Source organism: Myzus persicae, unplaced genomic scaffold (genome assembly GCF_001856785.1).
Source record: "Myzus persicae strain clone G006 unplaced genomic scaffold, MPER_G0061.0, whole genome shotgun sequence".
Lineage (NCBI taxonomy): Eukaryota > Metazoa > Arthropoda > Insecta > Hemiptera > Aphididae > Myzus > Myzus persicae.
The window spans coordinates 1,660,231-1,724,325 of NW_019100468.1; the positions used below are offsets into that span (position 1 = coordinate 1,660,231).

A 64,095-nucleotide genomic window follows, 5' to 3' on the forward strand; every position below is an offset into this window, starting at 1 on the left:
CATCGCAATTTGCATTCTGAATTAAGTCCTAGTTTATGCATTGTAATAGTTATCCCAAAGGTAGTGTATGGCAAATTACGCTTGTGACTATAGTAGATGGTCAAATATACAATTACTAATTTATTGTCTGGTAAAATTTTGCATAATTGTAAGTCCTTTGACAAAGTTTCAATAATATCCTTGACTAAAGTGCAAATTATAATTATTGGTTTAACTAGGCCGATATCCGTGACATGATGGATCGATAGTCCTTTGAGATTTTTCGAGAAGTATGAAGTATTTATATCAGTGTGCATTACGTAATACGTACCTACATCAATGATTAAAATACAACGAAACTACGATATCCCGTTTTAAAATTGTCGGAAAATTTTGTAGCTGCGATATAATAATATTTTATTTATAAATAATGGCTCAAATATATATACGGCTTTTGATTAGGTCTTAAAAACTTGTAAAATAAAATAAAAGACATTAACTAACATGAAAAGAGATGGAATAAACATAATTGTTATAAATGTTTTTAATATACAAAACTACATAAATTATTGAACCATTGAAGTTTTGAAAAAAATTCTACATTCATATTTTAGTAATACAATACTTATAAAATATATGGATTCATTAAACATAAATATTCGTATTTACGCATTTTCATGGACATTTTTTTTCATTTGTTGATTTTTGTGAATATTCGCTTATAGATCGATTATCAACGATAAGTTTGAGAATCAGACACGAGCCATATTTTGTACTATAATGTTTAGGAATGTTGGATAATATTATACCATTTACATATTTTATGAGCAACGTATAGTATACTATTCTTTTTAGTCATAATTTTTCGTATATACGGAACTATATGGCCATATAACCGAGTATTAACCTTAATTTTATCAATAATATTATGAATTTGAAATGTGAGTATCCTCTGTACACCTCCTTTTGCCCTCCATTACTACACCATAGTATGGTTGTTAATAAGCAATACAAAATATATTATAATTAATAATACATATTATATTCAATGACAAGTTTCATAATAATTGTCTAATAGTCTATATTAAAAGATGACTGACTTTTTTTTACTACTATAATGCATCGCGTAATATATTTTTGTTGGTTTCAGAAAGTTCACACCATATATAAATGCTTTAATTTTAAAATAATTGATAGCAATTTGTACATCCTTCATCACTTCTGTCAGTGCGCTGATTACTTACTCAACATATTATTTACAATATAAGTAACTAATAACAATTTTAATTAATACATACAATATTTCCAAAATATTAATTAAATTTATTCCCAAAAATAAGCCTAATATTCCTCCAGTGTTACCTGAAACAATAAAACGTAATCCACGTTTTTATAAAAATATTTACAATTCGTAACAAACAAAAAAAAGAGTATTATGTATCTTTTTACAACTCTACTCACACTAACGCACTAGTATTATTACGGTAAAATGTAAAATGTAAATAGCAATATTTAATTTATAATTCTCAACTAAGATACTTAAATAATACAATACAATTATGTAATTATAAACAATATATAGTGTTATAAAAAAAACTTTGAAGTATTGATTACAGCTTTCACAAGGGTATAAAATACAGATACCGAAACTATATAGGAAGTATCATCGTTTTCATTACACTTGGCTGCATAAAAAGTTTACTTTATTTTAATTTTATTTTCTTAGTTAATTTGTTGCAAACCGTTTTACAACTAACAAAATAAAATAAATCTTTAGAACAACAAACCGTAAAGAAAGTTTACACAATATGCTTAACTGCTAATTGTATAGGTACCATCAGTATAATTAATATTCAAAAAAATATTAATGTAGATACAATTTTAAAATGTAATAGTTATTAATTTGACATCATTTAAAGGTTTTCTTTGTATTCGAAAAAAAAAAATACGTAATTGTGTTTCGAAAAAGGTAAACCGAACGAGATCTGGCCCACTTTGACTAGAAATGAATATGTTGAAGTTACCTTTTCTACAGCATTCGTAATATTCGATTTATCAAGTCGTTACACAGTATACCAAATTACATTATTTTAAATTATAGAGTTTAAAAATATTTCGATGTATGTAATAGATCTGAACATTTCCGACTGAAATATTGAATATTAAATATTACACAAAATAACTTACTAATTAATGAATCTATGTCTACAACTGATGCCGATTCATATGCAGTGAAATAAGGATGTCTAAAAACCAATTCGATCGTAGCTCCTTTAGAACTAAAACAAACGTAGGTTAGATATCGTTAAGCGTAAAAATATTTTATATAATAATATCAATTTATTATAAACTATAACGATATTATTCATAAAATATCAAAATTATTTGTCAACAAATAATAACAGTAACATACTTACTTATTTTTTACTAAATTTGTAGCTTTCATATAATCCCAACTGTCATAATGCGATGAATCTGTTATATCGTATTCAACTACAGAACATGTTGGTAAACAATTACACTTTGTTTGTACCTTCGAGAGATACACAGCTACTGTTCAAAGAAATAAGCACTTCAGTTTTTAATTGAAACAATTTATTAAAGTAAATATTTTGTAGAGGCAATTTACCATATATTTTGATCCAATTACAAAATACGATATTTAAAACTTTGAAAGTATTTTAATTTTCACGGAATTAAAAAATAATTTATTATAAATTATTGTAATATAATGCAAGTTATGTAAATAGAGCACAGATCGGGTATTATGATTTATGACGTTCGAAGAACCAGGAAAATTCAGATCACAATAACCAATGTCCGATAGTCATAACCATAAGCATAACAAGCAACGTTAAAAAAAGCGAGTTAGTGGATGTCGCTCAGCTGTACATTAGGTGTCTAGAAAGTCGTAATGGACGGTATTCAATTCGAATTCAATGATATAATATCATTGAATACGAAAAACGATTCTGAGTGGAGACGGTATGGCAGTGTATAGGATATTTTATATATTTTGTATTACTTATTGTTAATAAGGTAGCCGGGAAACGAAACCGAATTACAACTAAAATCGTTATTTTTTGTGTAATTTCGTCTAAATTTTAACTTACAATAACTATAATAAAACCTGTATTGATTTTAATTTTTAGATTTTTCGGTTACACAATTGGCTACTTACGTAGAACCTTGTTTTACATTTTAATGATTAGCTGTAAAAGTTGAATGTTTATTTTAATACATTTTTAACTACAAAATAATTTTTCTATTTTCAATTTGATTAAAGTTGTCAAAATTCAAACTTTAAATGCTTATACAAAAAAATCCTGCCTATGTATTTTTGATATTTTCCATCTGCTATTGTAACAATATATCAAGAGTTTTGTGTTAAATTTTAATGTTTTTGTCCCGACCAATAAAATTAACATTCATAGAAAAAATAACTAAAAAAAATGAAAATTTTAAATGTCCTTAAACAGCTCAAAACAAGTCAAAATATTTTGGAAATTTTATCAAGTATATGAATTGATAAAATAAATATATGGTGTCTATTTCAAGTATCTGTAGCTATTTATTTTTGAATTAAAACAAAATAAGAAAATCTCTACATGAGAAATTTAGTGAATATTCAATGTTGTGAAAATTTCAATTTTAAACGCTCATAAAAATTTAATTTGACTTTCAAGCTAGAATTTAGTTTTTTGATAAAGGTGTGGAATGAAATAATTAAATACACATTTATTTTATCACTGAATAAATTGCTGTTGGAGAAAATCGAAGCAAACCGTGATAGATTTAAAAATAAAAAACACACATCATTGTAAAATCAGTACATTCATCGCCTCATTCAGAATTTAAAATTTATAAGAAAACTGTATACATAGGTATTATATTATTTTTAATCACAAAATGTTTATTGTAATTATGCATATTATGAAAAAGTAATATATATTTTTATGACATATTATTAATATTTTTTAGTAGGCACATATTAACAAAAAAAAATTTTATTTTAGTTTGAAACACGTTTTTTTAAATAAAAATTATTCATTTTTGTGTCTACTTTTCAAAGTTTGTTTATATTGAAAATTAGCATCGTCATAAACCGTCAATAATATGAACTGAGCTCGTTATAAATAAAATATTTTTCTAAATTAATCATGAATAAACGTTATTACCTACATCTGTATGGTCATTATAAGAACGTCAGAACAACCGGTAAACATTTAACACATAAAACACAAAGAGGAGATTGGCTGAGACCTATGATTTTACCTCATTTAACCTAGTAGGTAAGAAAAAAAAATCTTTTAATACATTTACTTACGTTAGTATACACGGTATATGACATAAACATTGTTGTATATTGTAATTTATTATCGAATTAAATTATATGAAAATAATTAAATTGGGCAGTAAAGAAACTAAAATAAGACTTGATATATGACCAAATATGCCTAGTAACCTAACCTAACCGTATGTTTAACTATGCGTTTTTATCAAATGTATACAAAAAAAAAAATTGTATGTATAATGTTCTTTTTCGAAATCAGTACACGGCTATACATTTTTATTTTTAAACGGACAACACATATATGGGCCAATTAAATATTGCTTAAAAATATTATTTAAATATTTGTAAGAATAAAATTATAGGTAATTTTTAAGTGTAATTTAAATAATAATTGTGTCATATCATCCTGGGTTTATTTTCAAAATAGGTATACATACGATACTATGATAGTTAATATTTCAAATATTTTTTATTACGTGTAGCTTTTTGCGCACAAATTTTTTTCGCCGGACCACATATTTTTACGCTGGAATTCACTGCAACTGGTGTAATACAAAATCAATTTCAACTTAAATCCGTTAGCCTACTTGAACATTTTAAGCTACATAAAAATACTCACAGGCTGAGTTGTAAGCAACACAGCCACACATTGAAATAGTTATGTTTATTTTACATTCTTCATTACAATTGAACTCCGTGTAGAGTTGAAATCTGGATAGTTTTCTCTCGTTGTGTAAATAACATTTTCTAATTTTCAGAGAACGCCACATCAAGCCCGAATTCATTTTTTTTACGAACGGTGTGATTTGTATTTTTTTGTATGTGTCTGATGCTACAAATGTTCTAGTTTTGTACGTGTATAATTCGCCAGGACTAGATATTAAAACCTAAGAAAAACAATAATGCGTTTTAACTTATTTCCTCACAGGTATTTTTATATGCAATAACTAATATGTAAGTAATTAAATTGATAACAGTAACAGAGTATACTTGGACATGAAATACAGAACATACCAGAAAAAAATCTTCGTTGTAATGATTATTGGGACAGGTCGAAAATGCATTCTCTGTCGTGTGTAATTTCAATCTTAGGCGATGATAGTAACTAACGCCACTTGATCGAGCTGGAATTACATCGAAAAGAACATTTTGGTCTGAAAATAATGAGTAACCGTCGTCGGAAGTCCATTTTGACCTTTTAGTATTAGAGTACGTGTTATTTGTTGAAAAAAATTTTAAGTATCTGAAATAATGTACCTAGTTTTATAATAATTGATTTTGTATCGTTAAAAAATGTATTGTAAAAAGACCGTAGTATTACTATTTCATAATATAAACTTGTACTCAGTAGTCAATTAAATTAAAATTAATTTCTAAATAAATAGCTCCTTATAAAGGATATATCTTAATAACTAGCCAAATATAGTGTCTCTTTTGTTAACTGGTATAAAAATAAGAAAGAATCGACTTCTTACAATGGTTGGGTACCTACCTAAACTATCTCATTAAATTGATCATACCGAGGTCAAATAATTTTGCCACGATAAAGGTTATAGAAAAAATATATTATTTCGTTGGTAATAAACTATCAATGAGATATCCAAACTTGTTCAGTATAATATTACAAAATATTCATAAGGAATAAACACAATTATATAATATTTCAAAAATGTGAAACTAGCACAATAATTACGACACACCAACGAAATAAAAATAAGTTTCAAGTTGACCGATCAAATCCTATTTTATTATTGATCAATATGTGCAAACTACTCTAAAAAATAGTCAATACGGCTATAATATAATGGCGCATTGAATAATTACTTTCAAAAAAGTGTTAAAAACAACGAATCTGTTATACAAACAGTTTTGTTTACCTACAAATTGATATTAACACGGCATTCTCTGAAAACCAATCAACGGACACAATATTTAATACCTATCTAAGCATCGGTACAGAAAAAGTATACAACTGATGAACTGCACTTGAATTCAATATTTATTTATAATATAAGCATTTTATACAACTCCCAGAATTCGTTTATAACTTATTCCGTGAAACGAAAATTGGCGTTCTTGGAAGAGACTGTTCACAGATTCTCAAAATGTGTATGGCATTGGCAATGCAATTATAATATTAATAACGTTAATACCTATTTTACGAGAGTTATCAATTTGAAATTCGATCAAATGGATTAAGTCGTGATACAACGTTGGAGCCATAACCATCATATGAAAAATTGCTCGGTCGAAAAATACTCTTAATTGGATTAAAGATAATTTTCATCTCATAAAAACCTCTAAATAGAGTAAAAAAACTATAGTATTTAAACGAAAATGTTTATTTTGCTTACATAGTGAGACTCTGTAATAAACATTGAAATGAAGAAGCCGAATAGTTTACAAAAAATGCAGCGATATCATCAGACGAATTTCAAATATTAATCAAACAACATTTTTACTAAATACATTAAAAAAAACTATGTTGATTCTATACTTGGTAAAACCTCTGGTCAGAAAATGATAACTAACAGATCAAGAATTAGCCATATTCGTCAAACCCACACCATTTAATGAGAAATACAGACCCGAATTATTTATTGTATTTCATGCAGAGTAAATTAGTATTAACTGTCACATCTTCACATACGTCAAACTACCTTCAGCCATAACAAGTATTTTTGACGTTATTAAATAATAAATTGATCTATTAAAATTTCAAGAAGGGGCTAACATTTTTAATATCAATGTGAGCGGGGGGAGGGCTCTGATCTTACACAACTACAAAGCTGTCTGTTTTTGGGAGATAACCTTTCCCCCCTAGTTTACACCTATAGACGCAATGATGTAATGCAACATAATATCTGCAGTCTGTACTCACAAAGTATAAACCTATAATATGAACTATAAAGACATTAAATCTGATGCAACAACTAGACGACCTCATCATATACTTCAAGGCAAAAAAGATGGACAGGATAAACTAATTTAATAAAAAACTAAATGTTAGGTTTATAATTTATAACCTATCAATATTATGTACCTGCTGCAAATTGTAACCTGATCAGCATGACGTAAAAAGAATTATAATCACACATTACAGTTTAGACTTAAGAATAGTCCTTTAAATCTTAAAATCAGTGGAATCCATCTGGTAATTAGCATTGCAAGTGTTTATGGTGGAAAAAATAATTTTAATTTCTTAATGCAAATTATTAAATACATTTAAAATTTAATCGTACTAATTTTAAAAAAAAATGAAATACCAATACCTAGGTGAAATAATACATCATTTTAGTATATTTACCTCTGATAATTTTCATCGTTTAATATTTGATGCATAGGCATCATGTTAATTGCATAACATAATCCAAATACTCCTAAAATTGGCTGGACAAATTGACAAAAATTGCTTAACGTTGTATTTTGCCATTTAAACTCCGATTGAAACAATTCTGAACAGCTAATCGCGCAATCCTATTATTGAAATTAAAAAAAAATCTTGGAGCTAATTTATACACTGAAACTTAATGTTGAGATTGCACATTAATTTAATTTTGATCGAACGTGTACACAGTGATCCATTTGAGTGCCTATATCTACTCATTATTTCAAAAAGTTCCAATTTATTTAAAAATATTTTCATTGCCTAATTTGATGTCATTTTAAAACATGATTTCTGAAAATAATATATTTCTCAAAAGTCGAAACTTTTTAAAGTAATGATTGCAGACACTTAAATGGATCAACTAGTATATAAGAGTATAAGATGCATTTTAATTAGTTCTATGCGAAACAATTTGAAACTAAACTCACATTCATAATTTGTATAAACCAATCGTTGTCCAAATAATCCTCGGCACGGCCTTTCAATCCAGGAGCATAAACATACGAAGAACATGTTAAAGACCGATATTGTTGAAGGTTTTCCCTAAATAAAATATGCATTTGTATTAGATACCTAAAATAGCATATTATAGTCTGTATTATGTTTTATATATATTTACACAATCTAAAATCGAATGGATCCTACTAATTATTGAATAATACATAAATATTTAACTTGTTTTATTGAATTATTCTTGTCTTATGTAATTTGGTAACAATTAATAAAAACAAATATTGCTTATAACTTGTTTATGATTTAATTGCTTGATGCTATACAGTACATATTTTATGGTGATTTATATAAATGAAAATGATATTTATTTATAAAATATTTATAAAGATATAAGATCTACATTGAATTAAAATGTTAATGCTCAAGCGTATAAGATATATTACAAAATAGCTACTTTTTGCCAGCAGCTTTTTTGGTTTGTATATTTATGACAAAACTAAAAAGTCAATACAATAATAATGTTATAACAATATAATGTTGATGTCGGACAACACAATGTATCTAGTGTTGAATGTATATCAGTCATTTGTGTGACTATTGTTTATTTTTCCTCTGTATTCATTAAACTTTGCAGGGAGAATAAGAATTTAATTAATTCAGATCAAACTTACCAATAGGAAGTGTTCGTGTCCAAGTATTTTTCCCAAACCCATTTCCGCATTTGGCTCGATGGACAAATTGTGATCGTTGGAAAAGGTATTTCTTGAATTGCAGATTTCGTGTTTTCGATGAACATTATTGTTGGATAATTTATCCAAACGTCTATCAAAGCACTTAACCCAGAAATTGTTGCCAGTATCATACAAACAAAAATCAGCACCCAAAAGATTCTGCAAAATATAATTCATTTTGAACTGTCTAGGCATTCGAATAGTAGTAAATGAAATGTTCTATTAACAAAATATAAAAGTAAATCAAATGATATCTTATTATGGTTATTGCAACATAATGCACTACGAGCAGAACATTTATGAACAAACAGTGGTTTAATGTACCAAACTTGAGGATGTGGTGATTATCTGTCTCTGTCTATATCACACGTAAATAATATCAGAATTCAGTATTATCCTATTGGCTATTCTCAATATACCGATTTATTCTAATTGGTAGAATCCATCAAGTGAAAACAGATGACCATAATTTATTGAATCATATAGTCTACTAGAATATTCCATGTTTTGTTTAATGATTTCTCTGACTGTCTGTTTGTACATTTCGAAAACATCTATTAATTGTTGTGGAAATATAATTAGTAGTGCGAGAAAAACGTTTTTTAATAGACTCGACTGCTAACTATAACCAAGTATATAAAAAAAATTTGATACAAATTTACATTTCGGGTCAAAGAAAATTTAAAAAAAATATGTTGAATACGGATAAGTATAAGACATGAACTCAAAAGTTTACATTTTGAAACGAAAGAAACTAATTGTGATTGTTCATATTTCGATTTCCATTAATTTAACTCTCCCGCTAGCCTTTTAAAATTGTTTACGCTCAAATAAGTAGTTGTAGATTCACTATTAACTATAAAATCAAAAATGTATTTAATAAAAAATTAAATTAACTCAATTAACCTTTCCATTGGTGATCTATGATTCATCACAAAATATTTCATACCCGGTAAAGTGGTTTTTTCACAATACTCACGAAACGAGACATGTTCAGTCATTTTAAGATTTCTAAATTATTAGGTCACATTTGATATAACAGGTGTTAAACAATATGTATGTGAAATATATGTAAAACTGTAGGAGGACCTTATAGGACACTATATTATATTCACTCCACTGCCTATCGATTACCTGATTCTGTTATTTCCCCGGAGTGTCAATTATTGTTGTACATATTTGATATTTTAAAATGATCATTACATTTTTTAGATTATCGTGGTAATTGCGGTGCGCCACTGTATGATTATAAATAATTTAAATAAAAAACAATGTGTTCCCATGATCTCTCTAGAGAATTAATATGCTCTAATAGATAATAGTTGTACAATGTTAGCTACAAATGTAGATTGTGAATCAAATTGAAAAATGTAGAATTGTTGAACATCGATGACATTATTGCATTGCGATAAAATATGTTTGTTTAATCGTAATCTAATTTTCTAAATATTTTATCTTTTTTAAGCTATTTAATAGGCTTTAAAAAATATTTTTTTATTGATATATATATATTATGTTAATATAATAAAATTTACGTTCAGCAGAACCATTCCTGTGTTATTAAGTTTTAATATCATAGTGAATTGTCAGACTTAAATGTAATAATATTATCAAAGGCACCTCATACAGAATTGTATCAATATTTAAAAGCCAATTATGAGAATTTTTAATTGTAGCACCGTTGGTGAAGTATAGGAATTATGACAGGGGGAGGGGCTAAGATAAAAGTAAGTGGGAATTAGCCCTCCAACCTAGTTATGCCTATGATACAAACGGTGTAATCTTACCACAAAATTATAATGCCCATAGTTACCAAGGCTTAAAATCAGTTTAAAAGAAAAAGAAAGAAAACAATCATTGCACTGACATCTGCTTATAATAACTTAATACTTTTTTATTATTACTTTTTTTATTATATTATTATAGTATTTAGTTACCATTAATTGTAAGATAAAAATCAATTTATTATTTAAATGAAAATATTAAGCTACTTTATTTTTGTTTAATTTAGATTATATTTAATATATTAAAACAATTCATGTTGATAAAATTAAGTCGTTATGACTAATGGCATTAAATATAAACTTATGGCGGAAGTAATTTAAGAAATATTCCAAAAATAATATTCAATTTTCGCTTATATATAGATACCTGGTATCGATAACCAATAAACGTACCGTTACCATGCTGTTGCTTGAATTATAATTTATGAACTAAACTTTTTTCTTTTTTGAGTCCAATAAACATTGCTTAAGGTATTAAAATATTTTATAAAAAGTTTATATTTCTGTAAAATACTTACTTGTTCAACCTTCATATTATAAAATATTCACTAAACTTTTATTTTTATTTTTACCTTTGTTTCTAGATAATATTTTTTGATTCAAATGTACCTACCTATACTTGTTATTTTTACTCGTTAATTGTACTCAAATGGCGTGTACTCATAATACAATGAAATTAAATTAAAATAATAAATGCATTAGTAGAATGAATATTTGCTATTACAAATATTGTGGACATAATAATATATTGATTATAAATTATAACCAAGTATATTAACGGTTTACAGATTACCAACTCCTTGCTTTTCTTAGGTTAATAGAACACTATAACATTGACAATAGATACAAACGTATTGAGATTATTTACATAGACCATAGGAGGGTATGTATTGAGAATTATACATAATACCTACCTCATAGACAATGCATAATACAATTCTCGGCACTATATTAATAAATTGAATTGTTCGACCCTGCTACTCCAGTGATCTTCAGACTTCAATACCACTGGCAACCCTCAAGAAGTGGGATACTCAGTTTAGTTGCGAAGCCAAGGTGGTACTTTGGGTGTTGAAACACTTGAAACACCCCCATTGGCCACGCATATTTATGCAAAAACTAAAAAGTATACTTACTACTACCTATATATACTTGAGATTTCTACAAAATATGACAATATATTCTGTATGGTTCTTTAAGTTTTATTTCATATTTAATATTATTAATAATATGAAGATTGATGACTACAGTGGAAAGTATATTGTAAGACCACAAGATATATTTGAATAACAATTTAAAACAGCCCACTTAAAAAAATTTTTGGCCTCGCGCCTAGTTGATAATGTATAACGTACTATTTTAATGAAATTTCAGATAGATCTAATAAATCTGGGCATAGTTGCATTGCTATATAGTAGTAGATTGTGTTAGTTTGAACATTGTGTTAGTCATAATAAGTTTATAGGATATGCAATTATTATAGTATGGACAATTTTAATTATATAAGCCAACAACTCGGACCAATCGAAAATAATGAGGGAGGCGTGTTGCAGTAAATACAAATTTTTAGGTACATTTAATATCGAAAAAAACATAATAACAAACACAATATATTTATGTTTTAATAGTATATTATATTAAGTACAACGATAATATTTTATAGTTACATGATAACTTTCAATTTAATTACAGATCAAAGACAAAAAAATAATAATTTCATTAAATGCCAATTACGCAAACATAATATCATATTATTATTATTATTATTACAATAATTTTACTTTAGGTAGGTAGGAAAACATTTTAATCAAATCATTGGTTAGATATAGGATTGAGTGAATATTCGACGCTTACAAATTCTCAAGTACGGTAAACTCATTTCACACTGCACATTAAAACATTTATTAATAATTATACTTATTAATTAACTATCTTACGCCGGTAGCTTAAAAAACATGTTCTACTTGTAGTTATAATCGTGCCTACAATATGTAGGTCTTGTACATACAAAAATATTTATGCATTTATATAAATAGGTCAGATATTTCATAATATATAAAAATAGATGAGTAAATTATTGATGTAGCACAGGCCAGTGAAGCGATTGTGCTGAAACCACAATAACACCATTGTATTACACCATAATAAAACGCGGCCGTAATGGTGAACACGTGACTGTTCTGCCGTGTTTTAGTGTTGCAGGTATGTGTGTTTGATTAAATAAAGGTTTTTATGTACATTTATTGTTTACATTTGTTTCAGAGCAGAAGTATACCAATGGAAAATAATGTACAGAATAGTATATTGTACAAAATAAAACTATTTATGAATAAAAACGTACTTATTGTGTACCAAATTTTTTGTTTTCATTTAATTCAAACTCTCAAAATGTGCTGTACCTACCTATTATTTCATATTTGATCACGGAAAACGTTGGCAAACAAACAATTGCTTCACTTTAGATTTTTCGCGATCTTTATTAAATTTATAATATATTAATATCATATTTATGAGCATAATTTTTTTCTTCAAATAAATATCATTACAAAATTTATTTAAAAAAATTATAAAACCCATAATGACTGAATGCATTAAAACTCATTGCATTGAAGTTAACAGGAGCTAGAAACCATTGTAAACCGTGATTGCGTTACCTCATAGTAATTTAATTAAGTTATTTCGCGTTCATCATTCCAAACAACTGAAAAGGAAATATTGGAGCAGCCTGATATTGTCCCTCTAAACTAAGCATAATATAACTAAGCACCACCAGGATGGTCGTCAGTGTGTAACTTTTCTCTTGAAGCTACTCTAGTGGATCAAATATTATGTGCGACACCGGTACATACTAAAAAGTTTCCTAACTGAAGTTAATACCTGATGACGTAATAATATAAATGTTGAAATATTAAATTATAATTTAGTTATCATCCTGTAGATTAGCTATATAGTTATATATTTAGTAGGAAAGCGAAAATGCAGAGGTGACATATATATTATTGTGTGCATGTGGCAGTTACAAATGTTAGTTATCGTATTATTATAATATAGTTTCCTATGCGAGTCGAGATATGCGAACCGTTGCCGATACACGTGTTTGAGTGCATTTTATATTATTATTATAGGGTATATTATTTAATGTATTAAAAATCTTTTTATTAATTTAACTTAACATTGTTTGGATTACTTTATTAATCTCTTCCTCTCAACAATAAGACTATAGGACAAGGTAGCCATCAAAGTTTGATAATTGACTGAATCGACTCTGGTCATGAAGAGCTGAACAACTTAAAACATTGGTAGTTGTGATACCAGAAAATAAGAAAAGTCTACTAATATTATATAAATTTATTTATAAATTACTTTTGCATTCAATATGATCTCAATTGTGTATGATCTTTTTTAATTCATCATTTTTTAAATTGAATTAATACTTGGAAGTAAGTACTACGTAAAGCACCAAAAAACTAATATCGCCAATTCCAAAGTTCAGCACAACTCAAAAAATCGTTTTCCAAAAAATTTTAACATTAATTTTATCCAATAGTCATAACTGTAATACCACTTGTTAGAGCGGGTACCACATCTATGAGATGTGGTCGGTTCGGATAAAATTGTAAATGAGTATCCATCTTATAAATAACAATACAACTTTCAGTAGGCATAAACATAGGTAATTTTTTGTCGATAAAAAATAGAAACATCTGAAATGACAAATTGTTCAGATATTAAATTATGTTATTGTGCCTTTGTAAGGATACGTTTTAAACAATAATAATATGTGGGTATAACATGATAATATATTACAGAAAAACTTATCATTCAGTGGCTGTTGGTAGGTAAATTTGTATGCATAATTTACGAAGTTATGTTACATTGAAAACTATATAAGTTATATCTATATGTACATACTAATTTTGTTAACTTTACCTTTGAAAATGTTCATCGTTAAACATTAGATTTAATGGCATCATGTTAATTGTAACACATAAACCAAGTGTGTTAGGTACTGCTGGTTGAATATATTGCCTATCATTCTTCAACGTTGTATTCTGCCACTTAACTAACCTAACCTAACACTTAATTAAACAATCTTTAACTCAAAATTGAAAATGAATATAACTAAGTGTTAGTGTTGCTTGTTAAATTTTAGAATTCAAGGTAAATCTATGCTGGGTAAAAAATACCACATCAAATCATAAACAAAATATATCAGCCAACGATAATCTGGTCATCATGACCATATTTGAATATTAATATTTTGATAGTATATACCTAAAAATATATGTATGTAAATAATATGGTTTTAGATTCTGAGCTGAGCGATGAATGTATTTCAGTATTAAGTTTTGATTTTTTGTTAAGTTGGGACGATTTCTCAATCACTGGTTTTGTATTGGTGAAGTCAGACGAAACAAGGTCGACATGGGTTTGAAAAAGTTTAGTGGTTGTGTAATGGTTTGCGAGGAAGAATAATTTGACATTTATAAAATAAATAAAAACTTAACTTACATACAAAAGATTTTTTTATCAGATCTTAGTCAATAAATTCTTTTAAACTTTGTTCGAAACTATGAAAATACGTATTTGTAGAGTAAGTCATTGCATCTCTACATAATATTCTAAGATTATCCCTGAAACACAAAATGGGTTATTACCTATTATTTATTAATGCATTTTTATATTTTATTTTTTGTTGTAATTTATTTAATATCTATAGTATTTTGCCAGTCCACGGTAGAGAATAAAGACAAAATAATGGTGAAATAATTTTTGCACGAAGTAGTCTTTTAATAGTAGCGCAGTATGTACCTACCATAAATCGCAGTTTTCTTCAATATTATTTTGTGTATTACGAATTACACACGTAATAAGCCTGTCAGACCACTTGTGTTTATGGTTCGTATATTTTTTCTTTATCGGTGAATTTAAGCGATACTACAGTAGACAAAGAAAATATGTAAAACGTGTTGAAGTTTATAAAAAATTCAATTTAAATTACTATTATCATTTTAATTTCTATTGTGACGTTGAGCCATGACAAAAAATTGAATACAAATTAAATCTGACACATAAATTATAGTGATGACTGGATAGGGAATGGAATAATCTATTCTTGAACAAAGCACTGGGCTTTAATAAAATAATTAATGAATCTCATGAATCCACGAGACTGTGTAAAATATTTCTTAATGCCTAAATAAATAATAATACAAAATACTTATAAATATAATTGGATTAATATGTACAATTTCAAGTGTATTAAGAAATACGAAAGTAAAAATATTATTTTAAATTTCAGTTTAAATAAGCAAACAAGAATAAAATATATTAATTATAATTATCATTCTTTTATTATACGGAAATAGTTTAAATAATGATAGGAAAATATTATGTTATTTAAAAAAACTTAAAATATATCTAATATTACATTATAAAATTTTTATTGAATAGTTGTATAGTGTTTAAAGCATAAAAGTCAATGTCCTTCAAATAATTTGCAATTTTCTATGAAATGTGCAGAGTTTTATTAAAGTTTAGTTAGTGTTTATAAGTAAATATTTATTTAAATAGAACTTATTAATGTGAGCTGTTTATGTCAATATATTTCTTACAAATAGAATTTCGAATTAAACTCGGTGGAAAATTTATTTTTCGAATTGGTGATTTTGTATTTTCAATGAACATTACAGTTGGCTTGTTGATCCAAATATTTAACATAACTCTTAGGCCTCCAAATGTTATTGAAATCATAACAAGAAATATAAGAATTCAAAACGATCTAGAAAATATCTAGGTTTAATAAGATTTGTATAAATAAACTATAGTTAATTGTTGTATACTTACCTAATATTATACAAAATAATTATTAATTGACTACAGTATACTATACTGTAAATATTTTAAATGTACGTATAAACGCTTGTCAGTTGCTGTTGTGTGGCAATGTGATAATTTAAGCGTATGGATGCTGTCATACCATTAAAATAATATGTTATAAAATGTAAAACGGCGTATTATATAGGCAAAACAGGTACACAGGTACCATACTAGCCACTAGCCAGTAGGTAATATTATGTACCAATGCTCATGTTATAATTATATTATTATAACGAATAATGATAGGTTTTTATGTTATGGTAACATAGTTATCTAATAAACAATTTTTAGTTTTAATGTGTGCATATTGGCACTCAATTTTTTTTAAAATTGTCTAACCTGAATCAATACAGTTATATATTTTAAAAATATGTCCTCTGACTTTCTAAAATCGTTTATACATCAAAAATATTCGAGCAAAGTTTTGTGAACGACAATAGTTGAATTATGAGTTTGCATCCTTGTAAAACATTTATACAATCTTATGGTAATTTATTTTTGATTGGTATTTATAACATTTATGAATTATTTTGGTTTTACAAACGAATTTATTGTGATGTTGATACAATCATGTATCTATACTGCCTTGATATTTATTTACTATATATATGCTGCATTGTTACCTTATGTATATTGTATATGTTGCACCCATTTAGTGACAATATATTATAATACTAACAATAAAATAATTTAATTTTTCTCCGGACAAGTCGCGGTGACCGGAGAACAAGTGCTGCCATCCCCCACCCCCGGGGCATGGCAGAAACCTACGGGTGCCCCATTCGAAATTCTGCCAAAAACAAACACACACGTGTTCCCCCCTACCGTCCCAAAATATACAATATACAAACCTACAATACAAATCCTACTACAGCTAATGGCCTCAGTTGCCGAAGCTTAAGATCAATAAAAAAAAAATAATAATAATAATTTAAAGAAAAACATTTTTCAGCAATAATCAATGTATAATCATTTAATTTAATTTAGTGTTATAATTAATCATAATCATACTAGTATTTATAATGAATGGCATATTATTCACTAAATATAAATAAACAATAAATTACAAATATTAATTTAAACATCCTGTCAGGCATATATAAGTCATACAAATATTTTTACTTTTCTAAATACTTGATATAAATCAATATGATTGATACATTATGTTGATAAAATTGTGTTAATGGTTTAAGCTTGAACATTTAATAGACGATATCTCATAGTATAAAACTATTCTCACACTATTGTTATTAATAATTGTGTACGAATAATGAACACCTTATTAAGTATATTTCATTTTGTGAGAAACAAAGTAATAATATAATAATTGATCATTTTAATCAAGATAAATAATATTTCAAAAATATTAATTAAATTCATGCCCAAAATCAAACCTAATAATCCTCCAACGTTACCTGAAACAAAACAAAAATATTAGATTATTTATTTTGATATCATAAAACGTACAATTCTGAAATGTTTAATAAGTAGTTATATAGAAACATATATTATTAAAATATGGATACATAGAACATACACAATATTACAGTGCGTTATAAAATAAAATTGGATTCTTCAATATGCTTACAATATGATAAATAATAATTATTATTCATTAAAAATCGATTCAACTTTGTTCAACTTAACATAATTTTAGTTGATTTATTAATATCACTTTGTTTGAATGATTTTGGTAGTTTATAATCACCTAAACACATTATACCACAATAAACCAAAATGTCTACTACTAACACAATCCAAACTTTTTACACTTAGACATAATATTCAGTAAAATCTAGATTTAATAAAATATTAAAAAAAAATCTAATCCAAATGAACTGAATGTAAAAAAATATATTATAAGTTATAACAATCAGAAATTATATTGTACAGACCTTTTTACCAATTTCTAACTAATGGCTATAGTGTGACACTGTAGTCAAAGTTAAACCTTGTAAAATAAAAATAAATACTTAAGTAGGTACTACTTAAAAATGAGACGGTCGTGTATAACGATTGTATGAAATTCACCTAGACTAAGCAACTAAAAATAGCCGTAGTTGTCAAAACTCAATGTTGAACTTTGAAAAATTATAAAATAGCTATCCAAGTACTATTCTATAATGGCAATTTTTCAACAAATGACAAATGTATTATGTTACATATAGATACTTAATAATACATCCTTTTCATCCTTTTCATCTTTGATTCAATACCTATACATGGCTTTAATTTGGTATATTATTATCACGTAGGTAGAAAGTTTACTGCACTTATTATGTATAGGAAGCTATATAGTAGATTGTAATCACGCATGTAAGTGATCATCGTAAATGTACGAATTTTTACAGTATAATAAATGATTATGAGTTTGGTTGTCATTTATCTGAAAAAAAATCGAACATCATAGCTTATAAGTTAGAACTAACCACTTACTAATTAGAGATTCCAGGTTTAAGATTGATGCGGATGTGTTTGCTGTATAGTAAGGTTTTTTGAAAACCAACTCAATCGTAGCACCTCTAGAACTGTAAACAATTTTTTCTTACTAATTAATTATCCGTTCATATAAGAACTTGTTATATTCGTATTTATATGTGCGTGATTTACAAAATTTACAAAAAAATATTGGTATACTGTTCTATGAGCGTAGACAAGTATTTCATAATATAGCTAAGTAATGGTGCATATTAAAGTTTATGTTATGTTTCATAATGCATAAGAATAGCTGTGTAAGTTCCTAATGCAACAGAGGCCAGTGAAGCAACTGTGCTGATACCACAACATCACCCAAGATGATGCACGGCAATAGAACTATTTTAATTCTAGCTTGCGTATTTAATTATAAATGTTTATAGTGGAGTGGAAGTATACTAATGGAAAATAGGTATAGGACAGTATATAAAAAAAACTAAACTATTCATGAATAAAAACGTACTTATTTTGTACCAAATTTATTGATTTCATGTATTTCCAATCGTCTACATTTGATGTATCTGTAATTTCATATTCGATCATGGAACACGTTGGCAAACAATTACACACCTTTAAATTTTTTGGAAGCTTTGTTGAATCTATAATATCATATTTACGTACATAATTTACTTCAAATAAAATTTATAACTAAGACGTACAAAGTTTATTTTTAATAACGAATAACTTGTCTAATCATAACTGAAAGCACGACTACTCATTGCATTTAAATTATAACATAATTTAAATACAACGTATAACGATCCTGCAATATTGTATTTCTTACAGCAGTATTACTTTAAATTATAAATTAACTAACAAGTATTAACCATTGCCAATTGTGTATGCATTAGCGCGATACCTCGTATTGATCAAATTAAGTTATTGCTCGTCAATCTTTCAAAAAACAGAAAAGGAAATGGTGTAGCAACTAGCAACCTAAACTTCCTGCCTAAACTATATTGGCAAATGCACCAAGATCAACGTAATCGTATCAGAACTAAAGTTATTTATTGAGCTACAAGTTCATAATATTTTTTTCAAGGGGGGGGGGGACAAGTGCCCCGTCTTGCCTCCCCCCAATGGGCGCCCATGTCTATGAGTATACTACATAACATATTATATTTTATATATTTATAAACTATAAGTAGATCGAGAGACAACAAAAAAATGATATAAATTAATCATAAAATAATAGTTTAGATTATATTATAAATATATTATTTGTATATTATGTTATACCACAGATGTTAAATTAACCAATTCATGAAATTGTTAATTTTAACAGCATGTTTAAAGAACTAAATATGGAGAGGAACTTAAATATAGTAGTTATACTTTGACTTTAAGTGGGGCGGTGTAATGTATATTTTGGTAATATTTTTATACATTTCAAGTTTGTTTTTATTCTTTTCAAACAATAACTACACGTTTTGAAAAAAATTATAAGAATAAAAGTGTTGCAAACTTTTGAGTATCAATTCAAAGTAATTTCATAGTTAGTATTACGTTAAACGATGACGATCAGAAAAGTTAGAAATTAAATTTTTTTTAAATAAAAATTAAACAAATTATGGATTTCCCAGTCATATTGTACCAATGTGTAACATAATATACTTATTACTTGCACATCTGAGGCCTAAAAAAAATGAAATTCAAATGTATAGTTACGTATAGCTTCCAATGCGCAACTGTATTTGGCAGGACCACATATTTTTGAGCCATTTTTCCCTAAAACTGATAATCACAATTATTATAGAAAACAGTCAAGATAAATGCAATAAGTATGATATAATTTAGTAATACGATGAATCGATAAACATTAGCATATAAATTATGAATTTACGATTCTGAGCAAACTTCGAATTATTGGTTAACAATCATGCTGACGGGATTGTTAAAAAAATAGTATGTTACCATCATAAATTCATAACAATAATTAGGTATTGAAGTTATATTTTTTTCTTTGTAAAACACTGAACATTACGTGCATTAGGCAGAAAACATTAATAAATAATTCATGTAACGTATAATATCTGCACCATAATATATTATTTATAAATTTTGACTATATGAACAAAATGATATTCAAATATAAAATCATCATTATCAAATTAAAAACGTAACTTAAATAATTATTTCGAAATATAAATGTAAAAATAGTTGTTATTCAAACTTTAAATGCATATAAAAACAATTAAGTTTTTGAGATTTTTTTTACCAAGATAGTAAAATTCAGTGGTGTAAAAATAAACAAATAATGTGTTTTAGTGGTCAACATTGTATTTTACCTTATTAAGAACCTATAATTAACGAGCTTTTGATTATATTTTGTAATATTATTTCAATAAAATATATATGTAATCGATTTCGTTAAAAATGAAATCTAACACTTATGAAATACTTTATCATATTGTTTTCAATTATTTAATATTATATACCTATAGTAATGTAACAAATAATAATTTGATATCAGTAGACAATATCAAAACTCATCACTTTAGAATTACTGTTTGCTATCACCCCGCCACCCGTCACACTCGGAATTTTGTAATAAATCGTAAAGAAACATTCAAATAAAAAAATGAATAATAATTTGTTGTTTGAAATTGATTACAGCATAGTTCATAATTAATATTTTGTAATTAGACTTTAAAAACAATGAGTAAAGTATAATTGATTTCCCAAATATCGTTTAATTGTAACTTCTCGGACATTGTCTCAACACACATGATCAATAGTGTATGTCACGACACGTTGCTCAAAGTAGATACATCTGAAAGGGTTTTTTTTTGTAAAAATTGAACGCCAGTATCAAATACAATTGTGAAAAACTCATAAAAAGGACTCGGTGTTCGCATTTTATTGTGTTATCTCCGGTCTTACAGCATAGCAAATTAGAGTTCAGCCAAATGATAAGTCGAAATATTATTAAATGTTAAGCTAAGAATATTATCACTGTTCTTTTGTCAGTGTTTTTTTTTTCATTTCAAAAAGGGTTATCTGCATGTAAAATATTGAAGCGTGCAATGCTCATAAATTTAAATAACGAAAATTATTCGTCGTGATAACACATAATATAACAGATAATATTATTACATTTAAATTGTATTGGTCCGGTTAATTTACTGTTATATTAAAACAAACAAGTGAATGTTTATTGACAGTTTTAATACAATTTTCATAAACAAAAATGTTGTACATTGTACGTTTGTATGACAGAGACAACAAATCCGGTCAGGTGATTCTAAATTTAATTTTAAACGTTATTTTGAGAATGTAATCTCGTAAGATTTTAGATTGGTATACACGCTGGGCACTAAAACTTGATAGTGGCAAGTCAAAAATATACAAACGTTATAAAATGTATACCTATTTAATAGAATTCAATATTTTGAATAAGAATTATTGTTTTATTTTTCTATAAATGATTTGTGTACAATGAATTAGAGTTACCAATGTGAATATATCGATGAAAAATATCAATCATTGTAAATTTCATTTTTTTGGTTAAAAATTCTGACGTTGCCGAAGCAGTATGATTAAGTTTGACTTAATAGAGCATAAACATAACTTGTAATTTAATAACATGTATAGCATGAAGTTGCCACATACAAAATTTTCAACAGACATTATACGTGACAAAAAAATGTTAAGTGATGCAGACAACATAACCGAGTTTAAAGACGCGGCGGCGGCGGCTGAGAAGTTCGTTTTTTTACGATAATAGAACATTGGATTCCTACAGGCAATAGATTTTTTGTAATCACTCGAAATAATTTAATTTTAATAGTATTTATGTGATTTAAAATGGAAATTATTTTATTAAATTCTGTTTGATTACTATAGATTATACTATTATAGAACCAATAATAATACTTAAGCTCATCCATCGAATTTAGTGAGCAACCATTTTCCACTTGAAAAATTGAAGATATCGAATTCTAACAAAGCTGACTTAAAAACCACATTGTTTCTAAACCAATATTCGTTCAAAATTTGAGTTACGTGTTAATACCGGCAGTTACGTATACGCATGTAGTATGATTATCAATTAAAATGAAACAATTATTACAAGCTCCCTCGATCATTATGCAGCCACACATGGATATAGTCTTGTTAATTTCACATTCGTGGTTACAATTTAACTCGGTGTACAGTTGAAAAATTGATAGCTTTCTTTCGTTGTGCAAATAACATTGTCTGATTTCCAATGAACGCCACATTAAATCCGAATTAATTTTTTTCACGAACGGAGTGATTTGTATTTTCGTGTATGTGTCTGGTATAATATATTTTCTAGGGCTGACTGAACAATATTCAGCTGGATTAGAGAACGTAATCTAAATAAAATCAACGTAATTAAAAATAGTGTTTAAGTCGTAATAACATGTTATAAGTAGATTAGTAAATATTTTACTTAATAGTACTTTTTTGATATTGCCGTAACCTATAATAATATTACTAACTATAATGACTTTTATGTATCATATTTGATGTACTGTTTAAGATTGTACCCAGAGAAAGCTACCAAGGTTTATGAAGCGCTTAACGCTTTAAAATCACACGTAGTATTGTGATACTAGAAAATTAGAAATGTGTACTAATAGGTATACTATTAGTATATAGGTATTATTACTTGTCAGTGTACAAATGACGATACCACATACAGTATGGTAAAATATTCTTAATTTAGTATAATATTTTTGGATTAATTATTTTATTAATTTAATTAATATTTGTAAGTACCATGCAACGCACCAAAAAACTACCACCGGTAACTCCCAGGTCAGCACAACTCAAAAAATCGTCCTCCAAAGCGTTTAGCATTAATTTTATTCGATGGTTATAACTAACACCACTTGTCCGAGCAGGAATCACATCCACGATATTTGGATGGTTCGAATAAAATGAATATCCGTCCTCTAAATTCCAATACGACCTTTCAGTGTCAACATACGTAATTTTTGTAGAAAAAAAATCCAAATATCTGAAATTATTAAATAATAGTATATTAATGCACCTTTGTAAGGATAAGTTTTGAAAAATAATAATTTTTAGTTATATCATACCTCATAATATAGTACAGTTAAAATTATCGATCAGGTAGGGATACTTGTAATTTGTATAATGTATGCATAATTTATAAAGCTATATTACATTGAAAACTTTTTAAGTTTCATTTATAAGAATTTACTAATTTTGCACACTTTACCTCTGATAATATTCATCGTTAAACATTTGACTTAATGGCATCATGTTAATTGTAAAACATAACCCAAATATGCCAAGTACTGTTGGTTGAATATATTGGCAAACATTCTTCAACGTAGTATTCTGCCATTTACCATCAGACTGAAATATTTCAGAACAGCTAATTCCACAATCCTATAGTCGAAATCAAAAATGAGTACAACCAAATGTCGCACTTAATATTCGAGGAGCCAAGTAGATGTACAAATATCACACCGAAACTTAAATAAAATATGTATAACACCCAGTGATGACCATGTTTGTTAGGTACATACTGAAAATTAAATAGGTGCATAACTAAATATGAGTTTTTAGCATTAAGTGTTGATTTTTTGTTTAGTTTTGTATTATAGCTTGTAAGCTTGTTCTCAATCGCTGGTATTGTATTTGTGAACTCTGAAGAAACAAGGTCGAGTTGAGTTTGAAAATGTTTATTGGTTGTGTAATCGTTTGCGGGGAATGATAATTTGGCATTTATAAAATAAATAAAAACTTAACTTACATGCAAAAGATTCTTTATCAGATCGTAGTCAATATATTCTTTTAAACTTTGTTCTAAACTATGAAAATACGTATTTGTAGAGCATGCCATTACATCCCTATATAGTTTGAGATTATCCCTGAAACACAAAATGGATTACATATTAATACATTTTTATGTTTTATTTTTGATGTGAAGCATCTTGTACGGCTGATGTGATCGGGTGTAGGCGTAATCACAAACGCAAAACATCTATTACGCTTTTAAAATAATAAATTATTTTTCATAAAAAATCATATTTTCTTTGTTTTTAATTATGCCGTTAATTATTTCTGTAATAAACTTTAATCTTTAAACTTAATCATCTCATAACTATAATCTTTTCAATTTGTATGCATATTCTCCATATAAAATAATTTCGATGTTTTGCATCTGCCAGGCGTCCCGCGACAGCTCATATTATTTTTGCCACCCACATTTTGTTCAATGTCTTTGGTGGTTTAGCAGCCCATGATGGTAGAGATTACAGACCAAATAGTAGAAGATGAAATAATTTGCATGGAATAATGCTTCAATGGTACATACTTCAACCGTGGTTTTCTACCATATTATTTTGCGCATTAAAAACTACACACGTAATAAAACCAACTTGTGATTATTGTATAATGTATAATATTGTTTTCTTTTTTTCAGTATTACGATAGACAGACGTGGTAAAATTTTCAAAAATTTAATTCAAATTACGATTATCTTATTGATTTTTGAACTCGACTAAATTATAGAGAAAAGAGAAAGAAATAATTTATTCTTGAACAAAGCTTTGGTCTTGATAAAATAATAATCTCATGATATTGGGTAAAATAAACTTCTTATGCAAGGTTAGGTTAGCAAAAATCTTTAAGCAATTGGATTATTATATACAATTTTAAGTTAAAATGAGCAAAAAAAAAAAAATAACATTTATTAATTATAATTATAACTCTATCACAGGAGAAAAGTATAAATATTGATAAGAAAATATGTTATTGACAGGAATATAAAATATCTCTAACCTCACATTATAAAATTGCTATTTAATAGTTGCATAATGTTTAAACTTTAAAGCATAAAAATCAATGTCTATTTTGAATAATTTAAAATATTTTATGTAATTTATAGACATTTATTAAGGCTGTTGAAAGCAGGTCGTTATTTCGTCGTTTTGTTTGTGCATTTAAACCAATAAGCAGAAGAAAAATATTCTTCCAGAATTTCAATATTAATTTTGGAAACATATTTGAATTCCTTATTCTTTTTTCTAGCCTATGTAGGAAATGGATTTTTCGATTTTTTTAGTTACACTAAAGTATAGGTGAATTTTGAAAAAAAGAATAAAGAAAATCCATTTGTTACTATACTAGGTAAACAAAACAAAAACATCGAAGATCTATTTCCTACATCAACTACAAAAGAGAAGTAAGAATTCTATTATGTTTTAAAAATTAAAATCGAGCTCTTGCTACTATAGTTGGATTTTTCTTCCACATTTCGTCTTGAAATTTTTTTGAGCTCAAAACAAAATTACGTGACACGTGTGACTGCGCGTATGTACGGTACATATTTCCAAGAATCTTAGCCATAGTATATCTTTAATTGCATAAAGCGTTCGGGGAACTTACACACTAATGATTAGTTACTACACACACAGTCACTCATCATTCACAACCAATATAGGATATTGCCTAAATTCTACCCCTTCAAATTGATTTCCTTTCAAGTTTGCTGTGTTTACATATGAGAAATAATATTTATTTACATAGGACTTACCAATATGAGCTGTTTGTGTCCATATATTTCTCCCAAATAGATTTTCGAACTTGGCCCGATGGACAAATCGTGACCGATGGAAAAGGTATTTCTCAAATTGGTGATTCTGTATTTTCAATGAATATTACAGTTGGATTGTTAATCCAGATATTTACCATAACGCTCAGGCATCCAAACGTTATTGATATCATAACGAGAAATATGAGAATCCAAAACGATCTAGAAAATATTTAAGCATTAGTAAGATTTGTATAAATAAACCATGGATAATTGTTTGTATACTTACCTAATATTATATAACATAACTATTTGAGTGCAGTATAGGTACTATACTGTACATTATAAATAAACTTTTAAACGCGTATTATCAAAGGTAATCAAAGGTACATGAGGCATTCATCAAGGGCATTGACAATTTTTAATATTGAATATAAATTAATATGTATTGAGATATACTATAATGTGTAACTCTTTCAAATATGCAAAATATGCAGTAAATGATAATTTGCTTTCGTGTGGAGAGTGACATTTTAAGCTTATAGATCCTGCCGTACCATTAAAATATTTTAAAAAATGTAAGACGGCGTATTTTTTTTTAGGAAAAACGCAGGTACACGACCCCAAATTTATGATATAATCACGTCATCTTTGTAGTGCTTAAATATCTATTTTTTTTACTCGGTTTTTTTTTTAACTTAGTGTTCGATGTATTTTTTTTGTTGTTTATTATTATACTGAATTATGTTTTTATATTTAATGTTAATCCGTACATTATAGTAACTGAGTTATATACCGAACATTTTTAGTTTTAATGTGTGCATGTTAGTGCTAGCTTTATTTAACTCCCAAATTTAAATTAATAAATCAATTAAGCTTTTGAAAAAAACGTCCTATAATCTTGTCAAATCTATTATATAGGTATATCAAAAACATCTGAGAAAAGTTTTGTGAACTACGATCATTGAATTATGAGATTACATCGTAGTAAAACATTTATAAAATTATACTATAATTCATTTTTGGTAAGTATTTAACACTATTGAAAAAATTAGTTTTTACAAACAAATTTGCTGTGCTATGGATAAAATCATATGTCTATACTACCTTGATATTTATTTACCTATCATAGTTTAAAATTTACATGCCCTAAAAAATAAAGTATTCATTTAATAACTAACTTTTCTAGAAGCGATCTTTGCTTCATCGTAAAGTAATGCATACATGGTGAAGTAGTTTTGTCACAATATTCAAAAAACCAATTTTGTTTAGTCATATTTATGATCGTTTACATTAAAACAGTTTTGTTTAGTCTAAAACTAATACTGCACAACGATTGTATAACACTGTTATATAAACTAAAATGTTAATTTAAATTGTATTTTTTTTTTATTGTAGGACAAAAATAACAGGAAGGTAATGCAATTATTAACATCTGCGCTTTATTAATATGAATGTAATGATTATTTTATTGTAGCTATTTATTATCATTTGATAATCTAGACAAATAATATATTTATGTTAAATACCCTCTAGGGGATTTGAATACCGCTGGTTCTTTGTAAAACTAGTTATAAAAATGTACGTTAATATTGCATTAAGTTAATCGTGACTGAAATTAATGGGTATTGGTCTGTATTGTTTTTATTATATATTAGTATTTTGGCTTGGGTTGGGAAACCCTATTGTAATTATTAACTATAAAATAATTTAAAGTTAAGAAATTTAAAATATTTTCCATCAATAACCATTGATTATAAGTTGGCATTATAATTGATTAACATGGTATTATTAAATAAATAAAGTTAAGCAATAAATAACAAATATTAAAGTAAAAATCCTGACAGGATATGATAGTTTTATAATGATTGTACTGGTCTAAATAATTAATATAAATCAATAAGAATGATATTTTTATTAGTAATAATGTGTTGATAAAATTGTTTTAACTCCAAAAAGCTTTAAAATATAAGACAATATTACTAGTATATTATTCATGCATTATCAACAATTCATAATCTATCCTATAATTGAACTTGGAATGTTTATAAAATTAGGCGTAAAAACGTAATTTAAGGATTTTTTTAATGATCTTAATCGAATTTATTTACTTAATGACAATAAGATCACTCGAATGTGATTAAACATAGATTGAATTATCCTATTAAAAAAAAAAAAAAATGGGGATTGTTGTACAGTTTCAGTCGCGTGTACCTCGTTTTAAGTAGGCAATGGATGAGTTTAAACATAAATTTGAATTCAATAATAAATCGTTGCATACTAAAAACTATTTTGAGTAAAACCTTAATTACATAAATATACTAGCTGAACAATCTGGCTCCGCCCATGTGCAGTTTTTCTTATGTTGTAACTTTTGGAGTTCTTTTGTGTCGTAATTTTTTTACGTGAAATCTGACCAAGAAATAACCATTTTTACAATCATTAGGGAACATCCATTCCTAGTGGGTCTTTACGACATAAAACGAAACAACTCTCCAAATTTCATACTCGTCAATCGTCATAGCTTCAGCGGTTTCGGCTGGTGACAAGTTTTTAATTTTACTCCTTTTTGACCCCCTTAGGAATGGAATTTTGAGAGTTGTCCGTGAATTTACCCCGTCTTCAACCATGTCAAATATATGCTGCACCGATTTTTAAAACAGTATTGAAGCGGTTTTGATCAAATATATCATACACTTGTTAAGTTATATTCAACTTCAATAACTATTTTATTTTGTTCATTGCATTCAACCAATGACAAAAATAATATTATTCAAATAAAACAATAGTAGTTTTACGTGTGTCAACTATATTCAAAATGTATTCGTTGAATAGTAAAAATTAAATAATACAAAATACGCATTGACACGTTATATCTAGTTTTCGGCAAAATGTTTAGCCATTTTTTTTTATAAAAATTGGTCAAAAACCGTGGATTTGCATAAAGTTTATCTGTTTTAGACCTTTGATGTTATATAGTAAATAGCTGTAAAATGTGACTTTGCCCGAGAGAGAATATAAAATACAACGCTATATAGGTGTATATCGGTTCGAGTGTATCTCAGTTTTAGCATATCTCAGTTCACGAGCATATCGGCGTCGGCTTACCTGGCTTTGTGAAATAATTTGACTTAAATTGGCAACCACTTGTTACGGATTAGATTTTTTTAGGCATATTTTTTTAAACTTCACTCGAGACATTTATGAAATTCCTAAAAACAATACCTGATATTTTCATCATAATCAATTGAGTAGTTTTTGATTAATGGGCTACAAGCATTCATTTGATTTTAAGATATCATAATTCCTTTAATCGTGGCCTTGTTTGCGTGATGATTTTATGCATGCTTTTAAATACTCCTCCCGAGTAATCATCAATGGAAACCATTTCTATACCAATAAAAATACTAATTTGCACCATTACTATAATGATCCACAACTAATGCCAACCATTTGTAAACAAAAAAAAATTCAATTTTCACCTCGAATCTCAAAATCCTTAATTTAGCACCTCCTTAAAATACGACTTTTGGAAAATCCTTTCTTAGTACTACTATACTACTTCTTAGTACTACTACTTAAAAGTTTCAAAAAATATCTTTGAATTAAAACAAAATAACTAAATTTGTTATTCTTTATTTTAATATTTTTTCATACGGTGACAAAAAATATAAACTTGATATTTAGAATTGTAGTTCCTCTAATGCTCTAGATATGCAATAAGAAAGCATTATTTTAAAAATACACATTTAATGATGTGCTTGTATGAGGACTTCGATTCGGAAAACGGATATATAATATTTTGTTGTATTATAAGTGTTTGAATTTGGCTACAGATTATAATACAATAATATAATATTCTATATTAGAATGGAAATTGCATAAAAGTATTGACTGCCATACGTCGTCATAATAGGGAAAACAACTATTTTTTTTTTCCTTTGGTTAAATGTCCATGTGATTTTGTGATTTTGTTTTTAATTGGTAATAGTATAAATTGGAATGTTAATTAATTCCCATAGTAGATGATGGCAATTGTATATTTTGTTTTACGTGGCATACGCATTATTTAGCGAGCAAGAAAATCATCGAAATATTCAAAGACGGTTAAGTACCTAGTTAACTCGATGATTATAGATTAAGTAATGGATTTAAATTTTCATCATTGGTGATATTTCTTATATAGTACCAATTGTTGGTTCATAATTATAAAGATTCCAAGTATTTAATGGGAGGAGCTAAGGCGTAGACTGCTTACTTGGATGGCTAAATATTGCATTTGCAGTAGATTATCGCCATGTCAACAATTCACCACTAGATCCACCAGCGTAAATCATAATATTAATGCTGCTTGTATATTTCCTACGTAAGTACATGGATTGTATATCTAAGTGACTAAATTGCTCTTAAATCGATTTTCGCTTGAAGTGTCTGACTTTCTAGACTCAAACATGGTTTTAGACTTAACATTTTTTACGTATAAAAAAGCACGGGATATACGACGACACAAAGCACTCAATCCGCCGTGTGTTGTAAATACATTTTCAGCGAATATATATATTTTTTGACTTATCTTTGGCATGGACAGTGCTGGACGGGATAGCTGGTAATACATAAAATATTATATTTTAATAATTTATAACTAAGTACACGTTCACTGATTAAAAACAAAATATTTATATTTTATTAAAATCTTAATTAATTGACAAGCATACAATAATTTTACTTTAGGTATCTAGAAAATGATTCTAACGAATAAGACATAATATCTACAGCAAGTACACTGTACACTCATTACACAAATATTTGAATAGAATTTTATATATTTTATTTCATAAGAAACAAACGAGTAATGAAATTAATGATCATTTTAATTAAAACAAATATTATTTCAAAAATATTAATTAAATTTATTCCCAATAAAAAACTTAATAATCCTCCGACGTTACCTAAAACAAAAATAGAATATTACATTTATATTAATATCAAAACAGTTAGAAAAATAAAAATATTGAATAAATATTACAATAATATTAGCGATACACGTGGGCCACCGATGTCTATCATTTAAATAAACAGAAACATATTCGATTTTTGTGAACTAAAACTCAATTCAGGCCTGAGTCACCATACAGCAATTTATATAGAGGTTAAACAATAAACTCCCTCCGAGCATCAAGGAATCTATTGAATATTGATAAGCTCTTATTGAAAACGGTCCAATATTTTTCGAGTCTACAGAGGACAAAGAAATATTCAGTTATATATTGATAACATATACCATCATAACGGGTCATAGTATTGTCGTATATTGTAGACAGTCGTCGGTATAATTATTTTACTTAGGTAGGAATATTTTTAGCAATTAAGATATTAGGATAGGTCAAGCCTGGGAAGCTAAATGTGCTGAGGCGACAATAATATTTTGTATATAACGTCGCCGTAAGCGCAGGCATGAGAGGTCGGGTCGTCGCTGAGTGTCGACGTACGTGTGGCGGTCGTAATACGGACTAGGCGATCCGAATTAGTTTAAGTGTTATATTTATTTATGTTCATTTTTAATAAAAAGTGTTTACAACCCCCAAACTATTTGTTCTGTTTGAGTAGTCACGCAATTTACCGTACTCCTTGAATCCAATCTGTAACCGGTTAATTTACGGTCGTTGAGGATTTCAGGTTTAAACGGTAAAAGTAATCTTACTTCACTGTATTCTTTTCAATCCAATCTGTAACCGGTTAATTCATGGTCGTTGAGGATTGAAAGGTCTGAGCAGTAAAGTAACGATATCGACTTTTGAGAGCCAAACTGTAACCTGTTAATTTATGATATTTTGGTGCCTCAAACGTTGGAAGAGGTATATCACTTGAAAAGTGCACATACGACAGTATATTATCATTGTAATATTATAATCATAACTCACAAGGTATATGATTATTAGTTATTGTCTGTACGGGTGTTTAATATATTGTAATTCTCCAAAATTTTAATATAACGTACATTTAGACAGTTGGTATTAATATGTACGACTAATTACAACATTATAATCAATGCTTGAGATTTCTGCAATTGTCGTTCATCTGAAAGAAATGTATAATGGACTACTTACTAACTAGGGATTCCAGGTTTAATATCGATGCGGATATATATGCCGTAAAATAAGGTCTTTTGAAAACAAACTCAATCGTGGCACCTCTAGAACTGAAAACACACATTTTTGTTAAATTTATTCACCAGGTAATATTGTCGTATACCACCCTACCGGTAATATAATAGCTTAACGCCGATGTACTAGTTTGTAATTTTGAATAGTAATAATAATTTTATGTTATTATATTAAACATATTATGCAGTATATTAATAGTTTAATTATATCATATAAAAAACCTACACTATTTGTTAACAATGACGTACTTATTTTTTACTAAATTTGTTAATTTGAAGTAATTCCAATCGTCGAAATGTGATGTATCTGTTACTTCATATTCGATCATGGAACATGTTGGCAAACAATTGCACACCATTTGATTTTCTGGAAACTTTGTTGAATCTATAATATTAGAATAAAGCGAATAGTTGAAATAAAATAAAATCTACTTAGTCATGTATTTATTTTTAAAATAATGAATACCTAATTATACTCTACTGTACTTATACAATATGCACTATAATTCATTACACATTTATACCAATATAATATTAAAATGTATGAAATAATTGATAAAAATGAACGCTAAATGATCCACCAGCAGTTATAGGAAACATTGCAATGGGTGATTTTAATATAATTTTATAATACAATAAAAGTAATAATATAATTAAGTTATTTTAAAAATATATATTAAGTAATAAAAACACCATAGGTTCTACAAATATACATCAAAACATTTTTATTTTTATACAATACTGTAACTTATAATAAGTTTAAGTATACAAAAACTGTTTTTATATACTCAAGAATTTCTAAAAATATAATATTTTTTTAAGTATCTAATTATTTTGATTCACGTTAAAAGCAATACTTGGTTATTTCTTACACAACTAAACAATCATTTACATGTATGTATAGTTACGTTAAATTGCATAAGCTGGCTGAGTTCTATTTCATGTATATAGTGTTTTAGTTTGTTAACTGATTTTGTCGACGGTCCGAGGATTATTTGTAGAACCTCTGGACTCTGGTACCTATTTTATGTTTGACGTTTGTACCTTAATATGGTTATATTGTCGGCATTCAAGTTAGAAGAATATGTTTGACCTAGTTTTATAATTAAATTATTAGAGAATACTGCAATAGATGACTTTTTGGTTTTTACAGTTTAATACATAGTTCTTGGACAATTGAATTTAAAAATCTTAAGAGTGAATTAATTATTATGGAATGTTGTCATGATGCATTTAGTAGTCGTCAACCTATAAAAAGCTAATCGTGGCTTTAAGTAAATGCAATTATAGAATATAATATAAATGCAAATTTACTATAAGATTTGATGGTAGAAATAAAATACTAAAACAGAGTTGTAGTAGTATGAATTTGAAATAATATGTAAATAAAATAATAACTAAAGCAGTTAAATAATTACATTGTTTTCAAAGTAATGACAAATGTTATGAACATATTGCATTAATATATGGGGTGATCCGTTTCAACTGAGACCCACATTATTTAAAAAATTATTAACGTTTTTAGATATTTTTTTTCAGTATTTTAATCTTGAACTATTTTTGTTATCGTTATGCTTCTAAAATGTTTTTAAAATTTTTCATTAAAGACAACACGCATTTTTATTTCCTTATTCTATAGCTGAATATTTTTGGACGTATGTACCTAATTCGATAAGTAAAAATCGAATTTTTAAAGTGAAGCTTATAAATAATTTTAAGAATTAATAGTTTAGATGAACTGAGTAACGTTGTGGCAGGTACGGAATTTTTAGCGAAATTTCAGTCCACCCATGTGTTTAAACTGTAAATACTTATAATTAATAAACTAGGTAATTTTCCGACATTTTTATAGATCAAAATACTCCAAATAATATTCTGCTTCAGAATATGAAATTAAAAATTTATGTTATTCCTCAAAATGAGAATGGTATATAAGGTCATAAATTACGTTAACTCGAAAATTGAGTAAAGGGAAAAAATGTTAGTAGGTACGTTAATTCTATTTTTTTAAAATATATTATAATCTTTATTGTAAGTCAAATTTTATATTGACAGTTTGAATTAAAATATGTGTTTTTATAATATTATGTTCTAAATAAATATATAGTTTAAGTAAATATTATAATATTCTCTGTATAAATTGTATAAATGGTATAAATTAAAAAAATTCCATGAAAATATAAGGATTCAAAACAGCAGTTTACTGAAATATACTTATAATATGACAAGGCGTTTTTTATGTAACGTTTTCTTAAGTTTTTTATATTTTTTATTGTAAATGCATTTTTGTGATGGAGAGGAGTTGAACGTACAACAAAATAAAAAATAATATTATCATGTGCATAATTACGTATAGCATCCAGTACGCAATTGAATTTGGCCGGACCACATATTTTTAAGCCATCTGTCCCTAAAACTGATAATAAAAATTAAAAATCCAGACAAGATGCAAGTGAGAATCATTGTAAAGTGCTTATCTCGATCCTCACATAAAGAAATTTAACAATACGATAAATCGAAAATATATTAAATAACAATTTTGAGCAAAATGTGAAAAAATTGTTGAGATTACTTCAAAACAGTATTTTAGGTAGTATCATAATAATATAAAAATTTTGAAGTTATAGATTTTTTCTGTATAAAATCCTTAAAACCACAGGCAGAGACAAAAATATTAAATAAAAATAAATAATAAATTTGCATGACAGCGAATTCACATTATACTCTATATACTTAATATATAAGTATATAATATGTATATTGTATAAGCAACATTGTATTACATATCGAATAATTACATTTTAATTTTAAATTAAAACGTAAAGAATTTAGGTATTCCAACAAATGTATTGTAATGTATATCTATATTCAAAAAAACAGTTATTATTCAAACCCCATGATAGGTTAGGTCAGGATAATAGGTACATTTTAGAACATTGTAATATTTGAGATTTTTTACTAAGATGGTTAAAACAACATAATGCGGTTAACCTTGCATTATATTTAAATTCAAATTTAAAAAAAAAACGATAATGTTATATCAATAAGAAAACGGATTTAATTACTATACATCTATAGGACTTCTGTAATATTTCTACAGGAAAAAAAGGAAGAAATGTGGTTTTTAGAATTTTTTTTTAAATGTATGTTTTATGTGATTTATGAATGATACTTTAAATAATAAAAGCTTATAATTTTAGTGTGAAATTATGGTCAAAAAACTTCAAAAACATGTTTTTAAGATTAAATTACTTAAAAATAACATTTTTGAATTTTATTAAACCAATATTTATTTCCCAATGAGCTCAAACTTATCAATAAGTAGATACGAGTATGACGTATTCGTTTAAATTAAAATAAAATAATTATTACAAGCTCCCTCGATCATTATACAGCCACACATGGATATAGTCTTGTTAATTTCACATTCGTGGTTACAATTCAACTCGGTGTACTGTTGAAAAATTGATAGCTGTCTTTCGTTCTGTAAATAACATTGTCTGATTTCCAGTGAACGCCACATTAAATCCGAATTAATTTTTTTCACAAATGGAGTGATTTGTATTTTTGTGTACGTATCTGGTGTGATGAATATTCTCGGAGTGACCGAATAATATTCAGCTGGATTAGAAAACGTAATCTAAATAAAATAAACGGAATTAACAATAAAGCTTAAGTCATAATAACATGATATTATGGGTAGAATGGTAAATATTTTTACATTCTAGAACATTGTTTATATTAATACCAACTACGATAATGATATTTTCCAACAAACAGAGTCTTGTTGTTGTAACAATTATAATTTACCGTAATTTAAGTATGAGTAATTGTGACATATAAGACCATAAGAAGAACAGTGTGTATACTTAATAGTTAATATAATGGTGTTGTTTGTGTCTTGCGTTGTATGCACCTCTTGTTTAAGAGTGTATCTATAGAGCAATTGAAAATATTTTTAGATTAAAAGTAAAACTATAACACTGAACGCTTGAGAAATAATAGGTTATAATAGATGTATTGAAAAAAACTTGAGAAATTGCAAAAAAATTGGACTACATTGCCGAAAACCAGTAAATTGGGAAAAATGTATAATTATCGGAAATAATGTTTTTAAGAATTCTTTCCGCATTGAATTGTTGGTGATAAAGTTGCAACTAGAGTTGTGCTTTTTCATGAACATTTTTTTGTTTGAAAATGTTCATGAAAGTTTTCAAAAGTCTTGAACAGTTTAAATTTTTTTTATATAGATTTTGTAGTTATTTATTTTTTTATGGTTTAGACCATTTGTTAACTTAGCACAAAACACTTACCGACAATAAAGTATTACGACAATAATATAGTTTATACGATATGATAATTATCGTTATTGTAATAATTATCATTGTTTTTGTTATTATTGCTAAATACGTAATATTTCGAATTTTGAATGCTTTGTAACATACGACGAAACTGGAAATATGACTACGGCCTACCTCTAACGGTTTTCATGTAGATAATTCTTGCACAAAAAAATAAAATAAAAAAATTGATAAACCGAGAAAAATGTCAGTGTTGAAAATGTTCAATGTTGCTGAAAATTTAATGAAAAAAAAATTTGCATATGAAAATGTTCAATCTTACAGTCTTAGATACAATTAAATAAGGAACAATTGCATATCTAAAAATCCTATCCGCAAAGATTTGGTCTTTCCAATGAAGCGCTAAGAGTTTTATAGCAACTTTCAAGTAATTGTTTGCCCAATAAATAAAGTGCACATCATAATTTAAACATATTGTCTGTATTTAAATTACGTTCCTATAGGTAAAATGGTACAATATAATATTTTAATGAACCTTTTTTTTGTTTTGCGCTGTACACAAGCTACCATACTTTAACCCTAATATTTTTTATAAACCGTGTTAAGTACCATAAATCTACCACCATCAATACCCAGTCCCAGGTTTGCACAGCTCAAAAAATCGTCGTCCAATGTGTGTAACATCAATCTCAAACGATGGTAATAACTAACGCCACTTGTTCGAGAAGGGGTCGTGTCAACGATAGTTTGTTGATTCAAATAAAATGAGTATCCATCCTCTAAATTCCAATTTGATTTTTCGGTATCAAGGTACGTAATATTTGTTGAAAAAAAATTCAAATATCTGAAATTTCAAAATGTGTAAGATGTTTAAATATTTAATTAGGTACATCGATGTAACAAAAAAAATCCAATAAGGACGCATTTCAAAGGTCAGTGAGGTTAGCAGGAGTATGAAAAGCAATAATTCTAGCTGTACTCCAAGTTTTAGAGCTCAATTAGTACTTTCAGGATATTTAATATTTGGTAATAATATTAAATAATTTAATATGGAAAAAAACTAGCATGCAGTAAATGTAGCTTAATATATTTAATAGTTACGTAACTCATTAACCATATAACATGCAGTGTTGAGACTTATCTAGATAATTATTTAATTATCTTTAACTTATCTAGATAAATAGTTGAATTCCATCTAAATAATTATCTAAGATAAAAAATTCAACCATCTAGATAAATTCGTCTCTATACGAAAAATGAAATACCCATTGTTATTGTCAATTTATTTTTTTGATAATTAATACTTTAAATTTGAATTGCCAAGCGATCTAAGTAAAAAAATTGTATGTTCATAATAATATTATACATTATTTATTAGGTATTATGTATTATTGATATTTTCGTTAGGGGACAGGACTCTGTATTCAATTATACCTACAGTTCATTGTTTTGTTCGTTGGTGACTCGTTAACAGTAAATTAATAGAAAAATGATTAAAGGTTAATTTTAGGAAAAATACACTTCTCAGTCAGAGCTATATACCGCCTACTTAATTGTGTTTTCCTAGTTCCGACGCGTATTGAAACAATACAAATGCACCGAAATAAATAATTCATATCACCTACGTATAAATTATATTAACATTATGACATAATATCAAATAAAATGTTCTTATATTTATTGTATAGTATGTACTTATGAAATGTAAATAGTTTAAATCATATAAGATGTATTTTAGCTAATAACAATAATTGTGCGTCTACTAAAAACAATTTAAGTACATACTACAACTACTGTGAAGGTTCATAATAATTAAAATTTGCTGTGAGGCTTCGTGTAAAATAGTTTTTTTGATATTGATACTTAATTTTTTAAATGTTTTTCAGTTATACTTTTGTTATTGATTAATAATAATGTCTACTGCTAATATTAATTTAAACATGTAGCCGGAGCTTATACAATATTGAAGTACTAAGGTGTACTCTCGAAAGGAAGACTTTAAAGTAGGTTATCTTTTTTTTTATCTTGATAAAAAAGTACTTATCTAATCCCAACAGTGATAATATGTAATAAATCGGCGATTATTGATTTTTCTTAATATCCACTGACCACTGTACAATATCTATGTTATTCAATTATTATTTATTTTTCGTAATATATTCTACATTTTCAAAAGAATACATTAATTATACATCACTATTATATAGATTATGGATATTAAATTAAAAACAAATAATACTTAGTTATAAGACATATATAGGTACTAGCTTTGATATTTTAGATTATGTAGGGCAAAAAAATACATAACGTACCTATTGGTTTTACAATGATGTTTATTTTTTTCATAATTAGAAGCGTTATAATATACAGGAAGAAACAGACCTGACAAATGGAATAACTTTTTTTCTCATAGATATTTTGTTTTATATTTATTATTTATAGACATTTATACTAACAGTAATCTGCTCAATTACGTTTAGTACTTAAAAATTAATAAAAAAAAAGAATATTTTTTTTTTTAATTTAAAACTTTTTAAAAATAAATATTAATTAATATTACCTCTGATAATATTCGTCGTTAAACATTTCATATAACGGTATCATGTTAATTGTATAACATAATCCAAATAGGCCTATTATTGGTTGAATATATTGGCAAATATTATCCAACGTTCTATTCTGCCATTTACCATCAGACTGAAATACTTCTGAACAGCTAATTCCACAATCCTATTATTGAAGTTAACAACTATAACTAAATTTCGCACTTAGTTATTGTAGTTAAAAGGACCATTAACAAAGTATTTATACATTGGAATATTGGATACATAAAAATCACTACGAACGATAGATAAAATAAATTACCCTGTGATGAACGCATTTGACAGTTTTGTCTTTCAAAATAACTCAATTCTAAACTCACATGCAAAAGTTTCTTTATCAGATTGTCGTCAATATATTCCTTCAAACTTTGTTCCAATCCATGAGAATGCGTATTAGTAGAACATGTCAAATCCCTATATATTTTAAGATTGTCCCTGAAAAAGTTTAGGTCATAAATAGATTTTTTATTTTATTTTTTCATTTATTTCGTTCGATATTTTTCTTATCGGTACACTCTACTATAAGGAAGTGAAGTCTTAATATGTGCAGACAATTTACAGAAATAAGGTCTATCATTGTGCATTAAAAACTAGTATTTAGTTTTTGATTCCCCACTAAATTCATTTGTGCATTACAAATAAAATTACAAGCGTGATGAACTCTTTATTTGTATAACTGCAAATATTTTTAACTTATTGATGAATAATATAATCTGATTAACATTTTATTTTTTTTTAATACAAATTAATTTACTACAACCATATTAGTTCAGTGTTTTTTACTTTTTGAAAGTAAAAAAATTGATAAATAATTATTAACATAATATGACGACATAATGTGCGTTCTATATTACATTTATGATTTGTACTCAACGGTTGTAGAAAGAAATCATTTGTTATCAAACATCACAACTACTAATGGTAAAAGTTTTATGTATAATCATTGCACCCTGTAGAGTATTGGAATTATTGTATTAATAATGTGAGCTAAGCAAAAAAAGAAACAAAGAGGTTTTATGTCTCACTGATGAATTATTTATTTTTATAACAAATGACACTGGGTTTCACTATGATAGGGGTACGATGGTAAAAGTGTGCACGACGGGGAGATGGAACCTACCGAACATTATATTACAGTCGGTACAATGCCAGAATATTCCGACTATTGCCCCATGAACTGCGACCGATATGTTGATCAATGCAATGCCAGAATAATCTGCACAGTTGACCGATAGAAATACCGTCCGATAGGTTTTGGGTGTGGATGTTTCTACCTGAAATGCGCAAGTCTGCCCGGGTGGGTCTTGCTACAGATCAGGTAAAAGACTGGTTGCTGGTCGACGGTCGTGCGGCCTTTTATATGCTGTTTATCGACGATTATTTCAACCGGTCTCGTGTTCTGTGACAGAAACCCGAAACCGCAAAAGTGCAATCGCCGATAAACGCATAAATAATAATTATATAATTGAGAAAAAGACTAGATAATAATAATTATAATAACAATATGATAAAGTAACGTAAGGTAGACGGGAGGGAAGTGGTGTACGTTATCTTCGCGACTGTGTATGTAAACACACCGTATATTTACGACATAAAATTAGCCCCTTTTTTATGGTTAAGAAACTCGAAAACCGGACAAAATGCGGCGACAGAGTGTATGCACACGGTCACTGGTTACAACCCAGTCATAAGACTTAAGGAAAGTGAATACGAAAATAATATGTACAGGTAAGACTTCGATCTTCCAAAGTTAAGTGGAAGCGAAATCACCACATGTCATAACTATTCTTCATAGTGCACGACAATTATTCTAAACTGGTACAAAGATTTTTAGGTTGGTCATGCAAACTGAAAAAGTTTGTGAACAGAAAAAAAAGAAACACAACAATTTAATATTTTAATTCTAATCATCAAATTGGGCTGACGTGAACTGCAATGACTAAGTCATTAGGATATTAATATGGAATTATAATTCATTTTTGATATCAATCCAAATCGGTAAACATTTTGTACCGTAATAGTAAACAAAATCAAAATTTAAAAATATTTATAAGGAAATATTTTATTGAGAAAAATATGATTAATCAATAGTCTCCATTCTCTGAGGATTCCACATTCTATTCAAATGTCATAACTCATGAGTCATAATACACAAAAAGGTAAAATGCATAAGAATCAATTTTCATTATGAATAATGTATAATATTATATTGTACACGTTCTAGAACAATATTGCATTTGCGCACATCACAAATAATAATATATATTTCATATATAACTTACCAATAAGAGCTGTTCGTGTCCATGTATTTCTCCCAAATGGATTTTCGAACTTGACTCGATGGACAAATCATAATCGAAGGAAAAGGTATTTCTCGAATTGGTGATTCTGTATTTTCAATGAACATTACAATTGGATTATTAATCCAAGCGTTTGCCAAAACTCTTAGGGCCTCAAACGTTATTGATATCATGATAAGAAATATAAGAATCCAAAACGATCTAAAACATATTTTAGCATTAGCATGTTTGGAAAATTCACTCAACTCAAGCACACATTATTATTAAAAGGAACACTTTCATTGGGTCGTTCATTTCATCACGTAGTTAAAATAATTACTATCTACAATTCTGATATAAATAATTCCTATTTTTAATACTTTGAGAATAAAAATCAGTCACATAAAAAAGAGGGTAAACGGGTAACGCTCTGATAAACCTTAGGTGTCTAGGAAGTCACTGTAATGGATATGTTAAATTTGAATTCAATGATATAAAATCATTGTATAAGTACGAAAGACGATTCTGAGAGAAGACGGTCAGCCAATAATATTTACCTAGGTAAATATATTTTATGATATTATTGTGGTGATTAAAGTAATTAATTTTAATACATGACAGATATTATAGTACTATAGTAGGTTAAATTCATCTTTGTCGAAAAAATTGGTTTTAAGAATGCTTCTATGTGTATACAAAATAATACCTACACCAAAATAAAAATATCCTGCTTTAATAAGTATAAACGGATAATATTTTTAAATTGCAACAAAATATTATACAACCAAAATCGTTATTTTTGGTTTAATATGTAATTTCGTCCAAATTTGAACCTAAAATAACTCTAAAAAAACTGGGTTTTTATATTTTTTGAATTGTTATGCTACACAATTAGCTACTACTTACATGTAACGTTGTTTAAAATTTTCAATCCTCAGCTAAAAAATTGAACATTCTATACAGTTTTTTAAAAAAATAATTTGTAAATTTTCAATTTGAAAAGTGTTGTCAACATTTAAACTTTGAATGCCTATATACGTGAATAACTACACAATAACTTTTCCAAAACATATTCAACCAATTAATTTCATGATGAATACTTAAAATGTATTATTATTTATAAAGATATAAACTTATTTATACATTTTCCAAGTACATAGTAAATACATATAAAATATAAAAATATATAAGCCATCATAATTTATAGGGTGCAAAGAATGAACATATTAATATTTTGAGATTTTGATGGTCTTATCAATTATATAACAATTAATACAATTAATGATAAAACCTCATGTTGGAAAGAGCACTATATAAAAGCAGCCTGTCTCTTATCCACATTCCGGACCGTCACCTTTTATTTGGTTAGAAATGGTCTATCCATTCTTAAATTATCCATGAGTAAATGTCAAATCACTTTGGTATGGAGATGTTATCGATGAGATCACTATTATATTTTGTCCCAGATTATTATAATATTATTATAAATGTCATCAAGTTAAACACGGCGTTCTATATAGGCAAAACAGGTACATAAATACTTTTTATAATTTAAATTAAATCAAAGGGTCGCTCATTTTTTTATTATTAATTGTTTTAGATTCTGAGCAGAGCAATGAATGTATTGACTTAACAATGAAGTGTGTTTTTCATGTTAGATGTCGTATTTAGAAGCATTAAAAAAATCTTCAATTGTATGAAAAGTGTCTGATAAAAATAATTATTCCTAGTTACCAATGTACCTAACGAAACAAAAGTTTTACCAAAAATCTCTGTAAAAAATAAATAAGAGTATTTTGATGTAATATTTTATCCATCAGTTATTTCTAGAAACTTTATAATTTCTAAAATATTTCAGTTTTTTTTTTAGCTATAAATAAACATTTTATATTTTAAAATACTTTAAAATAAATATTATTTTTAATATCCACGATTTTCTTATTCATTTTCTAATGATTTAAAATTGAATACAATACTTCTCATAGGTTTTTAATGGAATAAAAAAAATAATAATTCGAAAAGTCACAAAAGTTATTACTTTTAGTAATATAAATAAATTATAAAATATGGTTAGAAGTAGAGATTTCCATTCTATCTACTCTTAGAATAATTTTTTTTTTAAATTTAAATCAAATTTAACATATCAAATACCGTGGCCCTACTAATGGTATTATACGACACGAGTCCTATTTAATTAGGTTAGGTACGTAATTTCACTGTTTTATTTTTATTTTTTGAATGTAATTTTTTGGGGAAATTCTTAGTCACTTACTCGTTATCATATTCATACATTTCAAGCGAATTATATGAAAAATAATTATTCTTATAATTTTGTCTCCTTAAAATAGAATAATAAAATTTAAAAAATATTAAGCCATACATATTTACAACTTATTATTAATCTTTAATCTCTGTGATATAATATCTATAAAGTTGTTTTTAAAAAGTGGGATGGTTTCAATTTATTTTTATAAAATACATTTTAATGCTGGATTTATTTTCATACATGGGTGCATAATATAATTATGAATTATTAGTTAATAGATACCTATTACATAGTTATTAAATACCAACACCATAATTAAAAATAATTTAACTAGTCGCTAAACGAATAATAAAATTACTCAACTAACTTTTCTAAGAGTGATCTATGCTTCATTGATAAATACTGCATACAGGGTGAAGTGGTTTTTTCACAATACTCAAGAAACCAACAGTGTTTATTCATCTTTATAAATTTTATAAACAATCAGTTCTATTCAATGTGTATATTTACCTATTTAACATATGCATTGATCAAAGTACTTATGAACAACTACTAAGTATATTTATTAAAATATAATTTGAAGTATCTATTTTTCTAGGTCAAAAATTCACGAAATGTATTAGGTAAAGCAGTTATTAGGATAATGTGGCATTAAAATACTATTATTTTGTTCTAGTTTTTTTTTTTATTATTATCGTACTTTAATTCAAATAAAAAATATTTAAGTGCCCTCAAGAGAATTTTCATACTATTGGTTTTAAGTAAAAAATAAAAATAAAAATAAATATTGAATGAATTTGAATGAATATTGAATAAGTTGAGTGAAATTGATGGGTAGCGCTATGTTGTTTTAGTATCTATTAGTAATGTAGCAGTTGTTAGAAAAATCGATTAAAATTATTAATGATAGAATAATTAAAAGTTGAGAAATTTTAAATATTGTTCATAAATAATTAGTAAACTGATTTTAACTTAGTATTATTTAGTAAATAAGCAAAGCAAAAATTACGAATATTTAATTAAAATCTTAACAAGTTTCAGTGATTGGTTTTGGTTTATATTGTAATCAATTATTATTAAGATGGAAAAGTTCTAAATAAATAGTTATTCGAAGTTATTTAAACACTAATTGAATAATAAAATAGGCAACATGCAAAGCAGTTTTTAACAAAGTTTTATAGTTTATTCATGTTATTTGTTTTAGATAAAATTATGTACATAGTATGTAAAATAGCCTCACAAATTGTCTCGTCGAGTGTGACTATTGGGTAGCTCAAGCATTCACTGTCAATAATATCTCACGCGCATATGTTTTTCGTAAACATTTTACAGATTGTTTATAATCTAAAAAAGTTAATAAAAAAAAAAAATGTTTTATACATGCTATAATCTTTACGCAATTATGCTCCATTATGTAGATATCGGATAACTAATATACTTTCTGGTTACAGGTAATCAGAGTGACCAATAAGTCCAAAGATTTGTGATCAGGTAGGTAAACGGGTGCGTAGTAAAAAAAATGGAATAAAATTATTTAAAATGTAACTAAATTGTAGAAATCTCCGTTACAATATCGGAAAGTGCATTGTAACTGCACAATATGTATTAGTAGATGTAGCTATATTCATTAATTGTTCCTATTTATTTTGTTTTATTATGTTTATTGGCTTATTGCTGTGTTGGATATTACCTATTTTGATCTACACATTTTTTAATTGATCTCTATCTAGAAGATTTTCTCTTTTATAATACAACACATTTTGTAAAAGAAAAAAATAAATGATAATATATGCATTGCATTATTGTTAAATATATAAACTAATAAGGTTAGGTAGTTGACAGTTGTGTAGTGTTCGTGGTGTAATAGAATGAGTTTAGTTCACAACATACACTTTTTGGGACTTAATCATTACTATACTCCACATACCTAAACCAAAAAACAACATAAATTACTACTATTCGCTAAAATGGTTTACTCAGTTGCTTCTGGATGTACATTTTAGATTCTGAGTGGGGCGACGAGTATATCGATTTTACAATGATATGTTTTTTTTGTACATGTATGATACTCAATAATAAGTAGTCGAAATAATTCTTTGATTTTTAACTTCAGTATATGTTCTAGTGGAAAAGTGAATCTAGTTGGTACTATAAATGGAAAATTCCTAGAAGTCAAAATCATTGGGACACCCTAAAAAAATTAAGGTAAAACTGCAATATTCGCATTATTTACGTTATTTGTATCAGTTTTTGACAAAAGGGATTTAGTTTTTTTGGCGTGGCTGTAACCCTAGGTATTTGAATTGTTCACCAGATGTTTACTTTACCATTTTCTTTACATCATTAGATTTTCAAAATATTTTGACTCTTTCCGAGCGGTTTCCACTTTTCTTGTTTTTTATTTGCTAAATAACACATTCAATATCGTGGTTGAACAACATTTTATAATATTCTATTCTTTATCTTATTCGAGGGTGTTATTATCGTATTGTTATTATTCATTTAGTAAGGTAGTACATAGCTACAAACATATCAAAAAATATAACAATATTAGCTTTATTTATGTATAATTTTATTTAAAAAAAATAAAAGATTTTTATTTTTTAATTTAGATTAAGGTTTCAATTACTACTGTAATTAATCTTGTGCTACGTGGGAGAAAAAAAATTGATCGGAACATGTGTTTGTTTGCGTGGAAATGATTTCTTGCTAAAAGCCTGAGTGGTCACCCATCCAGGAGCCAACAACCGAGCCACTAACCTAACTGTTCAGAGCGTTTCCACAGATTAAGCGTCTAACTATGCCACACCAAGGCACATAGTATGTGAGTTGTAGTAAGTATACTTTGTTATATCACGCATGATAAATCACATATAATATTAATGTATAAATTTATGTAAAATACACACAATTGTATTTAAATAATACACTAATTCTTAATATAATTTAATAATAATTAAAAAATATTATTTGATAGAATAAGATTTCCTACTAAATATACTTTTCAAATCTGTAAGCGTTCATATATAAATATTTTCTTTTAAGATTTTGGCAGCTATAGACAAGTAGTAAACAATGAATGCAATTCACATGGATAATCATTATTTACAATCGATAATGCTTGAAAGATCGTAAAACAGTCCAAGTTCAGTTCCAGCATTGAGGTCACCATTTATGCTAAGTATAGACAGAACTGAAATGTTAGGAGAAAAAGTCAGGTACTTCATTATTATTTTTCTAGCTACTCTATTAAGTTCGTCTGTCTAAGCCCTTAGGAATAATCAAATAGACTAAAATACTAGATCTTTCAATTTTTAAAAAATTCTCAAAACTTGGATGGTTTAGAGTAGACGGTAGCCTCTCAGTAATTTTGATAAATTTCTTAAACCATTGTCGTCTTGCCGTGTATTTGTACATTGCTTTGAGAAAATAAAAACTACAATAATATTCCGGATACGTGGTACTCTTAAATTAGTTTTTATACTTGTAAATACAAAATCAATCAATCAAAAAAACTTGTGAACCAATCTGGAAAGTTAGTGTGGGTGATTATTGTATTTCACATGATGCAAGATAGATAATGCATGCATATGCTACAGAGGCACTGTTCAGCTGCTAGTTGGCTCAACCTCACAGCACTACAGCAGTACAACTTAATTTAGTAAGATATTAGATTGAGAACATGAGCCTTTTATGTATTTGTATTTTGATTATTTGATCAAATTGTGGACGGTTTTAATAAAGACCTATACATGTAAAAATTACAAGTACAGTTGTAATAAAAAAAAAAACACTTTTTTTCAAATGCCGAACAAATAATAACTCATAGTCATCAAGTTCAGCGGCTTCACTACAAGATGTTAAATAATATATATACCAATAACTAATATAAGATAAAAATATTGTTTGAAAATATATTGTATTCTAAAAACTAAAAATTGTTCTGAGAAGAATTTATGGTAAATATTAAAATTGTAATCCTCTATGTCTGCACGCCTATTTGTCTTATGAATAGCAAATCATTTTATAATATATATATTTAGCTACTTAAAAATAGGTATATACCTAAACTAGAATTTTTCCCTAGTTTTGGGGGAAATTAAATTGGTCGTATTTACGTACACAATTTGTATATCACAATACATTTAGAAAAATAAACTTTTGATGACAAATAATTTATAAAAAAAAATATTAAACGACTTATATATTATTTAGAATAAATGAAAAAAAATGTATGCATTTAATATGTTGTTCTGACGGATATGTAAATTTGTACTTGATACCGAAATCCGCAAATCGATTAAATTACTGATATTTATGGATTCAAACTTCCCTCGTAAATGTATGTCTTTTTCGGAAATATGAAATATTGTAAGGTGTTTGTAAAGTTTACGAAATAAAATCAATCGTTAATATAGTTTTAATCCAAAGTAAAATGTTTTTCAAGATTTAAATAATTTATAATTAGGTACTCGGTTACATAATATATTTAAAACAAAACATTACTAATCTATAAATATTGTGTAAGTCATATTATGAAGAACAATTTGTTCCACTTCATTAATGTTGAAAAGTCTTTTGTTTTGGAATTTGAATTTAAATGTCTTGTATAATATATAAATAATGGGCTACCATGTAGTCGTGATTAGAAAATATTATTCCACAAACAGTCCAAACAGAAAAAAACGAATAAGTATTAAACAGACTAAGAATAGGCCACACAAAGCTTATATTATAATGTTTATTAATGGCCAAAGACACCCCTCAAATATATATCACTCGTAGAACCCAAATTACAATTAAATATATTTTAACAGACGGTCTCAAATATGAAAACACAAGAAAAGAATACAGTTTACCAGAACACCTCTTCAGAATCCTAAGACACCAAGCAGATATGAACAACAAAGTAATACATATAAAAAAAAAGTCATATCTAAATAAACTAATTTAGTAATATATTTAAGAAAAAAAATGTAAGCACACTATCAACCTTTGTTTTTGAAACAAATAATTGATCAATAAAAAAAAAATATATTATTAAATTAGGTGATTAATCCTGTATAATGTAAAATTATCTTATGTTAGTTTAATTACTTGTACATAAACCATCTATTTGAAAAACGACGAAGTCACAAAATATCACAAATTGGGATATTGAGTGGAATTTTTTATCAAATGATAGACGGATCATGGGTGAACATTTGCATATAAAATATTTAATTTTAACACTGCAAATAATCAGTATGGAAGAGAATATAACAACGTACAACAACTGGTAGCGAAAAGACAGTTTTTTCTTGTTTTCTCAGAATTACCTTTTATGGACTTACGTCGTATCTCAAATAGGTGGTTCACATAATTAGTTGTTCAGATTAAATAGAGCATGGAAAAGAATAATAAACATAAAATACATATTAGAATCTCGTAAGCTAATCAATGGTCAATAATTGATTTTTTATGACAAATATCATGTCGATATATTGTCATATACATGCTACATAAAGCTTATAGTTGCTTACACACATTTAAAATAAATACTTTACCAAATTGCTTATTAATTAATATTAATTTTAATATGTAGTGACATAACATGAATACAAAGTGGATTTAAATAAATATTTTTATGAGTTAAATTCTCAAACTAGTCTGAACACTGATAATTCATGTATTATCAAACATGTGTATAATGTAATTGACGATCATTTTAATCATGATATATAGTATTTCAAACAAGTTGATTAAATTTAATCCCAAACATAAACTTATTAATCCACCAATATTACCTGTAACAAAATAAAGTAAATTTACAACATCAATGCCATAGTTAAAACGTTTTCAAAATATTAATAATTCGTTGTATAGTAGGTAGTATGGAAATTAAAAATTTTAATAGGTAATTATATCAAATTAAAATTTTTGTCGTGGTGGGGAATATAATATGAAGTAGTCGGTGGGCATAATACAAACAAGAACTTACATATTACATACCATAGGCACAGGAGTATAATGTTATTTATGATTTATTTTGTTGTCGATCAATTATAATGATTTTAGATGTAATATTCAACTGAAGTATTACGCACAAGTTTTTTTCACCATTTTTTTTTTTTATCACTTTCAAAGGAATAACCGTAAAAAGTTTTTACCGAATAAATATAGTTAGAATTTTCTAAATGTAATATTACAATAATCAAACAATTTTCATTTGTTTTGAGGAATTTGTTTTTTTTTTCAACTTACGTGAATAAAGTTTTTGTTTATCGGTAAACAAGTTTGAAATTGAATTACAGATTTTCGCATAAGTTGTTAGCAATTTAAAAATATTGAAATTGATGGTCCCAATTATTACCACACAATTCTACCAAATTAGTAAAATACTTTCAATAGCTTATCTAGAATATAGATTCTATAATCGATGATATATTATGCTATAAATAGTTGATATTTTTTTGTATGCTGGAGTATTAAATGTAACTAGTAAAATAATCTTTCACTAGTCATCGTACTACTGATGTATTGGCCCTAACGGATCAACTTTTAATACATTTTCATATCCCCCCTCCTCCCAATAAAAAATACTGAGAACGACTCTGCATCGTGGTAATTTAACTAAATGACACATCGTGGGACGTGTAGCAGCTTCTAAAGAACATTGATAAAAAAAACAAAACAATATGATGCATACTTATTTTTAATTTCCTATCTACCTAACCTAAATTGCTTACTAATGCTTCGAAGTTTTTCCGGGAAAATGGTCGAAATGATTACGAATTTTGGAAACAGGCAAATATGAATGATCAAATTAAAAAGAAATCTAGTAATGGTAGATCAATGATGGGTCAGCCCGTATGGTATTATAATATAAACAGTGAGTTTTGAGTTGTTTTTTTTAATAACTTACTTATTAGGGAGTCTAGGTCTACAATAGATGTGGATGTATATGCTGTGAAATATGGCTTATTGAAAACGAACTCAACCGTCGCACCTCTGGAACTAAAAACAAATGTTCATTGTACATTAAATATCTTGCGGTATCTTTATGATAATGAATAATTGTACATTTATGTACGTGACGTGAAACATGGTCTGTTACGTACTTATTCTTTACAATATTTGTTAATTTCATATAAGCCCAATCATCGTAGTGGGACGTATATGCAATTTTATATTCAACCACAGAACATGTTGGCCAACATTTGCATATTAATTGCATTTCCGGCTCATAGGTTGCTTCTGTATGAAAATAATATCATCATATTAGTAATTTTATTTCCTAGAACAATCAAAATATAGCGGTTATTTAGTCTTGAGAAATCACCTCTCGCTATCAATTTGGGAATTATTTTAATAAACTTATATTTTATGTTATTATTAAACATTTATGATAAAACATTTTATTATAAAGTCTATTAGTATAATATGTATTTAACATTTTAGTCGATATGATTTTATCCTTATTGGGAGTGAAATTGATGATTATATCAAACATGATAATATTTGTTTCACACTTTTTTTACGTTATCATATTTTATATTTATGAATGACAGCATACATTTTAAATTTAATATTCTGAAGCAGAGCTTTTGAATGAGTATTTTTGATATGTTAAAAGTATATTTTAAATTTTAGATGAGCATACAGGGGGGTACGATATCATAATGTTGGCCCACAACTCCACTTATCAACATTTTTAATTATTATGCTCATTATAAATTAACTACTGGTTAACTAAGTACCTAGTCGCAGAAATTATCTTAGAAAAAATATAACGGGCCACTTGATATTTTCTCCGGTGAATGGAAAAACATTAAATCTTTAGATATAATAGGCATGTATTACCTATGAAATATATATTATCTAAATATATGAAAATCAAGCATACGACGAATTTACGAGCAATGCACCCCAAAACTACTCACAAACTGAATTCGATCAGATATATGCATGGTATGCTCGATGTGTGTGATTTGGTCCAATTTAATTTTTTTTTAGATTGAACAGTTTAAATAGTATGTCATCGGTATAGACCACCGTATAATATTTCACATTTCTATTCATGGTTAAATATGTAATCAAAGTTTACATTTTTATCAAATTTATACGGTGAAAAATTCAAAAGTTGAAAAATGTTAATTATTTATTTTCAGAATAATTGTATTTTTTGGGCAAAGGAAAATAGTGTTGGCCAGACACACACAATATATTGGGACGAAATGTTGATAGGTACACATTGTATTATTGTAACAATGGATGACAATAACACCTATGTCCTATATTGTGCAATTTGAAATGATTATTTACAATTTATCCATAGAATAACTGTAACTGAATTCATAACAACGAGTAGGCATAACTTTTGTTATCTTATTAGACTTAAATGCATACTTACTTTGAGCTTTTATCAGACATTCTCTTTTTGAGACACCACAAATTTGAACACTGGGTGCCACTAAATCTAATCGAATACAAGATAATGTATATTTTACTATAAACTATAAATAAAAACATAACATTATATAAATTGAGATACTTACAAACCATGTCGAAGGAAACACAGCCACATATGGTTAAAGTTTCGTTTAAGACACATTCCATATTACAATTCACCTGTGTGTATTGTTGAAAAATAGATAATTTTCTCTCGTTGTGCAAATAGCATTTCCTGGCTTCTAAAGAACGCCATTTTAACTGAGAATCAATTTTTTTCACGAATGGAGTGATTTGTATTTTAGTGTATGTGTCTGGTTTGATAAAAGATCGAGGATCGGTCAAAAAATATTCAGCTGGGTGAGATAATGTAATCTAAATAAAAGCAATAAATGTTTTTGAACTTTGTGTACGTATCAAAATATTTTCTTTTATACCGGACAATTATTATAACGGTGTAACTCTACAATCATTTTAAATAGTTTTAATATACCGTGAATGAGTCAATATAGCTGAATTAAAACACTGTTAAAGAAATTACCTTGTGTATAATATCAAAATAGTATTAACACTATAAAACATAAATAGCTCAAAAAGAGTCAAACAAATTTTTAAATGTTATCATGACGTATAAAAACTGATGAAATGAACATTTCGTCAATATTTCAAGTATCTACTGTTATTCGTTTTTAAATTACTGCAAAATAATAAGACCGCTTAATGAGAAGTCTTTAATTTATGGGTTTAATATCACAAAAGTTTTAATCTCAAACGAAAGTAGGAAATCGAAGCTTTTTTACTGCTCTAAAAGGACGATGATCGATAAAAAAATTACAAATATTAATTTGATATTATCGTTGTAAATACATTTATTTTGTAATACATTCAATTTTCTGCTCAGTATCTATTCGTATCAGATAGGATTATTAAATCTGAAAACACTGTCTATCAACATAATCTTCACAACAGTTTTTAAAAATTAAAATCTGCTCATTTTTTTTTTTAATGTAAACTGTACATTGGATGTAATAAACACAATAATTGTATTTTTTACTCACAAAAAAATGACTTTGAGACGAACAACTAAAAAATTCTTGGTCCAATATGTTTATCGTCAATCTAAGACGGTGGTAGTGACTAACACCGCTTGTTCTAGCAGGGTTTATGTTGACAAGAAGATCGTTCTCTGAATTTGGTGGGTATCCATCATCTAAATTCCAATTTGATTTCTCGGTAACAATATAGGAATTGTTTTTTAAAAAAAAATTTAAATATCTGAAATAACAAAAGAAAAAAAATAATACAGAAATATAATACAGAAATTTCTATACTATTCAAAATAAAATTGAAAAATTATATTTACAAATAATTATAGACCTTTATTCTATTCGTGTATTTTCGTTTTATTAGCATACAACATAAGTAATAAAGTAAATAAGAAATGAATTATTTAACCTTTTCAATGAGTTATAAACTTTTTCTACTTCAGATAAATAGTATAAATGTTGATGAAGTCAGCACAAGTTTATTTTCTCTCGCCCAACTTAGACAAAACGCAAATCAATTTTTATTTATTTATGTTTTTGAGTAATCTTCGAAAAAAATCAGTCATTTTAATATTACAGAGAATAATATTGTTGAGTATAATTATTATGACTTATCGCTATTTAATAACCATTTATGTAAACATTTTTTTTTTAATCAAATAATAATATAATATAAAACCTATATTTCAAACCCTCAAAAATAATGTTCTCTGTAATAATTTCTTTGTGTAATAGGCACTTTAAAAAAAACAACGTTTAAATTTGTATATTAATGCGTTTTATCTATGTTGCTTGTGGACCTGAGAGAGAAAAAAAATACTGTGCTGATGTCTTCATAATAAGTTAGGTAGTTGGAAAGTCTGTAGCCTAAATTAGAAATGTAGACTGAATATTTTAGTGTAGTTTTTAAATGTAATAAATTATTAATGATCACAGTTTTACTATAATTTATAAAATATGCTTAAAAATATCAATCAATTTTTAAAAATAAAATATTAACCATTAAATAAATATGCTTACTCGTATATTAAAAAAACTATAATGACTGAGCATTTTAGAATTTAAAAAAAACCCCATTTTATGTTTTTTCTATTTTTTAATAGATGTATAGATATAGGTAGCTAGTGCAAATCCAATAACGAACACACTACTCTTTGATACTGTATGTACTATTTTACATTTTTTTCGTAATGACCACTATTAACTGCTATTATACCTAATATAATTAAAAAACTATAATTTAAAAGCATTGCTTTATGCAAATCAAACGATGCCTAATTTGGGGAAACTCTGAAACATAATACAATATTCAATAATAATTTGTCTATTTAAAAGTACCTACATAGTAATACTAGTAATTATACTCTGGTATCTGACCAAGTGTACCTACTTGATGAAACTAATCAAACATGTAAAACCTGTTGGATCAAAATGGTATTAGTATTTTAGATTCTGAGCAGAGCGATAAATGTTCAAGTTTTAGAATGATGTTAGTTTTTTTGGGGTATCTGCAAGCATCAGGAAAATTCTTGAGAGTGGTTTCTGGTATAAAATAGGATTTAATTTCTACTTGGGGGAGGTTCAAAAATGAAAAGTTAAGAACATTTTAATATAATTAGAAAAAAAAATACCGGAAAATTAGAATTTTTAAGGGAAACCGATTTTAACGCAATCGATTTTATTGGTACACATATGTATGTATACATCTAATAAATGTCATGAGAATGATAACCCTTCACTCATTAACCCCCAAACTTTTGACCACCTCTACAATAAAGTGATTTACTCAATGACGAGGTTAATTCGAAACCAACCATAATACAGCAGATGAGTGACTTCCCTAGCTTTTTTTAAAACCAAAACTTTTTATTTATAATACAATTTAACCTTTGATTATATTCGTTGTTAAGCATTTGAAATGATGGCATCATATTAACTGAAAAACATAATCCAAGTAAACTCAGTTTTGGTTGAACAAACTGGCAAAAATTTGAAACTGTCAAATTTTCCCATTTCGCATCCAATTGAAATACTTCTGAACAGCTAATTGCACAATCCTGGGATCAAAAGCAAAAATTAAATTTCATATTTAAATGTTTAAGGTAGGTATCATTAGTTATTACTTATTACTGATAGTCGATTTTATTTGAACAATAATTAATAAGATTCAATTTTAAAACAGAAATAAATTTACTAAGTTAAAGCTTTATACTCACGTTAATCAAACGCATGATTACATCTTTATCAAAATAATTTCTTGAAGCTTTTTTGTCTCCGATATAATTGTAAAAATCTAAGGAACATAGTCCATAGCGATAATGTTGAAGATTTTCCCTAGATAAAATGTATGACTAATTTTAGAATCGGCACAGTAAGTTTACTAACACCTGGCGAATAGAATGATCGGAGCTGGAGTACAATTTCATCGGACCACTTCAATTGAAAAGATGTATAGTAAATGTAGCACGCAATTGTCATAGATTTGCACGGTGTACGACTTTTATATAATCATTGACTAACATTTGATTACAACATCGTGGATTCAACGACATCATCGAGTTTAGAAGACTCGTGAATATAATATATTTCTCTAGTTGAATTTTGTCTATGTTTTTAACTAAAGTATAAACAAATATAATTTTGGTGAGGGTTTTTAAAAACTACTATACTAAAAATCAAAATCAAATATTAATTCATTATTCAATGAATATTTAAGTTTTTTACAGCATGTGTGAGGTGGGCTTCTAGAAATCAATTTCTACAAGACTGCAGTAATTAATTCTCCATATTTGACCTTGTATGCAGATGCAACTGAATACTATACTAACCGAAACACTGTCTCAACTTTCAGACTCGCGTACAATTTGAATAGGTAATGTGAATATTAAGGTAATTTGAACTTTTTAATTTTAATTTATTTATTTATTTATTTATAGTATTTAATCATATTTATTCACAAAATATTTAGATACACAACGTTCTATTTACCTATTAAGATTTTTCATTTCAGATGCTGAGAGAAACGATGAATAATATTATAAAACCAGTTGGTTTTACAACATTATCATGATTTATGTGAGTGTGTTTTTTTTCTGACTAGTCACGACATTTTTTGAAAAGTAATACAAATAATCATCTTGGTCATGGTTGGAACTTAGATGTCAATTAATTTATACCTAGTCATAAATGATAATAATAATGAAGAAACATACCATAGAACCTGTACGAGATTATCGGTCCCGAATGCCTACCAGAAAACATTATATCGTTCCTCAAGGCATTAAAATTATACAAAAACATATAAAAACCAAATAGAATAAGTCACTAATTTTGTATAAACTTTTTTTTTTTATCTCTCCTACTATAAGCATATATTTATAAGTATATAACTGTATAAAACTCACAAACTAATGGCCTATGCTACCGAAGCTGTAATGATCAGTAAAAAATAAAAAAATAATGGAGACTTGAAGTTTTCACCAAGATAGGTATGATAAAATGTTCAAAATATTTTGAATCTTTTGAGCAAAATCGATATTTAAAACATTCGATTTAAATTTGTTTTCTCCGATTTATGCCCATAACAGTTCTAATTCTTAATACTATAACTTGAAAATGAAACAAACGTTTCTCAAAATGTTTTCTAATAGCAATTAAAAATATCAAAAAAAACAAATTTATAATTTTCTCAAATTAACGTTTTAAGTTTAAACTTTGAAAAAAATGGATCTAAAAAATTTTAGTTATTTTTTTGTAATTTAAAAAATATTTATTGACGGCTCTAAACACCGAAAGACTTGTAGATTTATATCACACTAATCTCTAAAATATCAAACCACTGACATAACCATACTATTTAGTATTTAATAATTTAATGTTTAAAGCATAGAAATTAATATCTCCTGTGAATAATACAAAATATATTGTTTTTTGCTCTACAGTATTATGTTGAAATAACACAGATCATAAATAGTAAGTAAATATTTATTTACGTATGAACTTACCAATAGGAGGTGTTCGTGTTCATGTGTTTCTCCCAAACCCATTTTCGTAGTTGGCTTGATGGACAAATATTAATTGACGGAAAAGGTATATCTTGAATGGCTGATTCTGTGTTTTCAATGAATATGATGGTTGGACTATCAATCCAAACGTCTATCAAAACTCTTAAAGCGCCACACGTAATTGATATCATACAGAGAAACGTCAGAATCCAAAACAATCTAAAATAATTTGTGATATTTTTCAAAATATTATAAACACGCCTGCCACTATGATATGAATCAAGCTAAAAATGCATTTATAATATCAAAATGTCTTCATACTTGACTGGCATTTGTCTTACAGACAATACTCTAAAATATGGCGAAATGTGAATCACAAGAGTGGCGATTCTCTACCAGAGTTCATTGAAATTATTGAAAATAAAAAGGATACATACGAGTTTTTTGAAATTTAAAAATAAAATACTATAAAAATACAAATTCTGTCTATGGATATTTATAAGTTTTTTCAAGATATTTTAAATTTTTATCCTTCTAGTATTTTATTCAAAATAAGATACATACCTACATATATTTTATCGTAAAACAAACTACTCATTATTTATTGTGATTAGTTGTAAATTGTATACGTCGAAATGACTTATTATATTTACTACAGCGCTTGAATTGGAAAAAGAAAAGTGACGTATAAAAAAAGTACTATTAAAAAAAGTGCTTTCCGAGAAAATATCGTTCAGTGATCAAAATCCTACTTTTGAAAAGTCAAATGCAAATGTACGGTATGCAACCAATTATTAATATTATTCTCATGCCCTACAAATAAAAAAATATAAAAGATTATTTTCTTTTTCAATTAATCATAAGACCACAATAATGAAAAACTTAGAACAGTTAGAAGGTATATACTGAAATATTTTTATTATAAGCATAGAAGTACCCCGAGCGAGAACCTAGAATGAGAAATTCTATTTCCCAACAATTTATACCCTAAAAATATTTATTCTAATCAAATATAATAAATTGAAAAAACATTAATTTCAAAATAAATATTTTATTCGATCATATTATACTAAACCTACTTTTCTACGGGTGATCTATCCTTCATCACAAAATACTGCATACAATGTGAAGTCGTTTTTTCACAATAATCACGAAACCAACTATTTTCAGTCATTTTAAATATTTTAAAACTATGAATTGACTAGCAATTGTGTTTTATATAGGTACAAATGTGTATTTATTCAATATATATAATATATAACATATTCACTGTTCTAATAATGAAGCACTTATGTTTTTATTTTTGAATTTATATTAATCGTTATGTTTAGATATAAAAATAGGAGTAGGTACCTATTTATTTTGTTGGAGTGTCGACAGTTGACTAGTTCCTATAATGGTAATAAATATTATAGTAGAGAATTTTTGATATTTAATTGCGATGAGCAGTACGATTATATAGATAAAAACAAATAAAACGCAATGTTTTTAAATGGGCTCTGGAGAATTAAAACATAATTTTTATTATTATTTTCATTATTTTTGGTTGTAAATAAAACTGAACAATACATTAATCCGAAATAGTCACGTAAAGTATAACTATTATTATGGAACATATTCTAGCAACGTGAATACTTATTCATTTATACCTTTAAGCGAAGTCATTGAACAGCAGGTGTTGTATTGCTTTAGCATTTATTATTTATTTGAAATAAAAACATTAAATGTATTTTTTTGTAAATAAATAGATGCTATATTTTAGTTTATTTTATTTCGGTAGATATATCCTGCACGGTATACCTACGTCCTACATATTTATAGAAATAAATGTTTAATATTCTTAGTTTATTGCCATACAGAAGTACACTGTGTAGTGTGTACACAGTATTTTACCTAATTGATCAAACACGTCGATTTCAACTTATGTAATAAGGTCAAGAAAGCGGACAAGTAACGTTATGAAAAGGTTGGGATTATTTTTGATTTTGAAACACTAAGTTTATACTAAATAATAATTGCTACAGCAAAGAAAACTTTTAATGAAAATAATTTGTAGTTCTCAGAGAGTGATACTTCGTATAGATGACTGTGCAAGCAAAAGTATACGTTAATATACTCTCATTACACGTTATGTAACACGATAATGTTTATTTGGACTTCAACTAAACAGAACAGATATTTACCACTGGGCCATATTAGGGCATAGGCACTATAGGCACTGTGCCTAGGGCCTACGAACATTTTAGGGCCTAAGAAAATGAAATGTATGGCTACGATTTTTCTGTAATATTTTTTTATTTTTATTTTAAGTTAATTAACTATCTGTAGATGTTAGCACAACAAATAAAATATTTTGTATAACATTTCTCATATATTTACACTCAATGTTCGTGTTCGTAATTACTTATTGAAGTCAGATTGGATAAACCATAAACCGATAAAATGCATACGGTAACGGTATACGGGCAAACGACTGTGTATGATGAATGAAACCGCGATTACTGTTTAGAGTATTTTAGGAAATAATATAAAAATAATATCGTTCAGGTAATATAAATAATAATTATCGACCGCGGACACACACACACATCATTCATCAATATTCAATATTCAAAGAACGTTGATTTTTAGATGTGTTAAAATTGTTATCAGATAAAGTTATAATTATAAAAGTTAATATTTGATTTCCATGTTGTAAATATTTTCGTTTTTAAATGCTTAAAACACTGAGATTCAACACTACCTCTCCCAAACATTAGGTTTCTTAATCATTTAAATACTGAACACTACAGGACCGTAATATCACATCGGTCTAGGGCCAACGGTAGGTGGTGTTAATCCGGGGCCTGATTTACTATAACACTTAAAAGAATATGTTTTATCTAAGAAAAGAATTAGAACAATAATGGAAAATTCTGTTTTTTTCTTTAATAAATAGTTTGCTTAAAGCTGTTAAATTAATAACTATAGTCGTATAAACAATTTGGTTTATCATTTGAAACTCCGGAAATTATCGGAATTGGTTAATTATATAACTTTGGACATTACTATTTAATATAGAAATAAAATACGATTTTGTTTTATGATTCAAATTATAGCAAACAGCTAGGGACACTACTATAGATTGATAAAATACTTACTACCTTTTTTGTTCCGATCAAAAACCGGAAACAGGTGGAAACTGTTTAACATAATACTGCGTACGTTCCGTAACGTTTATTCACCAACGTTGTATAAGTTATACGTAGGTTGGAGCCTCTAACCACCCTGAAAAGCCGGCCTCCGTCTATAGGATAACACTAAAAATACTTACCTACCTACAAACTTTGGCAGACTATCCGTGTTCCGACTGTTTCTATTGTAAATAAAAATGATTATCACCGGCAATCACCATTAATTAATCTTTGCAGATAGTAGTTAAGTCAGAGGAGACTGAAGGAGACTTATTCGAGGTGCGTGCAATGGAAATAAACTACACCTGACAAAAGCATATTTCTCCCTCGGATTCGCATTCACATAATATAAATATTTACCTATATGCATCTTACATAAAGTTGGTGAATTACTAATTAATATTTTCGAGAGTTGCTGAAAGTTATTTCGGGTATTGATGAATAATTTAAAATTTAAAGCAGAGTGTTGTATAAAATATTTATGAAGAATAACAGACTGTAAACATATGTTTTGATAAAACTATAATATATGAAATATATTATGTATTGTATGCTTTGTTATGGCATTATAATTGAGGTATACAATAAATATTATAAATAAGAAAAATCTCAAAATGATTGCAAATTTTTCTAGTAGAAATTTGGGTCTTGTTTGTACCAGAATCCCCTCCCAAGCCCGTATTTCTAAAAAATTGTGTATTGTTAAAAACAAAATTACTAAAATAACATATTATAATATCAAACTTTTTCTGAAAATTATGACTAAGTTCCCCCCTCCCGTTAGAATCATGTCTCTGGAGCCGCCCCTCGTTTGCATTTTAGTCATAACATACAAAAGAAGTCATAAAAAACAATAAAATATAAAATCTAAGCAAAACCAATTTTTGTCTAAGTCCTCTTTGATATTTTGTTGTAATTCAAAAACAATTAATATATACAAAGACTAATCTTCAACAAATATTTATATTAAGATTTTCTACACATAATACAGTTTTACAATATGTTAAATTTGTGAATTATTTTTAGAAATAATATGTTAAGACTGACGTCCGCTAAAAATAATGTTTCATCGTACACACATGATTTATCATTGAATTCAAAATTAACTCTTCCATTAGAAATGTCAAATTAATTAACTATAGTTAACTTAATTAGCTAAATCAGTATTTTATTAATTAATGTTTTTATTGATTTTTAATTTTTTTTTTTTTACGTCAAAACGGTCACATCCATTCTGTAATTAATTACAAACAAAAACATTGAATGTAAAATAAATAAATAAATATTTAGTTTTTCTGAACATTGCATAGTGCCCGCTGAAATGGTGCAATTTTATTGGAAGATTGAATAATCTTAGAGTAATAATCTAAATATATTGGTAACTTTTAAGATTATTGCATAGTATTATATCTCAAACGAATGATAGATAATAATATTAGCTACACTTAAAACCTCAGAAATAACACTTTATTTCTTAAACTTTCTGTAGAAGTTACGATTTTTATTTTTAAATTGACAAATGTATTTATTTTAATAACTTGTAGACGAAACACGTTGAAGAGATTCTCCTCTAATTATTTTTTCTTACCGATAGCAAAATGAAAAATAGGTATAATTTGTGAACAGTTGCAGTTGACTGTTGAATGAACTCGCAAAACATAAAAATAACTTTTTATTTTTCTAAAGATAATCTAAACAATTCTGGAGGCTCGTAAACTTTTAGTACCTACTTTTTATCTTGAATGCTTGAATCTATAAATACGAGTAATCCTATATATTATATTATACTTAATATTAGTATCATACAATGTTAGATAATTGGCATAGTATTATAAGGTATCATATTACTTTTCAATTACTTTCAAAATACTTTTAGTTACTAAAACCATAAACTTAGTTAATATAATATACTGTATTGGTCAAATGAATGTCAGCCGTACTCCTCGATTTAGATTTTTACAATCACTGAAACTAATTTACAATTTTAACTTATCATTATAATAATATACAGAGTGATTCAACGAGCATGCTCACCTTCATTTTTTTTTTTTGTTTGCTTTAATAATGAATTAATTCAAATTCTTGATTTTTTTTGTGCTACTTAAGGAGTGTCCTGTAGATATACAAACTTCTGTTTTTTTTAAATAAGAACCTCCCCTTTTTAATTTAAATTATTTGGTGAGTATTTTTTTCAAAGATTGAGATATAACTACTTCAATATTCAAATGGATAGTTTCTTAGTAATTAAAATGTTTGAAGGTACTACGGATAATAGTCCTTAAAAATGGTCTTACAAAAATATAAAATAAATGTAATATTGGATCTAGTATATACTTGGGCTATTTTTTCAAATTATTAATGTTAGATTAATATGGGCGTAGACCTTTTGTATTAATCACTAAAATGTTCAAAACACCTTAGCCCCCATATGTTATCAACTCATTATCATGGACATTTATCCTGTGTACCCAAACAAAGTTAAATAATTCGAATTATTAGTACTAATTTTGATTCTGATACGTCAAAATTTCAGAAAAATTATCCACGAAATTATTCATCTCAAGAATTTTAAAATATGGTCCTTAAGTATATTTAAAAATTCCAAGAATCAGATTTTGAATAACTGCATTATAGAAGGAAAATATTATTAAGCATGCTTGGTGAATCAGCCTGTATAGTATATTAGACAGCCATTCAATTAAATAAAATATACAATAAGCTTACAACGCTTATACAACTATAATCTTTTGGTCGCAGTTATTTCCGTTTAATATAATATTATCTTTGCTATTAAATAATCTTGTATATTAATATACTAACTGAGTAAATATTTTGAGTTGATAACATTTACAGTCGTGTGATCATTTCTCCGACTTGCTTGAACATTATGATAATAATATTGGTAATAACTGTTATGAATAACATATTATTCATTAATGACATTTTTAAAAAGAACTATTATTATTAGTTTCTTAAGACAAATATTGTTTTATAGATAGATAGTAAGCATTAAACAAATTACCTATATAGATAATTAAATACAAATCATTAATCAATAATTATATAAATGGAAAATATTTTCAACATTTAAACTCGATTATACGTTTATACACAGTGACAGTGGCACAGTGCTCATAAAAAAGTATAAAATAATGATAGTAATGAAGTTACTGGTTCGGTAATTAAGAGCTGTTTGATAGATTTAAATAAATTTATAGACGTTTGTCCACGATTGTACATTCATTGTTAAAATATGTCTAAAAACTATTAGAATATTATAAAATAAATATAATAGAATAAAATTATATTAGT

General features: G+C 26.9%; 6 protein-coding genes across 6 annotated transcripts; all 6 read right to left on the minus strand.

Annotated features, from left to right (window-relative positions):
• Nucleotides 1-1,084: 1,084 nt before the first annotated feature.
• LOC111030354 (pickpocket protein 28-like) lies at nucleotides 1,085-9,879 on the minus strand. The gene is made up of 10 exons (XM_022309833.1): nucleotides 9,752-9,879; nucleotides 8,786-9,004; nucleotides 8,090-8,204; nucleotides 7,581-7,750; nucleotides 5,288-5,516; nucleotides 4,893-5,160; nucleotides 4,750-4,815; nucleotides 2,397-2,532; nucleotides 2,167-2,258; nucleotides 1,085-1,341 (listed from the first exon to the last, which is right to left on the minus strand). Exons 1-10 carry the CDS (start codon nucleotides 9,844-9,846, stop codon nucleotides 1,232-1,234), a joined length of 1,500 nt encoding a protein of 499 aa, XP_022165525.1. The 5' UTR covers nucleotides 9,847-9,879; the 3' UTR covers nucleotides 1,085-1,231.
• A 7,989-nt stretch (nucleotides 9,880-17,868) lies between these two features.
• On the minus strand, nucleotides 17,869-23,955 carry LOC111026916 (pickpocket protein 11-like; the record flags this gene model as incomplete). The annotated part of the gene is made up of 6 exons (XM_022305140.1): nucleotides 23,743-23,955; nucleotides 23,057-23,324; nucleotides 20,653-20,718; nucleotides 19,448-19,583; nucleotides 18,946-19,037; nucleotides 17,869-17,924 (listed from the first exon to the last, which is right to left on the minus strand). Coding segments are annotated over exons 1-6 (687 nt in total), but the record flags the coding sequence as incomplete, so codon positions are not given.
• Nucleotides 23,956-24,192: 237 nt separating this feature from the next.
• On the minus strand, nucleotides 24,193-27,744 carry LOC111027008. Its single transcript, XM_022305239.1, has 5 exons — nucleotides 27,700-27,744; nucleotides 26,677-26,740; nucleotides 26,407-26,476; nucleotides 24,737-24,854; nucleotides 24,193-24,369 (listed from the first exon to the last, which is right to left on the minus strand). The coding sequence occupies exons 1-5, from the start codon at nucleotides 27,742-27,744 to the stop codon at nucleotides 24,193-24,195; spliced, it is 474 nt and encodes a 157-aa protein (XP_022160931.1).
• Nucleotides 27,745-31,345: 3,601 nt separating this feature from the next.
• Nucleotides 31,346-33,044, minus strand: LOC111027084. Its single transcript, XM_022305332.1, has 3 exons — nucleotides 32,931-33,044; nucleotides 32,626-32,717; nucleotides 31,346-31,467 (listed from the first exon to the last, which is right to left on the minus strand). The coding sequence occupies exons 1-3, from the start codon at nucleotides 33,038-33,040 to the stop codon at nucleotides 31,346-31,348; spliced, it is 324 nt and encodes a 107-aa protein (XP_022161024.1). The 5' UTR covers nucleotides 33,041-33,044.
• Nucleotides 33,045-39,536: 6,492 nt separating this feature from the next.
• LOC111027165 lies at nucleotides 39,537-42,058 on the minus strand. The gene is made up of 3 exons (XM_022305436.1): nucleotides 41,868-42,058; nucleotides 39,906-40,020; nucleotides 39,537-39,712 (listed from the first exon to the last, which is right to left on the minus strand). Exons 1-3 carry the CDS (start codon nucleotides 42,056-42,058, stop codon nucleotides 39,539-39,541), a joined length of 480 nt encoding a protein of 159 aa, XP_022161128.1. The 3' UTR covers nucleotides 39,537-39,538.
• Nucleotides 42,059-49,794: 7,736 nt separating this feature from the next.
• Nucleotides 49,795-58,784, minus strand: LOC111027232 (pickpocket protein 28-like). Its single transcript, XM_022305554.1, has 10 exons — nucleotides 58,690-58,784; nucleotides 57,611-57,829; nucleotides 55,823-55,940; nucleotides 55,494-55,663; nucleotides 53,619-53,835; nucleotides 52,668-52,935; nucleotides 52,523-52,588; nucleotides 51,231-51,366; nucleotides 51,035-51,126; nucleotides 49,795-49,916 (listed from the first exon to the last, which is right to left on the minus strand). Exons 1-10 carry the CDS (start codon nucleotides 58,782-58,784, stop codon nucleotides 49,795-49,797), a joined length of 1,503 nt encoding a protein of 500 aa, XP_022161246.1.
• Between the last annotated feature and the right edge of the window lie 5,311 nt (nucleotides 58,785-64,095).

Bases quoted from the DNA above. Each gene is read 5' to 3' on its own strand.
- LOC111027165 (XM_022305436.1), bottom strand. From the start codon at position 42,058: ATGATATCAATAACGTTTGAGGCCCTAAGAGTTTTGGCAAACGCTTGG. The intron at 40,021-41,867 runs GTAAGTTATATA...AAACTTTTTCAG, and splicing joins GACACGAACAGCTCTTATTG to GGACAATCTTAAAATATATA. The intron at 39,713-39,905 runs GTGAGTTTAGAA...CTTCAATAATAG, and splicing joins TGATAAAGAAACTTTTGCAT to GATTGTGGAATTAGCTGTTC.
- LOC111027008 (XM_022305239.1), bottom strand. From the start codon at position 27,744: ATGTATGCATTACTTTACGATGAAGCAAAGATCGCTTCTAGAAAA. The intron at 26,477-26,676 runs GTAAATATCTGG...ATGTAAACACAG, and splicing joins TTGGATGCCTGAGCGTTATG to CAAACTTGAAAGGAAATCAA. The intron at 24,370-24,736 runs GTAAGTTAAGTT...TTTCGACTATAG, and splicing joins TGATAAAGAATCTTTTGCAT to GATTGTGGAATTAGCTGTTC.
- LOC111027232 (XM_022305554.1), bottom strand. From the start codon at position 58,784: ATGACTGAAAATAGTTGGTTTCGTGATTATTGTGAAAAAACGACTTCA. The intron at 52,589-52,667 runs GTAAGTATCTCA...GTATTCGATTAG, and splicing joins TGTTTCCTTCGACATGGTTT to ATTTAGTGGCACCCAGTGTT. The intron at 49,917-51,034 runs GTAAGTTATTAA...ATTTTGTTACAG, and splicing joins AGACCTAGACTCCCTAATAA to GTAATATTGGTGGATTAATA.
- LOC111027084 (XM_022305332.1), bottom strand. From the start codon at position 33,040: ATGGTGTGCAATTGTTTGCCAACATGTTCCATGATCGAATATGAAGTA. The intron at 32,718-32,930 runs GTACGTCATTGT...GTGTGTTTTCAG, and splicing joins ACAAATTTAGTAAAAAATAA to TTCTAGAGGTGCCACGATTG. The intron at 31,468-32,625 runs GTAAGTAGTCCA...TTTTTGTTTTAG, and splicing joins AAACCTGGAATCCCTAGTTA to GTAACGTCGGAGGATTATTA.
- LOC111030354 (XM_022309833.1), bottom strand. From the start codon at position 9,846: ATGACTGAACATGTCTCGTTTCGTGAGTATTGTGAAAAAACCACTTTA. The intron at 5,517-7,580 runs GTAAATATACTA...ACATTATTTCAG, and splicing joins AACGATGAAAATTATCAGAG to ATACTTAAAATTTTTTTCAA. The intron at 2,533-4,749 runs GTAATAAAAAAT...TTCTTTGAACAG, and splicing joins TTGTGCGCAAAAAGCTACAC to TAGCTGTGTATCTCTCGAAG.